Genomic DNA, 72,089 nt, shown 5'->3' with positions numbered 1-72,089 from the left:
AGGCATTCAGCTCACTTGATCTCACTGAATTATTAACTTGTTAATTAATACTGAACCGCATTTATTAGACTTAACATTAAATGCATAATTGGACCAAGGGCATTATTTCCTTCACCTTTCTCATGCGCAAAACCATGTATGCTATTATTTCATATCAAGTATATGAGTAGTTAAGGAACTTTCCTGAATTTTAATGTAATTTTTGCGAGTCTTTCCTTTTCGCGGAGTTTTCCATTTGCTGAATTTCTTTATCATCCACTTGGATAACTGCCCACTCTCGTTTTGAGCATCGACTGATATTTGAACAACATGAAGGTGAGCATTAGCTGCCGCTGCAATAACTACTTTTCCCATTTTGTCCATGCAACTATTGGCCTACAATCACAAAAGCACATAGTACAAGCATTATTAATTAATGATTAACAATTAATAATTAACAATTAATAATTAATAATTAATGATTAACAATTAACAATTAATAATTAACAATTAACAATTAACAATTAACAATTAACAATTAACAATTAACAATTAACAATTAACAATTAACAATTAACAATTAACAATTAACAATTAACAATTAACAATTAACAATTAACAATAATCAATAATCAATAATCAATAATCAATAATCAATAATCAATAATCAATAATCAATAATCAATAATCAATAATTAATAACTAATAACTAACAACTAATAACTAATAACTAATAACTAAAAGTTAATAATTACAGAGTACTCCGTATTAATTAATGACTAATAACTAAAAGTGAATAATTAATAAATAATTAGTTATTAATTAATAATAATTAATCATTAATTATTAATGATTAATTAATAATTAATAATTATTATTAATTATTAATTATTAATCATTGATTATTAATTATTAATTATTAATTATTACTCCATAATTATTAATTAAAATAATAATTTATTAATACTATTGCATAAAGTAATTTATTTTTAAATTTATATTTTATTTATTTGTAATTACGTTTTACTCCGTACATAATACAAAGTATGTATTGAAAAATGAATAAAATACATTAAATGTCCTTAAATGTCATTTTACATAGCTACAGCCAACAGCCAACAACTGATTTTACCAAACATATTTGTAACCAATCCATAGTCAAACAGCCAACAAAAGCAGCCAAATTGAACAGCCAGTCAAACCAGCCAAGTAAAACAGCCGACAGCCAACAGCCAACAGCCAATTGCCAAACAGGGCCATTACCTAGTAACTGGGGCTGCGTAAAATGCCGTCTAGCAAATAAAGTGGTATAAATAACATTTAACTTCCAAAACGTTTGCTCAAAACAATCTCCCATACTGGGTACCTAGAAATTTTCTGGTAAAAAGTAAAAGATTAAACTTGTACGGGTAGCCCTACCGGTATGCCGGTAGGACAACCCATAACAGCTGTAACATAGACATATACTCACAAGAAGCACCAAAGGTGCAGTCGGCATCCAGGGTTTACAAACCCAGTCGGCAGTTCTCTGACATCATCTGCCTATCAGAGCCGAAAGGGAGGATCCGGAACCAACGGGTAATAACCCGGGTCCTCCGTACAAATAACCCGTCTATATATACGGACCCCCATCAATGCCAAAGGTACGCAATTCCAATCCAATCATTCTTATGAGCATTTATTACAGAGCTACCAGCATAATCTGACTTAAGCATCGGAGGGGTAATTCTCGGATCACCCCCGAGGCTAGTTAACGGCTTCACTGTGCAGGATCCAGTCAGCAACCTCAGTCGGGAGTCAGTCATCCTTTTCCTGTTCCGAGTCCGCCGCCGGAACAATTGGCGCTAGAAGGAGGGGACCCCCACTTGTAAGCAGAACCCACAGCCAGGCAAAACCAAAAAAAAAAAAAAAAAAATAAAAAAAATCAATCATAATCATCACCCTTGAAAATGGAGAGTACGCAGTCAGATTCGTATAAGAGAAGCAAAAAGCAGGCCTCGAAAGCAACCCCACAGAGTACGCAGACGACAAAAACAACAACCCCATTGAAACCCACGCTATTCTCGGCAGAACCAATAATAACACCCGTCAATGACCAACCCACCCCCCAGCTAGGGAGCCAGTCGGTCGTCAGCAAAACTACGACTGCAGCAACACCCTTGCACGTTCTGGGATACTCAGTCGAGGACGACGACTCAGAAGAAGAGCCCAAAAGCCCAGCCCAGGACGATACGCAAATGCCGTCTGAACTCGCCGGTCAGTTCTCGGAGGAACAGTTGGCTACAGCAAGAGCGGTGATGGCCGCGTTGTCGGCCTTGAAGCCAGCAAGAAAGGCAAACACAGAACCTGTACCCAGGACAGTCATACACCAGACTGCTTAAACACCAGTCGGCGAAAAACGGAAGAGATTGCCGATAAGAAACCTATTCGGAGAACAGATCCTGGTGCAACAAGAACAACACCCAAATACAAACCAGGCGATTGCTCTGCGCAGTCGGCCGGAACCCATGGTCATCGAAGAGACAAGAGAAGCACCCCAGAGATACGCGTCGCGCCGTTACACCATCCAACCTGCAAACTCCCCCCTGTGCGCGGACATTCTGGAGGAACCAATGGAGAAATTGAAGTTCCCACTCTGCAAGTACGACGGATCCACAGATCCGGAGGTCCACTGCAACACATTTGAGCAACATATGATGTTGTATACAGATTCCGACGCCATGTGGTGCAAGATATTTCCCTCAACACTGCTGGGAGTGGCATCCGGCTGGTATAAGGGACTACCAAAGGGGTCGGTATATAATTACCGACAGTTAGAAACAGAGTTCATGCTACGGTTCATCAGCCGGCAGCAGAGAAAGAAAACGTCGGGAGAGCTGATGGCAGTCACCCAGAGAAGCGGAGAATCCTTAAGAGATTACCTCACCAGATTCAACAACGAGTCCACCAGCATACCAAACTTGCAGCAAGAGATAGCTGTGGTGGCCCTGATGAGAGGAATGAACCACTGCGAGTTCAAAAAATACTTGGGAAGAAAATCCTTCACCGATTTGGGAAGCGCACTGATAAAGGCCCACGAATACATCAAAAGCGACGAGCTGATGACAATCCCAAATCACTATCAGTCGGCACAGACCAGAAATGCCGCACCAAGGCCGGTTCAGCCGGCGCAGCAGAATCAGAACAGGGGGTTCAGAAAGGACGAACAGAGGAAAGACCCAAGAGGGAGGGATTACCAGAAACAATCAACCAGCATATACCCCACATTCCACGAATACACTCCATTGAACGCCCCAAGAGCCGCGATTTACAATGTCAACAAGAACGAAAACTGGAAGAGGCCTCCACCAATGAGCGACAAACCCCGACCACAGTCGAAGTACTGCGCATTCCATGATGACTGTGGACACTATACGGAAAACTGCAGAGATTTGAAGGATAACATCGAGGATATGATCAGGAGAGGCTATCTGACACAATATAAAGCCCGACAGAACAACAACAACCCACAAAATAGCAATTGGCAAAGCAATAACACAAACAACAGATTACCATCCACCCAAACACCGCTCCGAATAGAGCAGAAAGCACCAGAAACCAGTCGGAATGGGGAGGCTAGAAACAGTGGCCAGAAGGGGCCGACAGTATGGGTCATATCTGGAGGACCGTGCCATGGAGGAACAATCAGTGGAGCCGGCAGAAGTCTGGGCGAACACCGCCACCTGGTAAACTACCACAGCACCATAAAATGGCCGGCAACCCAAGTCATGCCAAATATTTCATTCACCCCAGACGACTGTCGCGGAATTATATACCCTCACGACGATCCACTGGTTTTGGGCCTCGAAATAGCAAACTTCCCAGTGAAACGAATACTGGTGGATGGAGGGAGTTCAGCGAACATTATCTTTTGGGAAGCCTTCGTTCAGCTGAAAATAGACGAGACAGAACTCACACGAGTCAACTATCCTGTGATAGGATTCTCCGGAGCCACAGTCTTCCCGGAAGGTAGCATCAGGCTACCAGTGCAGATTTGAGAAGGTAGAGCCGCAAGGGACCTAATGGTAGACTTCTTAGTAATCAAAGTGCCTGCTGCATACAACGTAATAGTGGGCCGGCCATTCATCCACGATGCACAAGCAGTGGTATCAACATACCATCTAACTATGATATACATGTCTAACTTTGAGAAGGCTGAAAGAATCCGAGGCAGTCAAGATTCAGCAAGATCATGCTACTTGACGGCATTAAAAACACCAGGCCGACTGACCCCATCTAGGAATATAGCGAGAGAGGCAGCAATGAAAAGACCGGCAAAGGGTCAAGCCCCAAGATTGGGGGGCGAGTCATCTCTTTTGCCCAAGAAGGAGAAAAGGCAGAAAAGGGAGTCACCCACAATCGAAAGCATCGAAAAGGGGACTTCTCTACCTAGGGTAGAGGCCGGAGGAAGGTCAGAAGAAGTCGAGCTGGTAGAAGGAGAAACTGGCAGAACAGTAAAATTAGGAACCGACATTGACCCCCAGTTGCGGGTAAACATGATCGGTCTGTTGAGAGAACATGCGGATGTGTTCGCATTTTCCGCAGACGAAATGCCCGGTATAAGCTCGGAGGTAATCGAGCACCGACTGAATGTCGACAGAGCAGTCAGGCCGGTAAAGCAAAAGAAAAGAAACTTCTCAACAGAAAAAAATCAAGCAATACAGGAAGAGGTAGAAAAGTTGTTGGCAGCAGGATTTATTGAACCATGCGACTACCCAGAGTGGTTGGCCAACGTCGTAATGGTTAAGAAGTCAAACGGCTCGTGGAGAATGTGCGTAGATTTCACAAACCTTAATAGAGCATGCCCAAAAGACTGCTACCCACTGCCAAGAATCGACAGGCTAGTCGACTCCACATCTGGCCACGCGCTGCTCAGTTTCCTTGACGCATTCTCCGGGTACCACCAAGTCAGCCTCGCAAAGGCCGACAGGAAAAAAGCAGCATTCATCACTGAGGGGGGAGTATTCTGTTACAAGGCTATGCCGTTTGGGTTAAAGAACGCTGGGGCAACGTACCAAAAACTGGTCGACAGAGTGTTCGCAAACCAAAAAGGCCGCAACATTGAAGTATACGTCGACGACTCCATAGTGAAAAGCAAATTGGAGACCGATCATTTAGATGACCTCAGGGAAACGTTTGAAACTCTGCGCCGTTACCAAATGAAACTAAACCCCAAGAAATGTGTGTTCGGAGTGAAATTGGGGAAATTCTTGGGTTTCCTTGTCAGCGAGAGAGGCATAGACGCAAACCCAGATAAGGTAGAAGCGATACTCAGTCTGCCTCAACCAAAAAGCATCAAAGATGTACAAAGGCTGACAGGAAGAATGGCGGCTCTGACAAGATTTGTTAGCAAATCAGCCGACAGGTCGATTCCATTTTTTAACACTCTTAAGCAGAACGGAAAATTCCGGTGGGGGGAAACCGAGGAAAGGGCCTTCGAGAAGGTAAAAGAACATCTTCGTGCTTTACCGACGATAGCCAGGCCGGAAGAGGGCGACAAGCTACAATTATATGTGTCCGCTTCAGCCCAAACCGTTGCTGCCGTACTAATCAGTGAAAAAGACAAAATCCAGCAGCCGATATACTTTGTCAGCCACATTTTGAATCCGGCAGAAGCAAGATACTCGCTGATAGAGAAAGTGGCCTATGCAGTCCTGATAGCCGCCAGAAAGCTCAGACCATATTTTGACGCACATACCATACAAATTCTGACGAACTTTCCACTAGAGAAGGCTTTGCAAAAAATGGATACAGCCGGCAGACTGTTGCGATGGGCAATAGAGCTGTCGGAGTACGATCTTGAGTTTCACCCGCGCAATGCAATAAAAGCACAAGCTTTGGCTGACTTCGTAGTTGAAGCATCCTATCAAGAAGAGGAAACCAAAGCAGAATCCTGGAAAGTATCAGTAGACGGTTCAGCCGCTCAGTCGGGAGCGGGAGCCGGCGTTGTCATGATCTCTCCGACAGGAGATAAGTTCGAATACGCAATCAGATTCACTTTCGCAGCTTCGAACAACGAAGCAGAATATGAAGCAGCCATTGCAGGGGTACAGCTATGCTTGTTGGCAGATGCCAAGAGGATAGTAATGACAACGGATTCTCAGTTGGTGGCAAATCAGTTTTCGGGAGAGTATGAAACAAAAGAGCCGTCAATGCGGCGGTATCAAGAAAAACTGAAGACGCTGACAGCGAAGTTAGAAGCTTTTGACATCGAATTGGTCCCCAGAGCGTTGAACACTGCCGCAGACAGCCTAGCAAAACTGGCCAGTTCGAAAACAATCGAGCTCAGTCGATCAGTAATGATAGAAATCATGCACAGAAGGAGCACGGAGGAAAAAGGAAAGGAAATAATGGTCATCACGGCAAACAAAGAGTGGTACGATGATATCTGGGCGTACAAGACGACTGGAGTTCTCCCGGCCGATATCAGGGAGGCAAAGAAAATCAAAAAAGACATCTGCTGGTACGTCATATATCAGGGGCAAATCTATAAAAGAGCCTTCAGCCTCCCCCTGCTGCGGTGTTTGACGGCATACGAATCCGCAAGGTTAATCGAAGAAATGCATGAAGGAATATGCGGAAACCATGTAGGAGGAAAAACACTTGCTTTGATCTGCCAAAGACAAGGTTACTACTGGCCAACCATGCTGGAGGACGCACAGAGCTACGTCAAGAAATGCGAAAAATGCCAGCTATTTGCCCCAGTAATACGTATGCCAGCAAACGACTTGATGCCCATTTTGAATCCAATCCCATTCGCCCAGTGGGGAATGGATATCGTGGGACCCTTCACAACAGCCTCAGGAGGCAGGAAGTTCTTGATTGTTGCCGTCGATTACTTCACAAAATGGATTGAGGCCGAGCCGGTAGCAAAAATAACAGCCAACCAGGTACGGAAGTTCATCTGGAAAAACATCATAACAAGATTTGGAATACCGACAGCAATAGTATTCGACCACGGATGCCAGTTCGACTGCGAACCTATACGAGCATTCTTGGCAGACTACCGGATCAAATTCGCATATGCCTCAGTCTGCCACCCGCAGAGCAACGGGCAAGCCGAGGCTGCAAACAAACAAATACTCGTAGCCCTTAAGAAAAAGTTGGATGAGTTCAAGGGCAAGTGGGCAGACACAGTCCCAGAGGTTCTATGGGGTAACAGAACGACGGTTAAAGAAGCAACAGGAGAGAGTCCTTTCAAACTGTGTTTCGGATCAGAAGCAGTCATACCGGCTGAAGTAGCACTGCCCACCTTTCGCATCCAGCATTATGAAGAACAGGGAAACGACAGCTTACTCAGACACCAGCTTGATTTCCTACCAGAGGTCAGACTGCAGGCGGAAATTAGGTCGGCCGCATACAAAAACAGAATGAGCAGGGCCTACAACAAGCGAGTAAAACATAGGAAGCTGGAGGTAGGCGACCTTGTACTCCGCCGGACGGCAGCAACCGGCAAAGCTCAAAAACAAGGAAAACTGACTGCAAATTGGGAAGGGCCCTACCAGATATGGGAAGAAGTGGTAGCTGGATCATACAGACTAATGGAGATGAATGGAACACCGCTGAAGAACTCATGGAACGCAGATACTTTAAGAAAATTCCATGCGTGAAGTTGTATGAAAACATGATGTAGTAGGGCCGACAGTGCCATATTTTGAAATCTAATATATGAGCTACAACTATATTCCAGGGAAACTATACGGCATAAACAAAACGAAGTAAAAGGTTGAGCACATTGGCTCAGTCAGCAATGTTGCAAGATACGACAAAACGAAATAAAAGGTTGAGCACATTGGCTCAGTCAGCAATGTTGCAAGATACGACAAAACGAAATAAAAGGTTGAGCACATTGGCTCAGTCAGCAATGTTGCAAGATACGACAAAGCGAAATAAAAGGTTGAGCACATTGGCTCAGTCAGCAATGTTGCAAGATACGACAAAACGAAATAAAAGGTTGAGCACATTGGCTCAGTCAGCAATGTTGCAAGATACGACAAAACGAAATAAAAGGTTGAGCACATTGGCTCAGTCAGCAATGTTGCAAGATACGACAAAACGACATAAAAGGTTGAGCACATTGGCTCAGTCAGCAATGTTGCAAGATACGACAAAACGACATAAAAGGTTGAGCACATTGGCTCAGTCAGCAATGTTGCAAGATACAACAAAACGAAATCAAAGGTTGAGCACATTGGCTCAGTCAGCAAAGATTACCATACGGTAAAAGTTAAAATCTAAATTTGAGCACATTGGCTCAGTCAGCAATGATGCAAGATACGGTAAAAATTAAAATCTAAGGGTGAGCACATTGGCTCAGTCAGCAACGAGGCAAAATACGACATAAGCATATGCAAGGGTTGAACACATTGGCCCAGTCGACAAGAGGCAAGATGCAATATATAATAAAATCAAAGGCAAAACGACGCCATTACGTGACAAATTGAATAAAAACAAACGGATAATCCATCAAGTGCATCACATAGGTTTTAAACAAATACAGGGACGACAACCACCACCCAAAAATAACTAAATGCGGAGTGAGTAGCTGCTAAAAGGCACAAACATACGCCTCAGACGGCGCAGCCAAGACGACAATAACGTTCTTGAAACAGTTAACACACGGCAAAAGACAAAGTGCCACAAACAGCTAAAAAGGTACCAAAAAAGGAAATTGTTTATAAGTTACATCCGCTAAATGATATTCAAAAGCTACCAACAGACATTAACAAGTATGAGGCCGGAAAAAACTGTTGGAAGAACCACAGGAAGAGCCTGGTGATGACTGCCAAGACCGTCAAGCTGAGTAGTCTGCATCACTCCAGTAAGCAGACTCGGGAATCTCCCTGTCGGGCAGAAGGCGAGGGTCAGCATTCTGAATGACGATGTCTGGGAAGGTCTGGGTCTCCATGCCAGTCGGATCAATATGGCCACCCTCTTCATAGGATCCCTCCACCTTACCCCAGGCATCCTCAGTCAGCGTCAAGGCTTTGACGGCACAACGATGAGCTGCAGTCCACCCACCATTGTAGCGCCCCTTCATCTCCTCGCAGTAGAAGTCAGACTTCATAAATTTCTGCACAGCCTTCAGCGCCACAGCCTTGCGATCATCCTTAGCAGCTTTCTCAGCATCTTGGGCCGCCTGCAGCGCCGCATCCAGCTTGATCTGCAGCTCAGCCGTCTTCTGCTCTTCGGCCGTCAACTTGGCTGGAAGAAGCTCTAGTTCAGCCTTCCTATTGCCTGCGGCAATAACATCCAGCTCAAGTCTCGCAATCTCCTTCCGGCAGTCACCTTCAGTCCTGACCGATTCAGCAAGGTCCGTCTGAAGCTTCTCTTTCTCAGCTTGCGATCGTTTTAAACGACGCTGATAGCTCCGATAGCACTCCACAAGCTCGGTAGCAGATTGCGTCACCTGAGGAAAGTAAAATCGCTCAGAGCCGAAAATAAAAGCAAGTATAAAAAACAAGCAAGTCAAAGAGGGAAGTAAAATACCGAGTACAGGTCATGCATCAACTGTGCAGCCGGCGTCTCAATCTCCTGGGGCGTACCGTCGGCGGGTGTAACAACTTGGCGCAGAGACCGGTAGCCCAGTGTACCTCCGTCTTTAGGACGGTCAAAAAGGATAGACTCACCCCTCAGAACATCATTCTGCGGCTGCCAGTGCTCTTCAGCATGACCGGGAGCAGCGGCTAGACCGGCAAGAATATCCGGAGATAGCACAACAGTTTTGTCCTCGATGAACCCCCCAGAACGAACTATAACCCCATACTTAGAGGCCGAGCTGGCAGACCGGTTCATGGAAGGGATATGCCTCGACACAGGCGCAGGATGGATCGGGTCGCTAATCAAATCGCTCAACACCTGCTTCCGGTTCAATTTGGACAAAAGGTCAGCATCCAAAATCTCAACCGACTGAGCAGGCTGTTCAGCAATCTTCTTTCCAGCGCCAGATGTCTGCAAGGGCTTGTCGACGCTGGCGTAGACGTCTTTCACCTTCTCCTGCGCTGTCTTCGCAGCGTCATTTTTTGACCGTTTGGGAGAACTGGCCTTCGCCTGGCTGGAAGACCTCTTCCGAGTAGCATGTCCCCCCCGACCGGTAGGAAGAGAAGCAAACCTGCCAGTAGTCATTTCGTCTTGGGCTGAGGATGTAGCCTGGTCAGCTGCCGGAACCTTTGTTCGAACAACGCGAGGAACAACACCTCGGTCCACAACGGCAGAAGGAGTCACAAAGCTGGCTGACCGACCACGACAAGCTTTCGCGCAGAAAGTAGAAACAGTGTAATATTTCTCAGCAGGACCCGCCGGACACTGTTCAGCAACCCTCCAATTCTTGTCAAGGCCGAGTGAAGCCTTGTTTAAAAGATGGTGCCCTAAGAAAAATAATATAAATAAATAAATAAATGAACGAGGAAGTCAGAAATTTTTTTTAACAAACGCAACACGACACAACAGAGATCCAAGAAATATAAACAAATACAGCAGATAACGAGTGCAGGCAAACAACTGCATTTACCAAGGGGATGTGTAGGTGCAAGACCGACTGCGCCCAAAGCGGCAGGACTAAGAATATAACCGGCAGGAGGAAGCCAAAAAGCCGGCAAGGTTTTAGGCTTAGACAGCCCAACGTCAACATAGTCAACCAGCAGCATGTCGTACGCACGTTGCTCTCGGGGCCCAAGGTCGGCTTGGTCAAATTGTTCCATCCTAGGTTTAGGCTGGTAGAATGTACGCCGAAGGGGGTAATCTTCGGGAACAGCCATGAAATAGAAGTGGTCCTTCCAGTCCTTGCAGCTGGAGAGCCGGGGGCTCACAGTCTGACGCTGACTCTTGGTAAAGATCGTCCACCAGCCGGTATCTTTCCCATCACGCTTCAGCCAGTGCAGTTTTTTGAAAAGGTTGAGGGTCAAGGGCCACTGTTTGAATGAAAATAACCAAGTGTACGCAACCAGATTGCGAATAACTATGGGCGATAATTGAACGAGGCCGACATTCCAGGCCCGCAGAACCTTCTCAATGAACGGGTGCAAGGGAAAGCGCAACCCATAGTCGAACATCTTCGTGTATACAACAACATGACCTACGGGACAGTCGGCCACCGTTTGCTCTTCTTTCGGCACAGTCAACTTGTAGCCCTCAGGTAAACCCAAAAAGCGACCACCAACCTCAGAATGCCGGTTGGCAACGGCCTCTTTTACAAAGTCACTATCTATCTCAGTGGTGAGGGCAGCAGAATCATTAGGAGGAGGGGCCGGAACCAAGAACGCGGCAGCCTCACCTTCGAAATTCACATCGGCGTCCAAGGCCTCTTCTTCAAACACTTGCTGCAAAATCGCAGCATCCTCCTCATCTTCATCAGAGTCGGCAATGGGCGGCGCCCTTAGCCCGGGAGACCCAGACTCAGAAGACTCCAGTATGGAGTCGCCAGGGGTGGAAGGCACATCACCACTAACGGCGGCATCAACCTCACCCGCATCATGGACGGCAGGATCCTTCCCGGCCCGTCGATTACTTGTAGACGGTTCGGCGTCTGACGGCATGACCCTAGAAACATATATATTGCCGATGTTAGTACCGTACTCCCCAAGACCAGAGCCGCCAGGCTGAGTAAATTCCCGATAATCCCGCAAATGGTACCTAACCGAAATCGGATCTACGTCTAATATCGGCTCCCCAGCCGGCACGTTATGCTCATTCGGCCTAAGCTCTCTCTCCATTCGTGCCCGCAGGCCATGTAGCTGTTGTGAGCGAGTAAACTGAGCCGCAGTCATGGGTATAAAAGGGCCGGTAACAGGATTCCCACCCATAAACTCCGCAAAAGGAGGTGGCGTGTTCGATTTTACCCCCCACCCAGCATTCTTAGCATTACTACCGGCCGTATTCCCGTCCATATTTAGTTCTATACCAGAATCGCTACTTGTGTCTGACAGATCTATCACGTTACTAACCCCAACCCTACCAGTCATGTTTTGGCTACCCCCACTCAAAACGCATGCAAGCAAAGAACATAAACACCCGACAAAAAGAGAAAGTAAGACCAGAAACCGTACCTAATTCTGGAAATTCACTCTCAAACAGCTGCAAAGTCCCTCAAACAACCCAACTGAAACAGCAACACGAGAAAATCAGACAGCCAAACCTTAACAAAACAGCAGACAACCTAAAAAAAAAAAACCAGACTAAGTTCAAAACTTACCAAGAGAGACAACCAAACCCCAACGGAAAAGTACGGCAGGAAGAAACGGACAAAAATTAAGAGGAAAAACAAGAGAGAGAAAGAGAGCAAATTGGCAGCGCGAAAATTGGCAAAGGAAAATAAGAAAGAGCGGAAATGAAGAAAAAAAAAAAAAGAAGAAGAAACGGTTATTTAAAAGAACGAAAGGAAGTTGAAACGACAAGAAGCAGATCTGGGCGGTTGAAAATATCACAACTCCCCACACTTGCCGGATGGCCGACACGTGTCCAAAACACTTTTCAAAATCTCCCGCCACGCGCATAAAGAAAAATGAACCGTCACCACGTGTCATTCAAGGGGGCTAGTCAGCCTAATAAAGTCAAGGGGGCTAGTCAGCCTAATAAAGTCAAGGGGGCTAGTCAGCCTAATAAAGTCAAGGGGGCTAGTCAGCCTAAAAAGTCAAGGGGGCTAGTCAGCCTAAAAAGGCAAGGGGGCTAGTCAGCCTAATAAAGTCAAGGGGGCTAGTCAGCCTAAAAAGTCAAGGGGGCTAGTCAGCCTAGAAACTCAAGGGGACTAGTCATTCAAAGAAATCAAGGATAACAGTCAGCCAAGAGAATCAAACACAAACATGGGCAGCCGGCATACAAAAAACCTTCCACTTAAAGCAATCAATCCTTGTCCTAATGGGGGCTAGTCGTGACATCAGAACAAGTATTGAGCTAAAAACCGCACTGTAAAACAACCATCTACAGAACAATCACACCCGTGGGGTGTTGATCGTCCCCGAGGGGGCTAGTTGTATAGGGGGCTTACCCCAGCTTTCGCTTTTTCCTTTTTATCAGAGCAACTACAGACCGTAAAAACCAGCTGTAGTCACTCTGAGGGGGCTAGTTGTACGGGTAGCCCTACCGGTATGCCGGTAGGACAACCCATAACAGCTGTAACATAGACATATACTCACAAGAAGCACCAAAGGTGCAGTCGGCATCCAGGGTTTACAAACCCAGTCGGCAGTTCTCTGACATCATCTGCCTATCAGAGCCGAAAGGGAGGATCCGGAACCAACGGGTAATAACCCGGGTCCTCCGTACAAATAACCCGTCTATATATACGGACCCCCATCAATGCCAAAGGTACGCAATTCCAATCCAATCATTCTTATGAGCATTTATTACAGAGCTACCAGCATAATCTGACTTAAGCATCGGAGGGGTAATTCTCGGATCACCCCCGAGGCTAGTTAACGGCTTCACTGTGCAGGATCCAGTCAGCAACCTCAGTCGGGAGTCAGTCATCCTTTTCCTGTTCCGAGTCCGCCGCCGGAACAAAACTATATGACGCATGACTAGGGAGTATGACATTGGCATGAGTGTATGACATTGGCATGAGTGTATGACATTGTAGACCGGTAAAAAACTTAGACCGGCACGAGGTGTATACACTAATGTACTGCCGACTGCATGACTTATAGTCATTTGAGGACTGATAGAGAAATAGCTAACAGCAGCCTACAACATTTTCCAATGGCATGAAACTATCAGTGGTGTAGATTTTCACACCGCCTAGCCACCTTTCACTTTCTTTAAAAATAATGGAAGCTCATTACCATAAGAATTCGAAAAAACACATTTGTGTCAATTTATGGACCCACGCATCATCATAACAAATACTTTGCAGACAAGATCCGACAACTAATTAGAGGAATGGGAATGACTTTTCAAATCAGTCTGGTAGCAAGCAACAAAAATGACTTCATTTTATAGAGTAATAAACTTTTGCTGTGGAGAAATAAACTAGATTTTGATAGACAACCTGGTATGACATTATAAGCCGGTAGCCCAGTATTAAGCTTTTCCTAATAGAGAATGTGTTAAGCCCAATTGTAAATTAGCTTAATTAGCTTAATTGTGTATTTAGGCCCACATATACTAGGTTGTATATAAACCAGATTTTGATAAGAAATACACAAGGAAAAATCAATTCCTGACATGGTATCACAGCCTATCAAATTTAAACCCTAAAACCCCAATTTTTTTTCCTACGCTAGGTTCAGCCATGGCAGAGGAAGGGAAGGTCGATCCTTCTTCTCCGTTCTATCTTAGCGCAGGTGACCAGCCCGGGAATGTGATCACTCACGTGGTCCTTAAGGGCAAAGACAATTACTTGGCATGGTCTAGGGCAATTACGTTGGCCTTGAAATCGCGTCGAAAATTCGGTTTTGTTAATGGTACTATCACAAAACCTACGGAAAAGAAGAAATTGCTTGATTGGGAGACAAATAATTCGATGCTTGTCTCGTGGATTCTTAAAAAAATGGCTCCTAAAGTCGCATCGTCAATACCGTACATGGAGGAGGCTAAGCGACTGTGGGATTATGTGGAGAAGCGATTCTGCGTCGCTACGGGTCCTCGTCTGCAACAGTTGAGGGGGAAGATTACAGCTTGCCGGCAAACCAAAACTATGTTGATTGAGGATTACTATAATGCGTTGATGGGATTGTATGATGACCTTGATCAATTGAAACCACCTCATGGATGTGAGTGTGGTCTTTGCACCTGTAATGTTGCAGGAAAGTATGAAGCTGACAAGGCAGAGGAGAAGTTGCACCAATTTCTAATTGGTGTGGATGATGATTTGTATGCAGTAGTGAGGACAAACCTGTTGTCTCAACAACCACCTACTACCTTGGAGGCTGCGCTTGAGGCGTTAATTCAAGAAGAACACTCACGTGGCATAGCTACGGGGAAGGCCACTGAGAAGGAAGAAGCACATGTGTTTGCCTTGCCGACTGAGCGTTGGAAAACTAATGATCGATGGAAGGACAAATCAAAGCTGTCATGTTCTCACTGTCACAAGTCTGGACATGATAATACTTCATGTTTTAAGCTGCACGGGTACCCGGATTGGTGGCCCGACAAAACTCGTGGTGGCAGAGGGGGAGCTCCGACCACCCGCGGCACTGATCGCACTCAGCCAGCTGTGCGTGCCAATGCAGTGAGCAGCAACAGCATATCAGACAACTGCTGTGTCACTGCAGTGGGCAGTAGCAGCTCTGGTGGGGGTATTGACTCCCTTGCAGTAGGCAGCAGCTATGTCACCAGACCAGAAGCATCAGGCAGTGGGGGATGCTCCACGCTAGCCGACTTGAAACCCGAGCAAGTTCAGGTTTTGTTAAATATGATTAATCACAGACAACAAGATAGGATGATTGGTGAGTATTTTTCCTCATCTTGGATTATTGATACTGGTGCTTCTCGTCACGTTACTGGCGATGAATCTCGCTTAACTGATGTACAAGATATTGCGCCTTGCCTTGTGGGACTTCCTGATGGTGCACAAGTCCTTGCTTCAAAGGAGGGTCGTGTGGTTTTGGCCGATGGCCTGTCTCTTCACCATGTTTTATTTATCCCTAAATTACAATGCAATTTAATATCGGTGTCTCAAATGATAGATGAGTCAAATTGTCATGTACAATTCACTAATTCTTTGTGTGCTATACAGGACCAACGTTCGGGGAGCCTGATTGGAGGCGGTGAACGGCAAGATGGACTTTACTACTTCCGACGAATTCCTACAGTATGTGCAGTGACGGCTCCGGAGATCTCCGAATTTGAGTTGTGGCATAGAAGAATGGGGCATCCGTCGGACAGAGTGGTCAAGTTAGTTCCTGCTATTAGTTCTAGCTCTAGTAGAAAATCTTTGAATAAAGCATGTGATGTTTGTCCACGAGCAAAACAGTCTCGGGATAGTTTTCCCGTTAGTGATAGTAGAGCTAGTCACATTTTTGAATTGATACATTGTGATTTGTGGGGAGCATATAAAACTCCCTCTACTTGTGGTGCTCATTATTTTTTGACATTGGTTGATGATTTCTCAAGGGGTGTTTGGGTTTATTTATTGAATTCTAAAACTGAAGTTTATTCCGCATTCAGTTCATTTTTTACTATGATCGAACGTCAATTTGAGGTGTCTGTCAAGTTGGTTCGGAGTGATAATGGTACTGAATTTAAATGCATGTTACCCTATTTCAATGCACATGGTATTATTTTTCAAACATCTTGTGTTGGAACACCGCAACAAAATGGTCGAGTTGAGCGCAAGCATCAACATATATTAAATGTGGCTCGTGCATTGAGGTTTGAAGGAAATTTGCCTATTGATTTGTGGGGAGAATGTGTTCTGGGAGCGGTTTATTTGATTAACCGCACTCCGTCGCGTTTGTTGGATAACAAAACTCCTTATGAGATTCTTTTCGGTCAAGCTCCTAATTTTGATGAGTTGCGGGTGTTTGGATCACTTTGTTACGTTCACAATCAAAAGGCTAAAGGTGATAAATTTGCACCGCGTAGTCGGAAATGTGTGTTTGTTGGATATCCTCATGCGAAAAAGGGATGGAAAGTGTATGATCTCGAAACAGGTGACATCTTTGTGTCCCGTGATGTGGTATTTCATGAGCAAGAGTTTCCATTTGTGACAGAAAATGGGACATCCGAGGGAGCTACTGATGGTATAGGGGACAATGTGGCGCCACACATTCATATTGAGATTGATCGTCAATTTTCGGATGAGTTGGAAACTGCTTTGGAGGTGGGAGATGTCACCTCCCCTGCCTCTGATTTGTTGGTCGATGATGATGTTGTTGTCGCTTCGAGTGACGGGATCTGGGCAGGCGATACGAGTGACAGTGAGCCCGCATCACCCCCGCACCGACTACCAGCTACGCAACAGTTCAGCAGCTCTACTACTGCTGGCAGTGCGCAGCGTGCACATCAGGACGCACCTGTCACTGCTGCTGGCAGTGAGCATTCTGCCCAGCCAGTGCTGCCAGTCCCACATGAGGCACCACACCCCTCGTCTACCACAACAGCAACCGCAGCACAGCAACCAGCAAGTTCACATTCTGTTCCCCTTGGCTTGGGGCGTGGTTTGAGGGAACGACGCCCACCAGGTTGGCATCGAGACTTTGTTGCACATACTGTTCCGGAAACGAGTCCATCTCCGAGTTCACCGTCCACTCATAGCTCCTCAGGTACACTTTATCCCTTAGCACACTATGTGAATTGTGACAAATTTTCTATTCGACACCGTATATTTCTTGCAGCTGTTATTGCAGGATTGGAGCCTCGTACTTTCAACGAGGCAATGAAAGATGCCGGATGGCGAGAGGCGATGCAAAAAGAAATTGGTGCTTTGGAGGACAATGAAACATGGGTCATGGAAGAATTACCTCCAGGAAAGAAGGCATTAGGTTGCAAATGGGTATACAAAATAAAGTTTCATTCTACTGGTGAGGTAGAACGTCTTAAAGCCCGTCTGGTTATTTTCGGAAACCATCAGGTGGAGGGTATCGACTATAATGAGACTTTTGCTCCGGTCGCAAAAATGGTGACCGTTCGTGCTTTCTTGGCTATCGCTGCAGCAAAGAATTGGGAACTTCATCAGATGGACGTTCACAATGCGTTTCTTCATGGTGATCTGGATGAGGAGGTTTACATGAAACCCCCACCCGGATTCCATGGTGGCAAACCTGGTTTGGTTTGTAGGTTGAAGAAATCTCTTTATGGTCTCCGCCAGGCACCCCGTTGTTGGTTTGCTAAACTAGCGGCTTCTTTGAAGAGGTACGTTTTTTCTCAGTCCTATTCAGATTATTCGCTCTTTACGTTAACTCAAGGATGTATTCAGCTTAGCGTTCTGGTTTATGTGGATGATCTTATTATTTCGGGTAATGATTCGTCTGCAATTGCCGAGTTTAAGAAATATTTGGGGGAATGTTTTCATATGAAAGATCTTGGGGTTCTGAAATATTTTCTTGGCATTGAGGTAGCTCGGAGTCCCGAGGGTATTTTTTTGTGTCAGCGAAAATATACTCTAGACATTATCGCTGAGGCCGGGATGCTAGGGGCGCGCCCGGCTGATTTTCCGATCGAGCAAAACCATAACTTGGCCCTTGCTACTGGTGCGCCTATTGATGATCCAGAAATGTATCGGCGATTGGTTGGTCGTCTCATTTACTTGTCCTTTACTCGGCCCGACTTGGCCTATACAGTTCATATTCTGGCACAGTTTATGCAACACCCTCGACAGGAACATTGGGACGCGGCCATTCGCACTGTGCGCTATTTGAAGGGGTGTCCGGGCCAAGGGATTCTGCTTCGCGCTGACTGTGACTTGCAGTTGACTGGTTGGTGTGATTCTGACTGGGCGAGTTGCCCTTTGACGAGACGTTCCATTACTGGTTGGTTGGTATTTCTTGGTTGTTCCCCTATCTCTTGGAAAACTAAGAAGCAGCATACAGTGTCTCGATCTTCGGCAGAAGCCGAATACCGTTCTATGGCTGCCATTACAGCGGAGTTGAAGTGGCTTAAGGCACTTATGGGCAGTCTGGGTGTAGAACATCCACGGGCAATGAGCCTATTTTGCGATAGTCAGTCCGCGTTACACATTGCTCAAAATCCGGTTTTTCATGAGCGCACGAAGCATATTGAAGTGGATTGTCATTACGTTCGGGACGCGATTCAAGACGGTATTATTAATGCTAGTCATGTGCGAACGGATGAACAACTAGCTGACATCTTTACGAAAGCTTTGGGCAAACGTCAGTTTTTGTATTTACTTGACAAGTTGGGCATTTGTGATTTGCATGCTCCAACTTGAGGGGGAGTGTTAAGCCCAATTGTAATTTAGCTTAATTAGCTTAATTGTGTATTTAGGCCCACATATACTAGGTTGTATATAAACCAGATTTTGATAAGAAATACACAAGGAAAAATCAATTCCTGACAGAATGAGATAAATCGGTTCCATTTAAGGCTTTAACCCTTAACAAAGTAGCAATAACAGCCGGCAGGTAGAAGACCCACAATTGTAAGCGTATTCTCACATGACTATAGATTATACTCGTATTGTTACAGGTAATTTTTGACAGTAAGTAAAATATGGTCTCGGTTGGAACTGACTTTTGCCGGGAGGGTACATGCCGTCAGAACTGTCTCAGATAAACTTGGCCGGTAAGAGAATTATATAAGAACATTTATATTTCGAAATGCTATATGACGCCAGCAAAAGTGTATGCAGCCATTAATTTAACATAATTGACGAACAGGCAAGCTTAACATTTATGGCGGTACCAAAGATCCGTCAAATTAGGTCGACTAGTACAGGTATAACTTTTGAAATCAGGAAGGTAGCAAGAAATACTCATCAAATTAGGCCGACAACAATTTAGATGGTAGTAAGGAAGACTTATCAAATTAAGCCGGTACCAACTATTTAAACAGCTCACCATGTACTCATGTCATGGATGATGATTATGTAGGACTTTCAAACAGGTTTACTACTAATTTTACACATATAGGGAGGGAAAACTTAGCTTTGGTAATGGTGGTCGGTGTTGTTGCGAGCGGTACAAAATAGTACTACGCCGATAACGCCGGTAGGAGAAATACCGACAACATAGATTTACTCTGTTCTTTTTTAATCTAGACCCTTCATTGCTAGGTGTATGCCCCTATTACACACTTCCCTTTACCCTTACATTGATGCTTGCTTTTTCTTTTTCTTTTTCTTTTTTAAACCGAGTTTCTTAGATCTGAACATTCCCAATTATGATTTTGAGATTGAATTTGGTTTGGGCAGTAATTTGTTTTGGGTGATAGATCTGACATAGATTTACTCTGTTCTTTTTTAGTCGGCTTTTGGTTTTGGGTAATAGTGGCTTTTTTAGAGCAGTTTGCTATGCTCGAGGAGAGAGATACAGAGTGGTCTTTTTGTTATTTCATTTTATTTTTTCTTATTTTTTGATGGAAATGGGTGAGTATTTAGGTATGTTTCTTTGTAGATTTGAAGGAATGAAAATGGGTTTTTTGTTCGGAGATTCTGGGCACAATGGTATGTTGTTGTGCCCCTCCTTCTAGCGCCCATTGTTCCGGTATTGGAATCGGGTGGTGTTGTCGGATCTTCGTATCTTGAATGTGGAGGTGATTTCCTGCAAAGTGAACCCCGAACCCGGGGGAGGTTCCCCGGATCGGAGCCTCCAACGCCCAACATTAGTGAAATATTATAAAGTGATGGAGTACTGTAGACACCTACTTTTGTCCCCATTCCCGAAAGGGAAGGTTCAATGACGAAAGCATAAATCTCCACTTGACAACGCATCTCTTATAAAAATAACGAATCTCGATCACCCCTTTTCATTTCACCCGAAACCTGCTATTTATAGAAACCTGCTATTTATGGAAACCTGCTAAAAATAGTAACTGCCGTAATGGGTAGTTGTTAAAAGTGGCAAGTCATAAAAGATAGAAACCTGTCAGAATTAGGTGTTGCACTCCAACATAAATCCTAAATGAGATAGAGATTACGAGAGAATCCTATTCCTAATATGATTCAAAAATAAGAGTCACGTATTAATTAAAATCCTAATGAGCCTAGAGTTCGTAACGGGCCCAGACGCATTCCGTCACAAGGTTAATACGCACTAAAAGACTCGATTAAGTCTCAAACACTCCGGATTCTAGGAATCCGAATCTGACTAAGAAAACAGCCCAGATCCTATTTTCAACGCCTGGCTCTGGGCGCCGAAATCTTCGGCGCCCAGGCCTGGGCGCTGAAATTACCTGGGACGTATTCTTTCCTAATTCCTCGTGGATTAGAGCTCTACAATTCTATCTTTCCACGAACTCTTTTATATAAATATAGCCCAAGTTCGACGTGAAAAAAGAACAACACACAATTATTATTCTGAGTATTGACTCTAAACCCCTAAGCCTAAGCCTCACGCTGCAAAAACTGATCACGCGTTCTGTCGCAATCGATCCATAAATCGAACAGAACGTATCCTGTCCCATCACTTGAGATTCGTTAAATAAAAGGAGAAATAGCAAAGTCAAAGTGGTTAGTTTTCTGAGAACCGTGACGCACCTCTCAAGGGTGAGTCGTAATGTGTCCCTTTTCTATGATTTAATTGCTTTCCTCGCCCTTTTTATGAACTGTTAAACTAACTAAATCTGATTGTTCTATCACGCCTAATAAATATGATATTTTTGGGAAATTGGATTATCATGCTAGGTCTCTTAATACAATCTAGATCAGATAATCGCGCTCGATCTAGTACTATATGTTGCATATTGTTAAAATCAACTCAGATTAGTTTAAGAGTTAACGCATGTCCCTTCAATTATTTATGCTGAGCTAGTAAGGATATCCTGCCTCTGGAGTTATCGATGAGCGAGTACTCCTCTCGGTAGTTACAGTCCCCCGAACCCTCAATCTCTACCTTGCGGGTGTATGTTGAGAGATCCCCACACCAGGGATCACAAGGGAACCTACGGCCGTCATGGTCAAACATAATTGCACTCCCTTTATGTCACGATAACCGGGTTTTTTCAGTTTTTCTCATTGTCGTTAAAAACTGAATGGCGACTCCTATATTACTAGTCAATTGGGTGCAAACTCACAGGAAATCCAATTACACTTGATTTGACAAAAAGAAACGTCACACCCACGAGGGACAAGGTCACGCATTAGCCTCGTGCTTTTTCGACCCCCTCACAGTGGCGACTCCGCTGGGGATAGTGAAGGAAATACTCGTGCTCGTAGGTAATCAAAATAGCCGAAGGGTGAAACGATCCTACCCCGCGTTTATTTCCCCATCAAGTTGGGACGACCTGAAAATCAGCATATTAATGTGAACGGACAGAACCGCATAACGAATCTTGGCTCCCTTGGATGTTTCATCTCGGGAGTTGGGACTAAGGATACCCATCGCCAACCGGGGGGTGCATACGCTTCGAATGTTGTCCACTCGGCACTTTCGCTAGTAGTACACCCGTCCCAAACCCAATCGCTCGCCCATTAGGTCCCTCTCATTGGTGCATGCCCCCTTGGCTTACATCGTGATTGGCGTCTTGGGCGAAATTCGTCTGTTGAAGGCACTACCTCGACCAGGGCATGTGTTGGATCTGCGATAGAAGCGGTACCAAGCCAGGCGCAAATACTACCCATAGAAGCCTATCATAAACTACATGACATATTATTATCTTGCCTCATGACGTAATGTTAGTTATATGTAGCGAAATACGTGATTGTGTGTGACAAATAATTATAGAAAACCAACGACCTTAAAAATTGCCCAAACATTCATAAACCAATTGGCCAAAGAGTTAGACCAAAATACGTGTTCCGCAAACCCGAACGATCGCCACAAAAATAAGCGACGCTCGGGATGGCCTGTAACGGATCCCACAACGCTGATCAACGCGTAAAGGACGTTATTAGGCAAGCACGCAAAATCAAGTCAATAAACAAAAAATATACGCAAACAGAAAACGAGCACCAGTCAGGGACGCATTTTCAGCGCCCCTGGCTGGGCGCCAATATTTCTCACGCCCACTGCTGGGCGCCGATGTTGCTGCCTGGCCTTTTGGTCAGGCACAGCAGCCTCGGTGCCCGCGCATAAAGTATACGTAGCAGTAAAAGAAAATTCGTGAAGCGAGGGCGTATGAAAAAGCCTTCGATTCCAAAAGCTACTTATAAAAAAAATAACTCTTTGTGTCGTTGTTAGGCCTCCTACGACGACAATGTTCGGCGCCAAAACCGAGCATGCTAGTTTAAAAAACTTTGAATGTCACATGGGCAAGGTATTCCAAAAAAAATAATGTTCAAATGAAGTTTTCAAAGAAAAATAACGTTCGAATAAAAAAAAAACCGAGTCTAGACTAGGCTATGCCAAAGTACAATCTAAATCCTAAGTCTTAGTTGTCTTATCCATAGAATCGGTCCTAATGCTTGGTGTCGTTCTGCAAGTTAAAAGGTTAAACCATATTGAGTCTCCCTTCCTAACATTTAAATCAATTAGCACCCATATGTAATTGTCATCCCTTGCTAAGAATCCACGGCCCCAATACTCTCTCTCACCAATAAAAAGAATATATTATTCAAGTATTTGCAAAATGGAAACAGTCACATTCTGAAAATCATTCCTCCATAGTCGCACAACCCCCAAAGTGAACCTAAGGTGTCAATACCATTAGCAAAAATTAAATGCCTCAAGGCTTATGATCACATTGGGTCACGACTATCATAGTCCTCTCGAGTCACTCGCTCCTTGAAATACTACTAAGTACGGACTATAAGATTTTCCATGAATGCAACATGACCAACCATGAAAATACCCAAATCGGCATACCATAAGGCTACCATTGGGGTAAAGCAATACACACTAAGAGGGAAGCCGCACTAATGATTCTAGTTTTGCAAGAATAAAAATTCGATCTCCCCAACTAACTACCTTGCCAACATTAAGCAAAATGGCGCATGACAAATGAACACCCAAGGGTTAAAATCTAAAGTGTCAACCAACGAAAGTTATGGTCCAATTAGCCTAAGTCTGAGAGTCGCTTGGTCAAGTGTTATAGGCTTACGCCACGTCATTATTTTGAGTCTAGGCCACCTCATTGTATTCATACACGGGTTATAATCAGAAAGATTAATGAAAGTTCGAGTCTAAATCGCAACTTCCAATTAAATCCCAGAAACTGGAGTCTGAAAAGAAACAAAAAACTATTTTCGATGTAATTCTTTCGTTAAATTTCAATAAAGTAAAAAAAACAACACTCTGAATCTACGCTATTTGCACATTTTAAGAAACGACTAAAAACGCTTGCAAAGTAAGACAATTTAAAGGTCCACCCTAGGCCTACTAAAATTAAAGGTCCACCCTAGGCCCACTAAAGTTAAAAGTCCACTATAGGCCTACCAAACGAGGCTCACTAAGTCTCGCCTCGTGACTCAAAGACCACAACCATCTACCTTTTAGCCCAGATAAAAAAAATTGAAGGATTTATGTTGGGGAGAAATCCCAAGCAAAAAGAAAAAATAGAAAGAGAAAAGAGAGCGAAAAGAGCGAGCCATGAAATACTTAAAAAGAAAGAGAAAAAGGGAGAGCGAAAAGAGCGAGCCATGAAATACTTAGCCCGTACCTCCCAAAGTGCGAAATTTACCCAAGTAAACGAAGGAAAAGAATTGAGTCAACCAATCAAATCACGCAACAAAAAATACATAAAATTCTACGATGTCTACCCTTTCCAATCCTTATGTTCTTAGACGCCTTCGTTTTGGGGCCCTTGTTCAGCTCATTTAACCCATCCATGTTCTCATCGCCATAACCCAAGAAACCATTAACTCGACTCTTGTTCTTGAACTTGTTATCAACTGAAAACCACGTACGGCCACTGACACATGCGTCATACCCATTATTTCCAAAGCCCAAACCTGCTCTTACACCACCATTAGCATAATGACCATATAACTTGTGTGGATACATCCTGTTGATATACCCTTGAGCCGTCCCCATGCTGCTCATTGGCCTTGGTTGATATAAACTCATGACACTAGCTTGAGGCCGCAAATTGTGAGTCCTAGCAGATATAATCCTCATGCTTGACCAATACCTATACAAATTATCCTATCTCATTCAACCCATCTTTCAAACCGTCTTGAGTCACGAGTAAAAAAAAGAAGATAAATGAAAAGTACAAAACAATAATGAATAATAAAAAAGCAAACTTTGCAAAGCGCCTTTAAAAGATCGTCTAAAAAGAAAAAGAAGCATTTAGCGCACCAAAAAAGATCCGCCCAGAAATCATTTTCAGCGCCCAGAGCTGGGCGCCGAAATCTCTCTACTTGCTAAAATTTGTCCAGAAGTGCTCGTCATTTTATCCGCACATACACGGAACAATAACGAACACTTGGGGGGGTACAGCACGTATTCAGATATACGTACCACCAAAGAAATACATGTACTCAATCAAAAAAAATACATAAAACAAATTTTGGCTTACGGCAAGGCAGCAGATTGAAATAATAATAAACTTCACTTATTCTACCGTTTCAAATAATATGTTTCCACCTCAGAACGTACTTGTTTAAAATCGGCATTCTAAGAAACCATTTTCCAGGCTAAGAACTACGCAAGACCTGATTCCAAATTAAATCTATTTAAGGCGGATACGTAGGCAATCCATGATTCGGTCCAACCAATTTGCAAAAATGTTAGAGCCTATAGAATAACAAGAATAAGAAATAGAGTCCCTTATTGAAATTTAATTACTTGCAACCCAAGTCGAAAGAAAAATTTAAGTCAAAGGAAGAATCCAAGTCATCAAGATGCCAAAATTAATGAGCACACATCGAAAAATAATAAGGGCACGTACCCTTGCCAGAGGGAGCACTCACACTCCTAGGCACTTAGCCAAGACTCAAAAGATCGCTTTGCCTCAATTGAATGGGGGCTAGCGCGAGCGTCCATAACCTCTAAAGTACTCGACTTGACCCTCCCTAAAGCGAACTAACTCACTTAAAGACCTTCTTTCACCACTAGAAATAGTCGTTCGCTTAAAGACCTTCTTTCACCACTAGACATAGTCGTTCGCTTAAAGACCTTCTTTCACCACTAGACACAGTCATAATCGCCAACAAGTAGTAAAGGCAGTAAGCTTGCAATAAAGAGGATTGTTCTACGGCGTCGCCCCACCGTTCCTTCGAACTCAGGGCACCCGTTCATGGTAATTCAAATGCTTGCGAATCCCCTTTGAAAAAAAAAAATCAGACATTGTCAATAGAACTTGGCATTTAACCAAGGCTCACCCTACTCAGACATATGACACGGGCATCTAAAATCGAAATCTGAAAGCATCATGGGAAGACATAACAGCAATTGGGGGCTAAAAATTGAAATGAAAGAGCTAGGGAAAGAACTAAATATACCTTGACCTTTTGTACGGACATACACCAAGTAAATCTAAGTCAATTTGAAAACGGTTTATATTCCCGCCATTCTGGAAAGATAGCCCTAAAAGCCCAACGCATGTGCCACACGGGCACAAGTAATATCTTGACGCCTGCATCTTGGCTTCCAGCAAATCCTTAGACAACATTCCAAAAATCGTAACAGTATTTTGATTCACTCATGTAATCCTGTACGAACCCTTCTATAAGTCAACCTACTTAGGACACCTCGGATTGTACACAGTAGGACTCGGATTTTAAATAAATTTCAAATAATTTTCAAAGACTTCTTCGAACATAATAAAGTGTCATTGGTTTAATCTAAGTATGCGTTTATCCCGATGTTGCAAGTGGGTCAAAGAGATTTCTAAATATTATTATGGGTAAAGAAAGGCACCTAGCTTTTAGTCAAGGCACATTTCAACATGTGACTACCTTGACCATGGCAATGTCGCACAATACGACATTTACAGGAAAAGTTGCAAACCACTACTCGAACGTAACTTTCACTAAACGAGTCTGGTTCAAACTATTCATGATCCATGTCACCATGAATGCATAAAAACGTATGCCAAGCATTATAGCACCAAGCCAATCCCGTAGCTACAGTTGGGGTCTTGAGGAAAACACTCTAAAAACACTCGAAATGACGATTTTATCGCAAATTCTCGACGCTAATGCTATACACACGTCATAGGGGCACAATCTTAAGCTTTAATCGTATAAAACGAACCTTAGAATGGCTACAACCCCTCCCAAATTCTAAGCGCTACTTAGAATATATAAAGTCACCCCACTAACAAGGGTAACTTAAAATCGCGAGTCACCAAAACTCCGATCAAACTACTGCACATAACGTTCGCCCTACAAGCGCCCGTTACACAGCCTACCTCGTTCCAAAGCAAAAGCGAAAAAAAAATCAAGGATAAGAACTGTCAAAATATACCCAGAAATCATTTTCAACGCCCAGAACTGGGCGCCGATATCTTTAACGCCCCAGCCTGGGCGCTGAATCTTTCTGCTAGCCCAGTTTTGCCCATATATAAAAATAAGAAAGAAACACCTATGAATCCTCGCATCGAACGAAGTAATAAGCCGCGCAAACCCACACAGAAGGTGCTACACTTGTTCGAGCACCTGAACGAGGCGTGTGAAGGAAATAATGCCCTTGGTCCAAGTATGCATTCAATGTTAAGTCTAATAAATGCGGTTCAGTATTAATTAACAAGTTAATAATTCAGTGAGATCAAGTGAGCTGAATGCCTAGCTAGAGGCCGCTTCAGTTCAAGTGGAATTAATGATATTAATCCACAGCTTACTCTTGACTGAACCCGTAGGGTCACACAAATAGTACGTAAACGGATCAAGTATTTAATGGCATTAAATACTCCATCTATGGATATTCGGAATCGACGGATCTTGGTTTCAGTGGGAGCTGAGATCGTCACAGGCAAGAAATGAATACTCCGGAAACGATGATATTGCCGGAAACGGAAATATGGATCGTATCGGAAATATAAATATTATCCAAGTCGTAGATGTTGCCGGAAACGGAAACATGGTACGTATCGGAAAATATTATCGGAAATGGAAATATTGCCGGAATCGGAAATATTGTCAGAATCGGAAATATTATAGGAATCGGAAAATAGTTCCGGAAACGGAAATATTAAATATTTGTTCGAAACGGAAATTAATTCCGGAATCGGAAATGTTAAATATTGTTCGTATCGGAAATGAATTCCGAAACCGGGAATTTAATCGGAAGCGTATCGCACGAATAAGCATCGGACGAGGCTTGCCGGACGAAGGCCCAGCACGAAGCCAGGCCATCGCTCAGCAAGCCAGCGCGCCACAAACGCACCAGCCAAGGCTACGCCAGGCCCACCGCAAGGCAGGCCCAGCGCGCGCCAAGGCTACGGCAGCGTGTGGGCTTGCGGCAGTGGGCTGCGAGCTCGCGGGCTGCGCGCGCGCGCATGGCGCCCCTCGTGGGCTGCTGTGCGTGCGTGTGTGTTTGTGTGCTACTCGAATCCTAAAGCTACCGGGATTTGTCATATGATTAAATCTAATCCTAAAAGATTTAGTTTATTTAATTAGAGTCCTAGTAGGATTATAATTAAATAAATTAGTATCCTAATAGGATTCCAAATCCTTTTCCATAACTCTATAAATAGGTGCCTAGGGTCACATATTTACATCGAGCATTCAAGTATTCAAAGTGAGTTTTTGAGAGCAAAATTCAGTCATACAATTGCCTATAAAGTGCCGAAAATTCAGAGTACCTTAAAGGCGATTCTAGTTGGTCAATCTTAAGGCGGATCCGGACGTGCTGTGGACTATCTACGGAGGGACGACACTTGGAGTCCTAAAGACTTGTTCTTGTTCGGTTCGGGCGCAGCTAGGGAAGGCACGCAACAAAGAGTATGCATCTAAACTATGCTAAATGATTATGTGTAAATAATATGTATTCCTGGCTTAATGGTTTTTTCCGCATGATTTATGAATTGTCATATGTATCATAACCTAACAGTGGTATCAAGAGCCTCTTATTATTTTCATAATCTAAATTGCATGAACATGGTTAAATATTACAAATTTGCAAGAATTAAAAGGGGTGATTAATTTTCGTAATTGTTAATTAATTGCAAATTGCGTTTATTTAATTATACGTACGCAGTTTTTCGGCAGTTTCTTCGTTACTCATCCAAATCGAGTGATTTTTGTGTCAATTCCGCATGTAAAAGGCATTCTAAAATTTTGACAAAAGTAGTATTTTTCTGCCGAACCCAGAATTCTCAAATTCGAAGCCTAACTATGACTTTTCGAAGGTTTTAGTTTTTCGAATGCAAAATTTCGTAAATTTAAGATGTTAAATTAAATATTTGCGATTCTTGTTGATAAATCTTGAATTTTTTATTGACCTACTGTATATGTTTAACAAGTTTGAATGCCTAGCCTTGTTAATTATACAATCTAATTTGTAATTATGACTAATTTGTTGAAAATTAGAATAATTTAGAATTAATTTGATTTTCATAATTAATTATAATTTAACTAGATACCTATTATTAAAAACCACCATAAAAATTGTAAATTTATGATAAATTTTAAATTTTTAAGACCTAGACTTGAATCCATGATTAATCGGAAATCAATTGAATAATAAATTTTCAATTTTTCGCCCTAAAATTATGAAATTAATATTATTTATTAATTTGTCATTAATTTTAAATATAAATTTTTAAATTTTATGCGATTTGCTCATATAACTTGCACGGACAAAGCAATGGACGCTACGTGTTACCCTTAAGGGGTGTTGTATAGTGCGGGCATGTGACGACGAGCAAGGGAGCTCGTCGCCCATGCGGCACGAATGCAATGAGCAAGGCCATGGTGCACGAGCACAAGGCAGCAGCCCTGCCTTGTGTCATGGGCTGTGTGCAATGAACGAATGGGCGAGGGCGAAAGCAAGGCACAGCAGTCGCATGTGGGCAGCAAGCGAGCTGCGCCACAGCGCGCACTGCCTCGCGCAAGCGTGCGGAGCCTCGCGCGCAGCGAGCGCAAGCTCGCGTGCCACGAGTGCTACGCCCAGCGTCGATGCCTCGCGCAGCGAGCGATGGCTCGCAGGATCGTGCGCTGGCAAGCGCGCGCAGCGAGCGCTGGCGAGCGCTCGCAGCGAGCAATGGCCCGCATAAAGCGAGCGCTGGCTCGCGTGAAGCGAGCGATGGCTCGCGTGCATCGAATGCTGGCGCGCGCAGCGAGCACCAGCTCGCGTGATGCCTTGCAAAGGAAAGCAGCAGCAGCGATGCGACGCAGCGCATGGGCTGCGCGCACATGGCCAGCGATGGCTGTGTGCGTGTGGCCCATGGGCGTACGTTGCGTGGGGTTGTTGCGTTGCGATTAGATCGTTTTGAAATTTTAATTTGAAATTTTCAGTTTACGTAATTTTAATTAATTTTAAAATTAATAATTTAAATTATTTTCTTGGATTTTAATTTTGAATATTGTAATTATAATAAATTTTATTTATTCTAATTATTTTACTAAAATTAAAATCATGAATTAATTTAAATACGACTGAAATTAAATTAAACTTTTTGGATTCAATTATAAATTTATATGAGCTTTAAATTTTAATTAAATTTGTATGTTTCCGGTTAGACTAGAAATACATTTTTATGTTTAAAATTAGTAAAGCATATGAATTTATTGGTTTAAGTGGGAGCCCTTTTAGTCATAAACTCTTGATTAGGTCTACAAATCCTTAAGGTTAAAACAACTTGATTAGAATTAATAAGGACTGAATAATTGGTAGATTATTGGTGCCCTTGATTAATTGCTGCAAATGTTTACGTGATGCATAATGTGTTTGACTAACCAGCTATGTGGGCCATTCATGATAATGAATGGGTGAATGGTATATATTGTATATGTACCGTTTTGCAGGTTATGAAGTGACTAGTATGGCCCAAATAGGATAGAAAATATGGTCTGCGTACCATTAATTTGAATGTAATTGGTCTAAAGTACCAAAGTTGTTTTTCAATTCAAATATGGTCTGCGTACCATCAAATAGTTGTAATTAGTTTTAATTATAGCTTATCCTATTTGAAGAAAATGGTGCCTCCCACGGAGATTTTCAAGACGGACTTTGAAGTTAAAGCTTCAAGATGAAGTCGGGACATACTAGATCACATTTATCTTATGCATGTTTTAAGTTATTTATTGCTTTTAAATATGTCTTAAAATGCATGAGATCAAAAGCTTGATTATGTTGCATGATTAAGGATTTTAGTTCACTTAAAATCTAACCAACATAGTAAGAGCCTTAAGTTCCAAACTTAAAAATTGAGTTAAAAGGTGCCATGCCAAAATATACACTTGCTTGGATATCCTTTACATCAATCTAGTAATAGTTTTCGCTCAGCGAGGTGTTACTTATTGGTCCTAAAGGGGCAAGGTACACAAATAATTGTGAGTACATGTTAGTTTTGGTGAAACTCAACGATATAAGTAAGGAGTCCTTTTATGTCGTGGCAAAATCGATAGGTTTACCTAATAAGTTCTTAGACGTACCTATCAACCAAGAATAGTTTCTAGACTATTAGCAAAAGGCTTTTGCTTACCTAAGATGTTTTAGGATTAAGTCGACAAACTGTGCTTAGTTCTTCAATGATTTTAGGATCTTGGAATCATTTTATTCACACCTGCCGGAACACATAACTTGAATAAAATGCTTAATAAACATTGAATTATGCATGTATGCTAGAATTTAAGTTTATTAAGAGAAACTGTGAATGGTTATTTATTTGTTTATTCTTTTCAATTGTAGTTTTTAAATATGGCAAACAACAATCAAAGCATCATCATAGGTTCTGAGCTTATGGTCAAGCTGAACCTGGCAAATTTTCTTGAAGGGGAAGCTAAGCTAGTTGAAATAGTCAAACTCAATGGACTTGAGTATGTACTGTCACATCCCATGCCAAGCTACTATGCCAGAGACATGACCCCTGAGAGATTTTACGCCTGGGATGCGGATCTCAAAAAGGTTATGAGTCTCATGCTGAACAATATCCCTGATGATTGGGCTAGAAGGTTTGTAGCCTATGAACCTTTTACGCTCATCAAGAATCTGAGGGATATCTGTCGTGGAAGCACGGAGGACAGGGACCTGAACGTCCATGAGTTGATTGAATCAATGTCTGGTCTAAAGGTTAGTTCTCCCAACAGGTGTTATAGGATGGAGGTCCAAGAAACACATGTTCAGCTCCTTCGCACTAAACAGAGGGTAGGCGTCCCACTGAGGTTTCATGTGGATCTTATGCGTTCATACTTTGATCGCCTAAGTCTACTAGGAACACCAATAAGCGAAAGGATGGCAGTCTCTATCTTGCTCAATTCACTACACAGTGGGTTTGGTCGCTTCAAGCAACTATACCTAAGTGAACCAAGAGAAGAAACAGTTGCAGAATTTGTTCACCTTGTCAGAAAGGCTGAAATAATACTGGACTGTGAAGCCAAAGATTTACTCAAGGCTAGAAGGAGACCGTTCAAGAAAGGTGGAAAGTCCAAGGGCAATGCTAAATCAAAGTAGGACAAGTCCACATCAAGCTGTCCTTATTGTGATGGAATAGGCCATTACAAAAGAGAATGTCCGAAGCTAAAGGAAGATCAAAAGAACGGAACAGTCGTTCCATCTTCAGGTATTTTCGTTATAGACTGTATACTTGCTAATCCAACTTCTTGGGTATTAGATACAGGTTGTGGCTCACACTTATGTTCCAATCCACAGGGACTAAGAAGAAGTAGAAAGTTAAGCAAGGGTGAAGTCGACCTACGAGTGGGAAATGGAGCACGGATTGCTGCATTAGCTGTAGGAACTTATTATTTGTCGTTGCCCTCCGGGCTAGTTTTGGAACTGGAAGAATGTTTCCATGTTCCAAGTCTTACTAAAAACATCATTTCAGTTTCTTGCTTAGATGCTAAGGGATTTTCCTTTTTAATAAAAGACAATAGTTGTTCGTTTTATTTTAAAGAGATGTTTTATGGATCTGCTAGATTAGTCAATGGACTTTATTTATTAGATCACGACAAACAAGTATATAACATAAATACCAAAAGGGCCAAAAAGGATGATTCAGATCTCACCTATCTGTGGCATTGTCGATTAGGCCATATAAACTTGAAACGCTTAGAAAGACTTCAAAAGGAAAGAATTCTAGAACCATTTGACTTAGAGGATTATGGTAAATGCGAATCATGTTTACTTGGCAAAATGACAAAGCAACCTTTCTCTAAAGTTGGAGAAAGAGCAAATGAACTATTGGGTTTAATCCATACAGATGTATGTGGACCAATGAGTACAAATGCTAGAGGTGGTTTCAGCTACTTTATCACTTTCACTGATGACTTCAGTAGGTATGGTTATGTCTACCTAATGAATCATAAGTCTGAATCCTTTGACAAATTCAAGGAATTTCAGAGTGAAGTAGAGAATCAATTAGGCAAGAAGATTAAGGGTCAATGATGGGTCAGGCCAAACTTCCATTAGAATTTTGGGGACATGCACTAAATACAGCTGCACTCACTATAAATAGAGCTCCGTCTAAAGCTGTCGAAAAGACTCCATATGAATTATGGTTTGGAAAGCCTCCAAATGTGTCTTTTCTGAAGATTTGGGGATGTGAAGTATACGTCAAACGATTAATTTCAGACAAACTTCATCCAAAATTTGACAAATGTATCCTTGTGGGCTATCCAAAGGAAACAAAGGGGTATTACTTCTACAATACATCTGAGAACAAGATGTTTGTTGCTCGAGATGGTGTCTTTTTGGAGAAAGATCACATTTCCAAAATGACAAGTGGGAGAAAAGTAGACCTCGAAGAAATTCGAGTCGAACAACAAACTCTAGAGAATGCTCAAGATGACATTCAGGATGAAACTCAGAGATCTTTAGAAGAATCTGGTGAGAATCATGGTCAAACTAGAAATGTTACCCCGCGTAGATCGCAAAGATATAGATCTCAACCGGAAAGGTACTTAGGTATTTTGACGAACGAGAGCTATGACGTTTTATTACTTGAAAGTGATGAACCTGCGACTTACAAACAAGCTATGACGAGCCCTAGCTCCAAGCAATGGCAAGAAGCCATGCAATCTGAATTAGACTCCATGTCTGAAAACCAAGTATGGGATTTGGTCGATTTGCCAGATGGCTACCAAGCCATTGGAAGCAAATGGGTTTTCAAACTGAAAAAAGACAAGGATGGGAAACTTGAAGTTTTCAAAGCTAGATTGGTTGCAAAAGGTTACAGGCAAGTCCACGGTGTGGATTACGATGAAACCTTTTCACCAGTTACAATGCTAAAATCTATTCGGATAACGTTAGCAATCGCTGCATATTACGATTACGAAATATGGCAGATGGATGTCAAAACTGCTTTCTTAAACGGCGTTTTAACAGAAACTGTGTTTATGACACAGCCTGAAGGTTTTGAGGATCCAAAGAATGCTAAAAAGGTATGCAAGCTAAAGAAGTCAATCTACGGATTGAAGCAGGCATCCAGGAGCTGGAATATACGTTTTGATGAAGCAGTCAGTGACTTTGGTTTCATCAAGAACGCAGACGAATCTTGTGTATACAAGAAGGTCAGTGGGAGCAAAATTGCTTTCCTAGTATTATATGTCGATGACATATTACTTATCGGAAATGACATTCCTATGTTGAACTCTGTCAAGATTTGGCTTGGGAAATGTTTTTCGATGAAAGATCTAGGAGAAGCAAAGTACATATTGGGCATCAAGATTTACAGAGATAGATCTAAAAGGATGATTGGACTTAGTCAAAGCACTTATATCAATAAGGTGCTTGATAGGTTCAAGATGGCGGACTCCAAGCGAGGCTACCTACCCATGTCTCATGGAATGACTCTAAGCAAGAATCAGTGCCCAAAAACACTTGATGAGCGTAGACGAATGAATGGGATTCCATATGCATCATTGATTGGTTCAATAATGTATGCTATGATATGTACACGCCCGGATGTTGCGTACGCACTCAGTGCTACGAGCAGATACCAGTCAGACCCAGGAGAGGCGCATTGGACTGCTGCCAAGAATATTCTGAAGTACCTGAAAAGGCACAAAGATGACTCCCTGGTCTATGGTGGAGATGATGAATTAATTGTTAAAGGATATACGGACGCAAGTTTCCAAACCGACAAAGATGATTTCAGATCACAGTCTGGGTTTGTCTTCTGCCTCAACGGAGGAGCAGTAAGCTGGAAAAGTGCTAAGCAAAGCACCATTGCGGATTCTACAACTAAAGCGGAGTACATTGCTGCACATGAAGCAGCAAAGGAAGCTATATGGCTAAGGAAGTTCATAGGTGAACTTGGTGTAGTCCCCTCCATTAAAGGACCAATAGCCCTGTATTGTGATAATAACGGAGCTATTGCACAGGCAAAGGAGCCTAGACACCACCAGAGAGTCAAGCATGTACTTCGTAGATTTCACCTTCTACGAGAGTTCGTTGAAAGAAAAGAAGTCGAGATAAACAAGATTGGAACTGATGACAACATAATCATTTGCATAGATACTTACTTTGGGAAGACTAGTATCGGACAAGACCTATGAAACTTTACTGTAAGAGATGAAAATCTGTCATAAGTAAATTTCATTAAAATTATTAGACACTAAATCCTCAATACCTGAGTGATTTGAGATTACTTGTTTGAGAACTGGTTGCTTTGACGTTGACCAACCGTCGCACCGTAAAAGGAGGCTATAAAGGCAACGCTCAGGTAATCACCTATCAAACGAAGTCTAATCTCAAGATCGCAAGATTGGGATTGTCCTCCCATAAATCGGGATGAGATGCTTAAAAGTTGTACAAGGCCACTCGGAGAGCTAGAAACTGTGAAATGCATGGCCGTGCTCGGATGAATCATAGGCTATGATTATCTGTTTATTTGATCAGTTGAACTCTGAAACCGAGGAACACCTCTGGACATAATAAGGATGACAACTCTTACCTTATGTTCAAGAGCAAGCATCGAGCGACAAAGGAATTAGGAAATGCACACTTGTCCCTAAGGACAAGTGGGAGACTGAAGGAAATAATGCCCTTGGTCCAAGTATGCATTCAATGTTAAGTCTAATAAATGCGGTTCAGTATTAATTAACAAGTTAATAATTCAGTGAGATCAAGTGAGCTGAATGCCTAGCTAGAGGCCGCTTCAGTTCAAGTGGAATTAATGATATTAATCCACAGCTTACTCTTGACTGAACCCGTAGGGTCACACAAATAGTACGTACACGGATCAAGTATTTAATAGCATTAAATACTCCATCTATGGATATTCGGAATCGACGGATCTTGGTTTCAGTGGGAGCTGAGATCGTCACAGGCAAGAAATAAATACTCCGGAAACGATGATATTGCCGGAAACGGAAATATGGATCGTATCGGAAATATAAATATTATCCAAGTCGTAGATGTTGCCGGAAACGGAAACATGGTACGTATCGGAAAATATTATCGGAAATGGAAATATTGCCGGAATCGGAAATATTGCCGGAAACGGAAATATTGTCAGAATCGGAAATATTATCGGAATCGGAAAATAGTTCCGGAAACGGAAATATTAAATATTTGTTCGAAACGGAAATTAATTCCGGAATCGGAAATGTTAAATATTGTTCGTATCGGAAATGAATTCCGAAACCGGGAATTTAATCGGAAGCGTATCGTACGAATAAGCATCGGACGAGGCGTGCCGGACGAAGGCCCAGCACGAAGCCAGGCCATCGCCCAGCAAGCCAGCGCGCCACAAACGCACCAGCCAAGGCTGCGCCAGGCCCACCGCAAGGCAGGCCCAGCGCGCGCCAAGGCTACGGCAGCGTGTGGGCTTGCGGCAGTGGGCTGCGAGCTCGCGGGCTGCGCGCGCGCATGGCGCCCCTCGTGGGCTGCTGTGCGTGCGTGTGTGTTTGTGTGCTACTCGAATCCTAAAGCTACCGGGATTTGTCATATGATTAAATCTAATCCTAAAAGATTTAGTTTATTTAATTAGAGTCCTAGTAGGATTATAATTAAATAAATTAGTATCCTAATAGGATTCCAAATCCTTTTCCATAACTCTATAAATAGGTGCCTAGGGTCACATATTTACATCGAGCATTCAAGTATTCAAAGTGAGTTTTTGAGAGCAAAATTCAGTCATACAATTTCCTATAAAGTGCCGAAAATTCAGAGTACCTTAAGGGCGATTCTAGTTGGTCAATCTTAAGGCGGATCCGGACGTGCTGTGGACTATCTACGGAGGGACGACACTTGGAGTCCTAAAGACTTGTTCTTGTTCGGTTCGGGCGCAGCTAGGGAAGGCACGCAACAAAGAGTATGCATCTAAACTATGCTAAATGATTATGTGTAAATAATATGTATTCCTGGCTTAATGGTTTTTTCCGCATGATTTATGAATTGTCATATGTATCATAACCTAACAGCGTGATGAAGTACTCCAATGCAAAAAATAATAATAGTATCCCAACACCTGGAGGAATGTTCTAAGACACGTCGTTAGGCCACACAAGCCTACGTCGCACCATAGGTTCAACCATCCCACAGTACAAGTCCAAAAAAGAGTAAGGCATATTGCACTAATGTAGGCACGACCAAGAGCACGTGTAAAAGAGGCAAAGACTACTCATCGCCCAAATTCAAAATGCAAGCCACACGACTTCTACATTAAGGATTAAAGGTAGCAAAATATTACCTACCACGAAAGGGATAGTTCGCACCTACACGAGCGGAACCCCAAGGCATATTTCTCGAAAGAACCTACAAAAATCGTACGCCAAAAAGGAAGCATCCCAACATGCATACTTGGGGGCTCCAAGCTACGAAACAACCATAAAAAAAATAAAAAATCTCGAAGAAAATGTTTGAACAATCGAAAGGGCACGATGTTTGAGCCCACTTCATGAATGGGCCTGAACCCTAGCAAGCTTCTAAGCAAACTATTCAAAATCAGTCATTGCTCAAAAAAAAATGATTCAAGCAAACTGATTTACGGACCGCACGCAACGGCCATTCTATGAACGCTCGTTCACACATACATATCATCATTCTAAGTATCGAACATTCACGAACGCGTTCAAAAGGAAAAATATACAACAACAAGAGCGATCAAGGTCCTACGCCTCAAGGTATGTTCCTTAGGCCATATAGACTCGCCCAACTATTGCAATAACTGTACACCTTAAAGAGCGACAATTCCTTTAAATAATCGCCCCAAAGCGACAAACACCGTAGTCCACCAATCGGCTACGGCTTTTCGAGAAATCATCACGATCACTCAACTCATTATAATCTCTAATAAAATTCTACGTTCCAAAAAATAAAGAAAAAACAAAAAAGAAGAGAATACGTAGAATTTTCAAGTGAAGTAGACGAACGAACGAACAAGAGGCCAACTGTGTCATCAAGAAACCTCGCCAGGAATCATTTTCAGCGCCCAGAGCTGGGCGCCGAAATCATTAACGCCCAGGCATGGGCGCCGTAAATGATCCCAGACCCAAAAAAAAGGTCCCTGACTTCTATAGGGCCCTGCCGTATCCGTTCGACTCGAGAATTGCTGATTTCTGAAAGTCGCACCTCACGGCTTTGTTAAGAGTAGCACACCACTACAAGGGTCGCTCGCACTTATGAGCACAATCCCAAACACGATCAAGGACATTACAGAATGCGTATCCCCAAGGAACCTCTTTGACAAGAAATGACCGTCAAGCACGAGTGCTTGGGGGCTCGAAAGAAAATATATATTATGCAAAGGTAAAACAATATTGTCAGACTACGCTGTACGAAGTCCCGTGCCTGGATGTCTCAAAAGATAAAACCGGTTTACGACCTCAAGACAAAGGTCGTCGTTGATACTAATACATGGTCCCCTAATCAAGGAACTAGGTAGTGGCAAAATTGAGTCGTAAAGACTAGCTCAAAACTATAAAAAGATGATGGCCACAAGACAATGGTCCGTCTAAGCACGTTGTCAACCCACATTCAAGTGACAACTAAATCCGAGCATCCCTCGTAAGAATTCGCTCTTACAAGAATGAATAAAAGAAATTCTCAAAAGAAATCACGATAGGGACTTGTCCACCTCAATCAGGCAAGACCGCGGCACGCGAATCCCAAATCAAAAAGACGAATTCAGGTTCGCTCACCTCCAGCGAGCGGGGCGTCCACCCTTAGCGGACAGGGCTCGCCCACCTTCAGCGGGCGGGGTCTGCGTCACTAGCCGCGCAGGTCCTCGGTTTTCGAAAAATAAAGTCTTCAAATTCAAAATAGGCTCGCCATCTTCAGCCGGCGGGGTCTACGTCACAAACCACGTAGGTCCTTATTTTCAAAAAATCACAAACAAATTTCAAAATAGATTCGTCCACTTCTATCGGACGGGGTGTCCACCCTTAGCGGACAGGTTCGCCATCTTTAGCCGGCGGGGTCTACGTCACAAGCCGCGTAGGTCCTTATTTTCAAATTTCAAAATAGATTCGTCCACTTCTATCGGACGGGGTGTCCACCCTTAGCGGACATGCTCGCCATCTTTAGCCGGCGGGGTCTGCGCCACTAACCGCACAGGTCCTTAGTCGCTGCAGCGATAACTTTTTTTGGTTTTCCGTTTTTCCAAAAAAGAACGATGTGAGTAGCTTTTGGTTTTCCGTTTTACCAAAAAAGAACGATGTGAGTAGTTTTTCGTTTTTCGTTTTTTCCAAAAAAGCGATGTGAGTAGTTTCCCTTTTTTCCAAAATTTAAAAGATTGGTTTTCCGTTTTTCCAAAAAAAAAAAAAAAAAGAACGATGTGCTGGATTTTCCTTCGTTTTACGTCCCATAAAAACAAGGGGGTTTTCTCGTTTAGCTAACCCTGAAAATGAGAATCTTTAAAAACATTTTTTACCTCGTGATTGGGCTTGGCCAGGCCCAATTACACTTTATAGCTTTGATTTCAAAAACATCTGTAGCTACTCCCAATGACAAAGTGAGGGAGTTTCTACGCACCTTTAGATCCTTCCAATGACAAAGTGAGGAAGTTTCTATACTATCCGTTGACAAATCCCAATGACACGTTAGGGATATGTCGACACTTCAAGTGATGACCCTTAAGTCAAATGTTATCACTCGGGGGCTCGTGAGACCCTCGCGAAAACAGGTCATCATGGCTTGTGCGACGCACTCCGTCTAATACTTTGACCATCGTCTTACTCCAAGGCTCAGTCAAAGTGGGGGCTAACTGTAGACACCTACTTTTGTCCCCATTCCCGAAAGGGAAGGTTCAATGATGAAAGCATAAATCTCCACTTGACAACGCATCTCCTATAAAAATAACGAATCTCGATCACCCCTTTTCATTTCACCCGAAACCTGCTATTTATAGAAACCTGCTATTTATGGAAACCTGCTAAAAATAGTAACTGTCGTAATGGGTAGTTGTTAAAAGTGGCAAGTCATAAAAGATAGAAACCTGTCAGAATTAAGTGTTGCACTCCAACATAAATCCTAAATGAGATAGAGATTACGAGAGAATCCTATTCCTAATATGATTCAAAAATAAGAGTCACGTATTAATTAAAATCCTAACGAGCCTAGAGTTCGTAACGGGCCCAGACGCATTCCGTCACAAGGTTAATACACACTAAAAGACTCGATTAAGTCTCAAACACTCCGGATTCTAGGAATCCGAATCTGACTAAGAAAACAACCCAGATCCTATTTTCAACGCCTGGCTCTAGGCGCCGAAATCTTCGGCGCCCAGGCCTGGGCGCTGAAATTACCTGGGACGTATTCTTTCCTAATTCCTCGTGGATTAGAGCTCTACAATTCTATCTTTCCACGGACTCTTTTCTATAAATATAGCCCAAGTTCGACGTGAAAAAAGAACAACACACAATTATTATTCTGAGTATTGACTCTAAACCCCTAAGCCTAAGCCTCACGCTGCAAAAACTGATCACGCGTTCTGTCGCAATCGATCCATAAATCGAACAGAACGTATCCTGTCCCATAACTTGAGATTCGTTAAATAAAAGGAGAAATAGCAAAGTCAAAGTGGTTAGTTTTCTGAGAACCGTGACGCACCTCTCAAGGGTGCGTCGTAATGTGTCCCTTTTCTATGATTTAATTGCTTTCCTCGCCCTTTTTATGAACTGTTAAACTAACTAAATCTGATTGTTCTATCACGCCTAATAAATATGATATTTTTGGGAAATTGGATTATCATGCTAGGTCCCTTAATACAATCTAGATCAGATAATCGCGCTCGATCTAGTACTATATGTTGCATATTGTTAAAATCAACTCAGATTAGTTTAATAGTTAACGCATGTCCCTTCAATTATTTATGCTGAGCTAGTAAGGATATCCTGCCTCTGGAGTTATCGATGAGCGAGTACTCTTCTCGGTAGTTACAGTCCCCCGAACCCTCAATCTCTACCTTGCGGGTGTATGTTGAGAGATCCCCACACCAGGGATCACAAGGGAACCTACGGCCATCGTGGTCAAACATAATTGCACTCCCTTTATGTCACGATAACCGGGTTTTTTCAGTTTTTCTCATTGTCGTTAAAAATTGAATGGTGACTCCTATATTACTAGTCAATTGGGTGTAAACTCACAGGAAATCCAATTACACTTGATTTGACAAAAAGAAACGTCACACCCACGAGGGACAAGGTCACGCATTAGCCTCGTGCTTTTTCGACCCCCTCACAAGTACAGAGAAGAGGGAGTAGAGAGTTTAGAGAAGTCACTTTTACCTTCACCCATAAATGAGTATTTATAGGGGTTTGATAGATTATTAGGTCATAGATTGGGCCTTGGCCTTTATTACTCTTTGGGCCCATAATACTAGAATATGATAGTCTGGTATAGAATTGGGCCTACGGGACATCTCGTACACTTATTATATCTATTTTTATTTTAAAAATCTGAAATATATTATTATAGATCATTATTAAATTTTAATCTGAAATTAAATATTAAAATGTTGATCAATCCTCTTCCCCCGTTTATAATTTCTACTGTCATTATTCCCACTCAAAATAAAAACGTATTTCTAGGCTTAATTAATTAAGAACTTGTGTTTAATATTTTATAACACTGCATTTGAGCGTTATTTAGATCTTAGTGGAATGCTTATGCCAACTCCTTTTTGCTTTCATTAGTTGAGTATGACCACTCGGATTGAAACGATATTTTGACCCTATTTTTGTATGGTATAACATGTTCACCAATAACGGCACGTAGTCGTGTTTTATACATTATTATGTTTCCAGCCCACAACTGCATGCATTAATGGAAATGGGTCTCCTTAACTAAACTTTTTAAGTCTATGTTTTTTCTTCGTCAAAATAAAAAAGCAAATCGTTATTAAACTAATTTCTTTACTCGACAAATCCAATAGCAAATACTATTATTTTTTAATAACTCGTTCTTCTTAAAAATCTAATGAAACTCAATGAAGAAAACAACTCAAAAGTCTCAAATTAACACAAATCAAATTTTAATCCTATAATTAAATATACATTCAAATTTCCTATAATTATATTTTCTCTCTTTATTTCAAATAATAGTTGTGTTCAAAATATTCAAGTCTTTTTCTCGTTCAGCAAACTTTTCAACTAATTATTTCATTTTAAAAGATCTTTTTACTTCTTTTTTAACCAATTAATGATTTCCCTGTAATTTGCGTTTTAGATTTAAATATAATGACCGGTGTCAAGTCTTTGAATTAGCGCTAGCTATGCTTGCTCTGATTTGTCTTTGAAAGATGTAAACACTCGAAATTGAAATACATCAATACCCAAACTCCTGATGATTCACTAATACAATAGCTTTTATAGCTAATGGCACAATTCACATGGATTATTCCATCAATGTTTCTTGACAAATGACAACATAGACTTTTCACTTAAAACATTAAAATTTCTCCTTCATAAGGGCAACACTTAATATAAAAATAACCATAGCATATCATTCCCTTTACTTAGGCATCGATTCTAAAACCTTAACATCTCGACAAAGAGGATAAAGTTATGTGCCTAGAATTAACCCCATAGCTATATGTTACGCTTTCTTTATGCAATTAACCCCATGCTTCGTATTATTGCATGATTATTTCTTGCTCGATGCCTCTATATTCAATTCCTTTTTCGACTCTAGCCATCGCCCATTCGGTATCTGCGTCAACACAATGAGACGCAAATCATGTTAGTGTGACTTTTTTTTTTGAGGGAATGTTAGTGTGACTTATAGGAAACACAAAACTATCAAAAATATACTGAGTGCTTCGTAGTACATAACTATGAACATAACAACAACAACAACAACAATTCGTACACGTCCATCTTCCAATGTGTTATCTTTGAAAATTTTGCACTCTTTCTGGAAAACCTAAAGCTTAATTTGTAGCCGATTGTTTCTCCTTTCAAATCTTGCACCGAACTCTTAGATATTGATACCACGATATATGTTTGTCATATTGATATTGATATTGTTTGTGTATGCTTCATTCTTTGTCATATCAACCCAATTATGTTTATGTTCAATTGTTCATCAACTGATGACTCACTGTCATTATCTAAATAACTTTGCATCATCACTTCATTTGGCTCTACAAAATTCACAAGGTTTACATGCCGCGATATCTTCTCAGCTACCAAATTAAATAAAAAATCGAATTAGTAACAATATAATATAATATAAACAATATAATAAGTTAAATTAGTTGACATACATACACACATACATACCGACTTTAGTTACGGTAAGACATCTGCAACAGCTCTGACAATCGTATTATGAAAAAATTGTATCATTATCTTGTTGTCATGGACAACACAATATAAATCCTTATTAGGAATGACAGAAAAATATCCACAATTACATAGAAAGATCAATTACATACCTCTTCGTCAATTAAGACCATGTCCAGACTAATCACACTATTTTGTTTACGGAAGTTTAGCACATCAAAAAGCCTTGAAACACGTACTTTTATTTTCCAATCGTTTCTACTTAAATTAATTGCTCGAATCAATGAAATATTTCTGAAAAATAAACATAAGGAGTATTTAAATCATAATAACTACAGGGTAAAAAGAAAATTAAATATAATAAAAGAGGAGTATAGTTTTATAAATTTACGCAACCATGACCACAAAAAGTTGAGATTTTATGTTGAGATTTTATGTTGACAGTTAGATATGGATTGAACTTAGAAAGTAATATATTTATAACCGAAAAAAACATAGTTTAATGTAAGTAAAATTCTAATGTAAATGTCGTTGGATAAAATTTGCACACGTAGAATTAGAGTTCAATGTCTAATGTAAACGTACTAAGATAAAATTTCCGAAGTTATACTTGGCTCACGTTGTCATTATCTTAATTGTTTGCTCCTAAGATAAGAGTGTTTGTCTCCTACGTTTCAAACTTTTAATAATTGCGAAGATTAGAAGCACCATTGTTTATGTCTATCTTTTAAAAGGGGTTTTTCATATACGGAGTAATCTATTTTTATTTTATAATATTATTTATTTAATTAATTAATAATTTAATTATACTCGATGACGTGGACATCCTACGTGGCGCTCCAAAAACTCTTGAAAAAACTCCCCTTTATATATATAAACTAGTGTGTGGCTCGGGCGATGCCCCGATTGCTACATTGAATAGTTAAAATTTTAGATTTTTTTTTAGCAAAATATTTGATAAGATACATGTATAACATTAAGTTAAAGCATTCATCAAGTTCGTCAACTACACAAACACACTAAGTCATTTATCATGAGAAATAATTTTTCAATTGCATCATCTTACAATTTGTATAATTTGTTTTCTACTAGAAATAAGTGATTCAAAATTAACAAACACCAAATTAGACATATGCTGTCATGCAAGGCATTTTTGTAGTTGATGCTTATGAGACTTATGACATCATGTTTATTCATGGTTGTCCTAATTCTTTAATATTTTTTTTTTCCAAAATAGTCAATAGAAAATAAAAAGTCACATAAAAGTTTAGTTGTTGTAAACTTCATGTTAACATTCATTTATAAATTAATGTGAAGAGATAAATCACAAATGGTTGTTGGTTAAGATGGTAATGAGATTTATCCTCCACACTTGAGGTCTAGAGTTCGAATCTCATTGTACGTATTGATTTGTGGTTGTCCATGATATGACATATCATTTGGTGAGTGGATGATGTGGCACAAAAGGAAGAGTACTACGTGCCACATAGACATTTTTCTCAACGCCTTTTAATATATTAGTATAGATTAGATTTAGAATTTGGGGACCCACCTCCAAAACCCCTATGGTACATGGTATCGAGTTCTCGTACTCAAAGGGGGTGGGTATATGGAATTATATTAACTGAAAATAAAATCGACAGTGCAAACTCGATCAAACAAACACCATGACAGCCTAACTAATGTTACTCCACCACCGTCGCCGCCCAAGATACCCAGAAAATCAATATCATTAAAATTATACTACAAAGTTACTAGCCTTGTCGATTCGCCATCAAATCGCCAATGCTACCTAACGCCACCATCAACACCCCGTAAGAACCCAAAATGACGAAAGTAGAATACTGAAAAATAATTTAACTAAACATATCTTTGAATAAAATACCTAGATACTAGTATATTTTTAATCGTCGAAATTTTGGACATTGAAGTCTAGATTTGTAGCTTCAATTGTAAAAAAACAACCACCAAAAATTAAATTTCGTCTAGTGACAGAAGAATGTGATGGTTAGAGTTGAAGCAAAGGGAGCGATTGTAGTGGTGTAGATGGTGCCATATATCAAAATATGATGTCTGCCTTTTATATTTGATTGAATTTTAGTTTTTTTCCTTACATCTTTAAGTAGAAGGAGGAAGGGAAGGTGTAAAAAAAATGAGAATAAGGAGTAGGAGAATATATTATCGGTAGGATTAAATTCTAAATTTATTTTACCAAACAGGTTGAATAAATTATGATTTTCTATGTATCCATGAGTTTAATACTCAAACGTATACCTTATACCTGTGGTCGAACCAAACGGGGTCTAACTGAATAGTCAACCAAATATGGATATGACTGTATGCATTAAAAATATCATAAATGCCACTAATTAGAACATTGTACACAAAACTTTGATTTAAATTTGTGTTTACAATGACAATGAATTTTTATTTATTTTATCTCTTCTCCTTACTTTACCTCGTAATAACATTTTGAAAATTGTATTTTAAATTTTGAAAATTATTCATTAATAATTAATCATATGTTAATCAACAATTTTTTTATTATCTAATTAAATAGGATTTTTTGTCATTTAACACCTTAAAAAAATTAGTTTTTGTAATTAAACACCTTACTTATTTTTTATTATATTTAAACACCTTAAAAATCTAAAAATTTATAAATCAACACCGCTTAATGATTTCCATAAGAAAAAAACATTGATTTTTAATCATGCTATAACTTCCAAAGCACAATTTAATGGTAGAAGGAGTTGTTTACCACCATATCATGCCCTGAGAACTTTAGCATAGTTAAAAACTAATGTTTTTTCTAACAAAAATTGTCAAGTGGTGTTGATTTCTAAATTTTTTTGTTTTTTAAGGTGTTTAAAAACAATAAAAAATAATTATGGTGTTAAATTACAAAAACCAGTTTTTTTTTAAGGTGTTAAATGACAAAAAATCCAATTAAATATATATTTTTTAATCAATCAATAACTTCAATAACTATATACTAAAATACATATCATGATTGACACGTGTCATCTCTCGATGTGTCTTTGACTTTTCTTAAATTTAATTTAATTTAATTTTATAATGTCTACTCCATTAAAGAAACTTTTAAAAACTATAAATTTTCTAATTTGTTTACTTCCATATCATAGAATAATATACGGAGTATATTACAAGTAATATTACGAGTTTATTTATTATGGCAAGAATCGAAAATAATACACTGCACTATTACTATTGATTTTCTAATATTAATATGAAAAATATCAATCACGTAACATGGAAAAAATTACAAATTATACACTGCACTATTTCTATTGATTTTCTAATATTGGTTTATATGTTACTAATTACTATCATAAAAATATATGATTTTACAATCTTAACAAATGAATTTCAACTGCAATATAAAAATTTAGAGAAATCATTTAACTCTTATGTTTCTTAAACTTAACTTATTATGAAACATAATTTCTATTCAATTTTCCCGAAAAATGTGAAAATAAATTAAAAATACCAAGGTTCAATTTGTAGTTTACGTACGTAGTATAATTCATGTTTAATTGACCACTTTGAACTAATTGTGTCTTATACAAATTCAAAATTTTACTACGTCGTAACAAAATATTAGTTCATTAAAAATATTTCCTATTTTTAATATTATTTACGAGTAATTATAATACTCCGTAAACAAATTTTAATTTCATATGTGCGTTACACGAGTCCTAAGCTAGCTATTTATATATATCTAAGCCGTTTCCCCGTATTTTACAATTTTGAAATTTGAAGCTTCCCCATATCTCCGTTTTCCGTTTCCATGCAACCTAGGTTTAGGGTTTGATGTTAATGGAAGATTTGGTGTATGGTGCAGAGGTTTAGGGTTTAAGGATGAAGAAGACAAATAGACAAAGTTTTGTGGTTTTAATTACGCTTGCGGCTTGGGCCAGTCCCATTTCTATTTGGGCATGGTCTTTTTTAAACTCCTGCTGCTCGTGTAATCGCGCTTTCAACTCCATTTCGAAGGCCGTCCGGTCAATCTTTTTATCGACAGATCTTGTCAATCAATGCGGAATAACACCAATTCTAAAATGGACATGGTCCACACTAAATTTATTGTGGACCATGTTTTGAAAAAGATCAACAATTTGTTCCTAATTTATTTTGACATGTTTTTTAGGATTATTATGAAAAAATATCAAATTAGTGTTGTTTGTTTGGTTACATGTTTGTGAATGAATAATGTGAATTAAGTCATAATTCACTTTCAAAAACATACGGTTACTATGATTCAAAATATGGTTACTATATCTAAGAATTTTGGTGTTTAATTTATTATGGTAACTATATGAACAATAGAGGACTATGTAAATAAAAAAGGTGATAGAGAAAATGATTGGTTTTGAGTCCACACTAATTGTGGATCAGGCCCATGATATATGCGTTTTATATAGAGTTTTCACCCTCGTCCTTTAGTAGTTTTCTGTGTTAAATGAGCTCTTATAAGCCATTTTAAGTACTAACTAGTATTAGTCCCGGGCGATGCCCCGGATTACAACGTTGAATACTATATGAAGTACTTTTCCGCACTATTTACACGTGTTGGTATGCGAGTTTGACCTTTTTTTAATAACTATCCGGAAATCATTTATTTTATTTGGATGTGGTGTGTTGTACGTAGTCTGTGGCTGATGTTCTACATGGCTCGGGTGGGCCCACGCGCGAAATATTTTCTAGTGTGTTTTTATTTACGGCTCTCTCTATAATTGTATATATTTTGCATATTATATTGCTTAATTCTTCTATTGGCCCCCCTCATAATAGTATCCGAGATTTGTCATTGTACGTAGTACTACGTATCTTTTTTAGTAATATTGTTCTGAATCCTTTTTGGGTTGTTAGTATTTGTATATATGTTATGATCCATGGAGTATATGCTAACACATTTGTCGACTAACGAATGAAACAACATGCTCTATTATATGTGAAAATGGAAAAATTAAAGATGTAGGAATTATTCAAAATCTTTTTCAATAATGGTAACAAAATTACATTTTCTTACAATCACTATGTTGTGAAAATTATCAAATAACATTACACGTGTGAAAAATTATTATTAATACACACTAATCATATCCAACTTAAATATATTTAAGTAGAGTTAAAAGGCATAACTACTTAGCTAAGATGGTAAGCTTTCTACTATACTTCTTGATGGTCCTGTGTTCGAACCCTCAGAAAAACATTTTGTTTCTCAATGTTAAAAACACACCCTACATGTCATTGTTGATGTGGCACCTTGTCATATTTAGAGAAGGTGACACATGGCGATTCAACATGCTTTGTTTTGGAGATTTAATAATAGTATAGATATGTGTTATTGAGTGTGCCTTGAGATTTTAGGTCGTTTGATGGAAAATTGGCTTTTTAGGCCCGTTTCAAGAAATTTTGGGCCACTACGCGATCCCGAGTAGGTTCAGGATGATCATGGTCGACCCTTGGGAGCCTAGGATGTCTATGATTGAGCCCCAAGAGTTAGACTTGATGCTATAAGTGAAGAACAGTGCGTTCAGTTGATCGCCCTACGACGGGTGGGCGAAGGGAGACCAACCAGGCAAGCAAAAGGAGAAAAAGCTGCCTTCTGCACGCGCCCGGTGCCCATCGGGCGCCCAAAGCACACAAAACACTGAAGGCTAAAAATCCGCCCGACGGGCGGATGGATGCCCGTCGGGCGGCCCAGCGCCCGATTGGGCGACGACTGGTCCCAACGCGTTTTGTCTTTAGTTTATTTCCGTTTCTTTCTTCTTTTTTTTTTGGGCAAGACTATAAATATAAGCCCTTATCTTTTATTTGGGGCATCTTATTCTCTAGTATTGAATACTTAGTTTATTTTTGCATCTAGTTTTATTCTCTCGAATTATCAAACACTTAGTTTTTATTTTAATTTAAAGTTCCAACTTTTGAGTTCTTCCCTTGTTCTTCAATTAGGTATTGTTTCATTTCTCAACTTTATTAATTAATTTTAATTGCTTTAATTGTTTTATTAATTTCTTAGAATTATGTTTTCATTATTATTGATTGTTTGGTTTATGTTTAGCATGCGTGAGTAATCTTTTTTCTAGGGTTTAGGGGATCAATGAATGTATGATTGGTGTTGGATTGAGTTTAGTTATTAATTGTTGATTGTAATTTCTATAGCTTGTTTTAATTGTTCGTCAATTCTATTCGGCTGGACTATTTTGATTGAGTTTGATGAATCTTAGATTATGCGCCGAGAGGTATAATCTGATGTTCATGATTTGTGGCTATTAGATAGGAATTGTTTCTAGTACATAGCGAGAGCCTGTTAGTTATAATTTCTTAGGGAATTCATAAGATTCGAGAGATGCATGTTTCCCAAATTATGGTTATTGATTAATCTTGTTGTCCGTTGTCCAATCTTGGTCTGCATTTGTGGTGAACCGTTGCCCTAGATTCTTCTAATATTGATATATTCCGATTTAATTATTATTGTAGTTTTAGTTATAAAAACCAACACTTTCATCAGTTTCCCAATAGTCTAGACATTTAATTTGGTAGTAGAAAGAACGATGTTTCCCTGTGGATTCGGTCCTGACTTCCCTTGTTATTTAGCTAGTGAATTTAAGTTTATCTTTGATTAGGTGATACGACTTTAGCCTATCAAATTTTGACGTCATTGCCGGGGAAACTGTTTTATTTTCTGTTATTTGTTTGTTCTAGATTATTGTTTGTTACTTCTCAAGGAACTTGTTTTGGACAAATTCTACTTGGAGTCGAACTTGTCTTTAGGAAGGTGCTAACAATCGATCGAGCAAAATAAAACGAGATAATGAGAGCAATTCGTAAAAGCATGGAGAGTGTATATTATTAGCAAGTGAACTTATGTTTACAATGGAGTCACTTAGGCCCTTTTATTGGCCTTACATGGAGGTGTAACGTAAGTATTCAACGTACATAATTCATCACAATTACGCCGATTAATGCTGCGCTCCTAAACTCAAGCTTACACATTTAATCATTCGTTTGTAACTGCTGCCGTCATACTCAACCGTTAAGGACAAGTTGTCCAGTCATTTATTCATGCCTTGCTGGCTGCCATGTACACCTCATGGTGGCATACTTGAGACACGTCAGTAAGAGGGTATTTTCCCCCCTAACAATTTTTCCCAAACCCATTTTGAATTTCTTCCGGGAAGTTCAAAGGAGAAATGGGTTTTCATTTTCGGAAAAAATGGAGGAAATAACCTCCTGCTCTCCTAATGACTGATGCTCTTGTAATGATGATTTCTCGAGAAGCAAACCGCCATCTACTTCAACAAATATGTCACTTCTACTCCCACTTCTTCACGCTTCCTCTTTATCTCTCTTCTCTCAACTGCAAAAATCTCGAAGTCTCCCTCTTTCCAGAATTCAGGTAACTGTCCTTTCCCCTTCTTCCTTTCTGGTTTTCCATCCCCCATGTCGCAGAGAATGGGAACCAAATCAGCCCGTGTGAAGAACAAGAAAGTCGTAATTGAGTGCGATCTGGATGAAGGGCCTTTGTTCAGTCCGAGCAACATCTTGGACAAAAAGAATGCTTGAGCGACCACCTGGGGGAGCCAGGACGCGGCGGCGCTCAAGGCTGACTGCGGCTTTCCACCGTCGGTGGTAATTCGCCTATCGTTGCCCGATGAGCGGGCCGATTGGACATCGGACGACTGGGTCTGTTTTTATGAGTACCCCTTCAAAATTGGGTACACCTACCCATTTACGCCGCTGGTGAGGGGTGTTCTGAAAACCCTAGGAGTGTCGCCGGCGCAGTTGATGCCGCATGTTTGGCGAGTCATGCACCTTACCACCTGGCAGATAAATTAGGGATGGAGTTCCGAGTGGAGGACCTGGTGTACACCTACAAGGTCGGAAACTACGGCGCCGGTAGGTACTTGTTGCATGTGAAGGATGATAGGGAGGCTTTGCTGGGTTCGGATCAGTCAAACAACAGAGGGTGGATGGGCCGATTTTTCTTTGTCGAGTTGCTAGTTTGGGGCCCGACTCTAACTTCCTAACTGGGGAATGGATAGCCAGAGGTATTTTTGTTTATTTTGTGTTTTGGGATGCTTGCTTATTCACTCTTTCTCACTTTTTTGGTTTTGTAGGGGCGTCCTTCGACACGGTTGGGGTTGGTGCCCAAGCTGTTGAGAAGACCGCCATCATTCTCTGGGTACCTCTCAAGGATAGATCTTTCTGCGGGACGATGTTTGAACGCGAAGAATTGTCGCAAGAAGAAGAACATTCTGAACCTGCAAACATGTCGACTTCAACATGTAAACGGGTTAATATTAGTTACAAGTTGGGTTCATATCCCGTAAGAAATGATTACATATTGTTATGACGAGACTAAGTCGTCTGTGCTACATCATCTTGCAGGGACTGGTCCGTCGACATGATCTGGTAAGGCCCCATCCGCGGAGGCCCTGCTGAAAAGGAGGTTGAAGGCCTTGGGGAGTGTTTCCCAGCCCAAGCCATAACGGCGGTGTCTCCTCGAAAGTAGTCGCAAACAAATTAGTTACCGACCACTATAGAAGTAGTGGCAAACAAATTATTTACAGACCGTTTTAAATGTAGTCGGTAATTACCGATCGTTTTTAGAATAGTAGGCAAATTATCGACCGTTTTATGGTTAGTCGGTAAATTACCGACTGTATTTCTATGTTTACTAACCGCTTGGGTATTTTTTATTTTTGAAACTAAGATTTACCAACCACTTTGGGCTTTCTCCCAATTAAACCTAGCCCATATATAAACAGGGAAACCTTAACCTCCCCCCCCCCTTTCTCCTCCCAGCCGTTCCTCTTTCTTCTCTCTCCTCCCTCTTCCTTCTCTCTCCTCCCTCTTCTTTAAAAAACGAAGGAAGTATGTATATTTAAGTGAGAAAAAACACTCAACAAAAGTAATTGTATTTTTCTTATAACTTAAAATTTAATCATCACAACTAATATTTGTTTTAGGAAAACACAATTAATTAGCTTCTTAATAATCTTCAATAAATATTGTAACATTATCCGGTAGATATCAAATTAGGTTGATTAAAAAAAAATGATACCGGACCACACTAGTGAAAAAGTGATTGGAGAATTTTTGAAAAAGCCACCAATATTGGGTGTCTTTTTGAAAGTATATTGTAGAGAGATAGTGATAGAGAGAGAATGAAGAGATAGTCGGAGAACTCAAAATCAAAGTACATGCTCTAATGGGTATACTCCCTCCTTATTTAAATAGGAAATACACTTACCATTTCGGCCGTATTTAAATAGGAAATACACTTACAATTTTTAGTAACTTTTCAACCCCACCATCTCATTAAATAATATTCCAACCCCACTACCACGTTAAACAATTACTTTCCTATTAACCCACCCCACACCTCTCCAAAATTTAATGGTACTCACTATTTTACTTGATTAAAATATTTACCCCCAAACCCATTTGCTTTATTATTTTATTTCATTAAACTATTCTTCCTTAATACCCGTGTCCGGCCAAGTGTATCTCCAATTTAAATACGGAGCGAGTAATACTTTATACGAAGTACTCCCTCCGCCGGAATACTCGACCCGGTTTGACCGACACAGAGTTTAAGGGACTTGAATTGACTTATTTAATTTAATAGGTAGTAGTTGATAGTGGGGTATTATTTAAATGTAGTTAGTGGGAGGTGGGTTAAGAGGTGGGGTTGGGGGAGAGTAGGGGTTGAATTTTTAGTTATTTTTTGTATGGATTAGGGGGTAGGTGGGTTAATAGGGGTGGAGTGAGAAATAATATAATATTGTTATAATATTTCCGTTTTTAGAAACAGGTCAAGTATTAAGGGACGGCCCGATAAGGAAAACAGGTCAAGTATTCCGGGACGGAGGGAGTAGTTGTTAAAGTAAAAGAGAAATGATTGTAATGTGTAATGATGGCGGGGAAAGGGGATAAGATGGTAAAATATATTCCGTTCGTTCCATAATTATGTTCCAATTTAGAAATTTAACACTATTCACAATTGTATACATCAAAATGCTATTATGCAAGATCTTGTTAGATTGGTCTCGTTATGTATTTTCAAAATATCAAATTTTTATATTTTTTTTCACATACGGAAATGGATATATAAGTCGTTGAATATTGCATTGGAGTCCGTACAAATAGTAAGCGTAAAGAATATTAAGGAACGGAGGTAGTACTTCATTTGTCCTTAAATATTGCCGGATCAACACCTTTGTTAATAACTTAATATAGTCTCCATTATACCTTTCTACTTTACTCTGTATTTACCACCTCACACACTAAAAAAATACAAGCTCGCTTACCCTCTCAGTACAATTTCTATTAAGTGAAAAAAGTGTGATGAAACAATCGCTTATAAGGGAAAAAGGAAGTAACAATAAACCTGTTACAAACTCAGCAAACCTAGGGAGTAGGGATACATAAGCTCTTGTAACTCTTATTTTTTTCAAAGAACAATCAATTTACATTATCTTTACACATTATTTTTTACACAAGTATTTAACTCATCGAGGGTTTAATATGTGAACAATTATGTTTTTATAGGGAGAAATAGAGGACATTTCACTAATGTTTGAGATAATAAGACATAATATGATTTTTGGGAATTTGAATTCATTATTGTATATAGTTACATGAGAGAAATTTCAAAACAATCCCTTTGATTGACATATCAAGTGGCATTTTCGTAATTACAAATTTACAATAAGCAAATATACAATCTAGAAATTGCAATGTACAACATATTTGATATTTAAAAAAATTAAAAATAAAAGAAAATAATTTTAATATAAAAAGATATTGTACACTTAAATATGTAAATTGTATATTTTGATAATTTATTTACGAAAATACCCCTTGATATGTTTACTTGCCAATCAAGGAGATTGACTGGTTGGAGCTCAGTTACATGATACTTTTTATAATAACCAAAATTAACCTTTATTTGATATTTTAGGAAATGGTCTGTTCACTTCATTTTCACTTATTATAGAAAATAAGTTTAGTTTAATCAAGTATATGAAAATTAATGTCTTTCAAATTATACCCTCAAAAAAAAGCCTTACAAACTCAAATGTACAATAATAAGTTTAGATAAGCGAAAATTCCATGAATATAGCACAACTTCGATAGTTGGAAAATTAGAAAAAAAAAAGAAAAAAAAAAGTACCTAAATGCCTGATTAGACTTTACATGAGATTGATATCCCTTGATGTTTTAAGGTATGATTAACATATATTAATGAAAAGGATGGTAATTACTTTTTGGGTGGGGAGTTGAGGAGGTAGTGGTACACTGCCACTGGTACTAGAGAGACAAAAGTGTAGGTAATGAGTCAACGCTTTTGTATTAGAGAAAGCCCCTAATAACATTCACATATAAATAAATTGGCAAAGAGAAGAAAGTATATTGAGTCATAATTCAATTGAATTTTGAAGATTTTCTCAAAAATACTACACTGACCAAGTAACTATGTATACTCAAAATAACAACTCTTATTATGAAGATTCCACTGATTTTATCAACCCAAATTATCCTTCCAGTTTATCACCTCTATTAGTCCAGTCTCTTGCAGGCGATTTCAACTCAATTAACGAAGCGTTCATCCTAGCAAATGCCAATGGGAATACAAGTACCGGGAGTGCGTGCACTAGTAGTAGCTACATAGCCTCACCAAGTTCACCTCTAAGCTGTACTAGTAGTCACCCACCAAATACTACTACTTCCACTAATTTTATGCAGCGCAGCCTCAGTAGCCACTCCCTTCATAGAAACGGGTTTCATCTGCCCATTTCACCCCCCACTGGACTTCATGACCTGGATATCGGCCCAGTGAGACGGGTCTTTAGTACAGGTGATTTGGATCAGGTATTTCTTCAAAGCATTCACACTGTAAATAAAAAGATGAAAGATAAAAACATACACAAAATTAATTCCTTCCAGCTTACATGGCTGATCAATCTCGTGACAGGGAATCAGAACATTACGCCACCACCATCAGCATCCGGTAGGAAGTCCATTGGCAAATGAAAGTACGAGCATTATTATTGAAGGTATGGCAAAGGCAGTTCGCTACAGTCCTGAAGAGAAAAAAGAGAGAATTGAGAGATATCGTAGCAAGAGAAACCAGAGGAACTTCAACAAAAAAATTCAGGCAAGACTTTTAACTGTAATATCCTTCAATATGCCATGCCAAACTTTTAGCTCATCTTACCCCTCCCTCAGCTGTAGGAGCATAACCACTAAATACTACAGTATGATAAAATTGATGATAGGTCCTACACCTAGTGAAATTAAACATGTCATATTCACAACAAATCATAGCTTGCATTAGTGAAATATGTTTTTTCACGATATGATATGATACATAAGTAGGCCCTTGATATTTTGAGAAATATGGCTTTGCTGACATACAAAAGCTAAATCACAGTCCCTCGGACTGACTGATATAAACAAAATCATCATGTTTATAGTGTTAAACAGTCACAGTAGTCGTCTTTTTATCACAGCTATTTCCAATGTTCTGAAGAATGAACAAAGTAATACCCATGCCCCACTTCTTCCAATTCAAGCACTGAATTTCAATTTTTATTAGGAAAATTCTACCTTTCCTATTCTAGATTATCGATTGTAATATGATAACAACATGTCCTTTATCTTTTTCCTAACTTTTTCATGGTTGCACTGCTTGCCATCAGTACGCATGCAGGAAGACATTAGCTGACAGCAGGCCAAGAATCAGGGGTCGATTTGCAAGGAATGATGAAATCGAACACCCGACTAACTTCCCAGACTTACAATGGAATCAAATGACAGGTGAAGAAGACGATGAGGATGAAGGGCAGTGGATTCATCTCCTGAACTCCATTTCATCCAATTTGGTTCCTTAAAGAACATCCACGAGCAGTTACAATGCCATAAAGGAAAAAGATTAAAAAAAAAGGCTTATTAATTCACCTTATGCTTTGTATGGAGTAGTAGTTAAGTGTCAAACATTGTTTTTAAATTTGCAGCAATCCTAGGAGTTCATCATATCATGTATATAATTTCATTAGGTGAAACCGTGAAAGTGTCCTATGTAAACTGATCATAGAATTAGAATTATTAAGCATTCAAAATAGTTTGCATAGTAATTTGCATGAGATGGTCATGCATGTAAAGATGCCAGTGTACACTATCTTGAATGCCCAAATCAATTCAAAAATTGTTCGTGGATTCAGGATTCCTATCACTATTTCCATGCCATTTTCTTGACCCCTACAAAGAAAACATAAAATAACAGCTAAACAGACTTTTTGCAAAAGAGCTGTAGCTGCTCCAACATATTTTAACCTTGTGAGGCAGTGCCGCAGTGACACTAATCATTTGATTACTTAACTATGTCTACTCAACATATTATATTGATGAAACTCATAATGACAATTAGCAGCAACTATGACCAAAATCTTAATTTTGACGGCCAACTCTTCTTTTGTCGGCCGCTCGTAGGACTAAAATATTACATTATACCTGCTTATCTTAGACAGAATTGCTAGCTAGTAGTTCAAGATGATTAAATTAATCAATAAACCAAACTCAACGTAAGCTTAATGCAATTATTATTTCATCAAATGGTTACCAATCAGTGGTGTATCTGAAGAAAAGGTTCACAACTCCCATACACTTTTAGAGGCGTCCACTTCTGAAATTTTCAGGTCATTAATTTACCTTTAGTACGTGTACTACAGACACCAAAAGATCTACTTAGTAACTTTTAGTACTCGTTATAAGCTTTTACATCCTTTTACTTTATTTTAGCCATGCCTTTGTATTTATTTCAAGTATTTACATTCTTTAATATTTTTAGTATCTTAGGATTCTGGTTAGTATACACATTCACCCATGTCACCAGCCATACGAACTGTCCAACAGACGATATATTCAGAAGAGGTTAGCTTATCTTAGATAGCAAAAAGTCGGAGTTCATAGAAAACTTGGGTTGAAACAAGAATTTCTAAACCTATAAACATATGACAAACGGTACACAATAATAACAATGATAATAATAATAATAATACACAAATTTTCATTGCTACTTCTGTTTAGCTTAATGCTTAACAATGTCGTAACAGTTACCTTCCTCAATATCAACTCACACATCATTTTGTACTTTTGCATAATTAAATCGCAAAACAAATTGATAGAGGGGATAACACATGGAGAATTGAACTTAGACAGTTCTCTTTTCCTTTATGACAAGGAAAATTGAACCCAGAGTAACTAAAATTTTTACAGAATATCCTACACTGAAATTTTGACTATTTTCAATACCTTTTTCACATTCAAATGATGTTCCTAAAAATGCCTTAAGAGGAAAATTTGCTATGAAGAAAATCACTCTTATGTTTACAACAGGTTTTCCTAGAAGAACATATCACTATTAAGATCTGAAGTTTAAACTCCACACTGAAGAATGGTGAAAATCTAAACAAAAGTGAGAAAATATAACAGTTCAAGCTTAAATAGAACATAACAGGAGAAAATAACAAAAAGAACGAATATATATGTAAAAAGAATGGAACATATCTTTAGTCTGGCAGTTAAAAATCCCTTAAAAGATTGTGGGACTGGAAGCGCGGACATCACCATTCTTTATTATAATTTAAACTATCACATAGAACAGAATATGGCTACGCACATGGCAGAATAATAAAAGAGAATGAAGGAGGAAAGAAGAAGTAACTGACCGACATAGTGCTTACTTCCTAGATAGACATGGAGCTGCAACCTACATAACCCCTATAAAATGGGAAAAGGCATTAGTTGTTAAAATCTCATTCATCATATACTAAGATTAAAATATACTCAAATAATAAAGGATAAAATCAGCAGCCGCCAGCTATTATATTAATATTGTTTTCCGTTATAGTATTATACTTCCAGGTGACTTTATGGCTATGTCCCTCTAGAAAGATAAACAAGGAATGTAGTTAGCACATGAGTGGCACTAATCCTAGTTAGCAAAAGAGTTGGAGAACTTGCAGTAGGAGTACAAGTAGGTATTTAATGGAATCACATTTAATCATGAAAGTAAACTAAAACCTTACAAAGGGCAACCTAGGGATTTACATGCACACCTTTTGACAAAGATTTACCCACTAGCAGCTTCCTTTCAGCTTGTTTAACTATCAGCTGTTGCGCGGAAGTAACATTGTGAGGTTTCTCTATTCCGGTAGCCAGAATTGGATGTGGAATCCCTGTTTTTATTCCCTGCAAAGAAACCCACTTCTGGCTATAAAGAACAGTAAAATAATGGCAAGTTTATTGTCAGCTTCTCATCTCCAAAACCAAACAGTGAAAATTAAGCAGCAGTATTCTTCTGGTATGCTTGGGATGACAGTAATTCTATCAGTTAAACTATTAACCCTATACAGCTATGTATCATATTAGTCCACCTTCACACTCAAATCCAGCAGCAACACATACAATCCGACTCTGAAGGGGACAGTCAGTCACAGTCACAGCAACATAAGCAAGGAAGTAGCTGGTTAAAATGGAAAGTTACTCTAGTATATGATAGAAAATTCTTAATCTAAAGAAATCCGTCAGACTAAAGGCATAAAGTAGGCAAGGTATCTTTCTGTATGCAACTGGACCAGAAAGGGGAAAGAAGGCTATAAACCTTAGATAACCAGGTTTCTAGGTCTGTTTCTGAAAGACTAGTCTCCATTATGTGATGCCTTCCATGAAAAATGCAAGTACAACACAAGAGTCCCCACGTACTTGGCCGTGAAGAATTTGAAGTCTTAGACAACTGAAACATCATATTCAACAATTATTTCATTGGATAGACCAGTGTGATCTGGAACACAGTATGTTCTAAGACATGGAAGGAGTACAAGAACATAAAACGCTACCTAATTTTGTAAAATGTTGACAAGGATACCAGTATATCATGCATAACCGTTCCTTAAGGGCTTTCTTCTTTTATTGGAAGGGGAGATGAGCAAATTACTATAAAAAAAAAACAAAAAAAAAAAACAGGATGGAGTGATGGACCCACTGGTGTCAGATAGGAGAATAACATACACATTACGATGGACCTTCAACTTTAAATAATGTCAACTTAAACTATAATCGGCAGAAACAAACAGCTCATCCCATATTCAAGTTAATTTTCATCATACACCATGACCTACAGAATGAAATAATCCAGGCTGTTTCATTATGCAAAGGCCTTGTGTAGCAGATGTTAACTGACCATTCAGCAAATCGTCATACTATGATTGGTGTTCTGAAACTACTGGGAAATCTGTTACATAACACTATTTTCTGCATGAAAGAGTTATTAAAGCCATTAATATAGAATAAAATCAAAATTACAAGTATGAAGAGTTTACGCTTAAATTTTAGCGACTCTAATTACTTATAACCACCTTTTTCTAAACTAATTACCAAGTCTTAAAAACAATAGTTACACGCTGAAACAAAAATAATCTATATATATTTTATACTAAAGCACAATTTTTCCCCCGTCAAATCACACTTGTTATTTTAATTAAATGTTTTTTAGAAGTTAAATACAAGCCCTAGTTAATTCGTCTTAGAATATTTAACATGGAATTTACGAAGTGACTCCCTTTTATTATTGCATCTAAATCTAAATACGTACAACTCCCTTTTTTTTAGTTGTTGACATTGGAAATCAAAATTATTAACTAATGCCCAGTTTCCCACTTTGAAATTACCTTTACCACCCATAATAACGTGGCATTTGAATAAACTAAATGTTAAATTTTTTTTAATAAAACTGTGCATTGCACGGGTGCTAACTAGTTCTTTCAAAAAAACTGTAATAAATCACGAGTAATAGATTTGAGTTTTTCCCAATTTTCAATGCACAATGCGAAGTGACTCCTGTGAGATGCCTTAAGACGCCACGATCACTACTGCCATCACGACAGCAATCACGACTACTTTCTAGGACCTAGAGGAATCCAATTATACACTATCAATTCAACAGAAGTATGTAAGCATCAGAGGTCTTGAACAAACGATAGCTAGCAAAATACCCCCTTCGTTTTTTTTGTTTCCAGTCTACACATCTTGCCTTTACTCAGTATTCACATACTCTACTTTGATCAAGGTTAGTGATTTATACATAAGTAAAAATATAGTCGTGTGAGATATTGTTAGTGGGGTCACAATATATAATTTGCAAATATAAACTTTTTTAACCTTTAACTTATTGACAACTAAACATATTGTTCATCAAAGTTTCGGTTGGAAAACGTGCTAAAACAAGTATGAAATGGTGTCAAAGCACATGGCTCAAGCATTGCCATCTCATGTACTTGTTACATCTCCAAGGAAATATACATCTCTCCGTCTCTTTCCATAAGTGAATTCCAAACCACGATTCTTAATAGTTCGATCAATTTCTAAATTACAAACCATGATTGAGGTATTTAGATTATTAGATTCAGTCAAACCCAGATTATTTAATAGTTCTCTCAATTAAAGCTTTGACTCACAAATACCTTTGTTTATCCACTCTTTGCCTACAATCACTTGTATTGAAAATGAGTAAGTGAATCATCCACCTTATTCAGAAGTCGTGTCCAGACTCGTAATTGGAGATCATTGTTGCAGTGTATGGAAACCAGTGGCATTTCATTACCCTAACCTACCTAGGAGGCACAAGAGGGAACCAGCAGAGACAGCACCTAAGGCGTAGCCATAACAACAAAAGCAAGCAAGGGTTCTGTTGCTGCAGCTAGCAGACAAAAGAAGTCATTAATGAAGTGTACTTGGCAATAGGCTCTATTGCATAAATGGATGAAAGAAAGAGAGAGAAGGCGGCGAGTATTTTGTATTGAGCATTTGAGATTGGTAACCTAAAGTTACTTACTTGGAGAGTTGCTTTGTAATCCTTAAAGCTTTTGCTTGCATTATCGGAAATCAAAGACTTCTCTTTTCTTATTGTTGTCAGCATATTATTGTGTGACTGTGAACATGGATTGTGAGTTCCTTGCAATTTTCCAATATATGGGTAATGAAACACCTAGGAGTCTGGGAGACGCCTATCAATGTACAAGGAATCAACCCAGACCACCACCTTACAAACACGTCAGAAGGAATAAGGGGGTATTAATGTCATTCCCTGAGGAAGGTTGTTACAACTAGTGTCAGGGGTATTTCAGAGAAAAGACAAATAGTTTGTTACAATGAGGCTGCATGAGTAGTTAAAAAGAGGGAAAGAGGAACGCAGCAAACATGCGAGTGAGAGAAAGTTACTTGGGAGACCTCTAGACAGTGGAATATCATTTACTTGCCGTTGTATTTTTCCCTTTTTTCAGTAATATAATAAAATCCATGTTCTTTCTCTAATTTCTGCAATTTATTACTTCAATATTTCCAGATTAAACCTGAAATTACTTGAGTTCATAGTACAATGCTTACGCACATTAGTAAAATGTTCTTTAGCAAAGATAGTTAGAGAGTAAGTTTTTTGACATTTGGAGTAAAATGTCCCTACTGAAGACCCTAAAACTGAAGATCAAAGTAATTTATTTGAAGGAAGAAAAAACTGAAGGTTTCGCCTAACCAAGGGATTTCCCCCAAGTAGGTGCTTCTTCCACAGATTCTTGGTATTTTAATTATTAAGAGCTCAATTTGTGATTCATGATTCGTCTGGTGGACATTTTAAAATCCCAGGGATCTTTCAAATGAAAACTTAAATAGCCTTATTTTCAAAGACCATACATTTACTTCACGGTCTTGACAATAATTTCAAGAATATTAAGCAAACAACATTGAAGTGAGAGATGTTCGAAAAGACAATTATTTAGGTGGGTGTGCATAATATCTTTTAATAGAATTACACTGGTCCCAAAATGCCTACCCTAATAGCCTTATGATGCATGTCAAGGAGTGTAATTATTGAGCAGCAGCCAACCAATGGTGTTCTAGCACAATCAGCACAATCAGAATACACAAAATAATTGCGCAAGTGCATTAATTTTCAATATAAGACAGTCAGAAGAGACTTACCAGCTAGACAGCAAGACAATCATTTTGACTGTTCGAACTTCAAAGTGCTCACCCGGCTTACTAAAGTAGTTGGGAAGGCCTTCAAAGTCTGAATTTAAGTGAAATAACTTCCCTATCCAACAGTGTTAACAAGAAGTTGTCCCACATTGAGATGATTTCTTGCTCTTTAGTCACATTCAGTTTCTTTTCAAACTTATACCGGGTGTTGAACAGACCATTATTCTCGTGTAAATGTCAATTTGAATGAGAAGTGATTGAGAGTGATGCACCGGTTAGGAGGCTTGAATAGTGGCAAAGTGATGGGATTGTGAGGGGTAGGGGAAGACCTCCGAAAACCTGGATTAGGGATGATTTGAGAGTGATTTGGGTCTATTGCGAATTGAAGAAAATATGGCGTTGGATAGGGAGGAGTGGAGGGAGAGAAATCTATGGATGATGTGACATAACTTCATATATTTTTTCCTTTTGACTTCATTTTCTTTCATTCAGTTTTGCAAACTTTTCTCACTGAAGCATATTTTATTTATTCTCTTTCTTAAGATTTTCTCAAACCTTTTCGTTTGTTTTTCCTCCACCCCTTTAGCCCGCTTTTATAAGATTGATATAGGTGTACATGCATGAAGGCGCTATTACTATTGCATGGCTCATGGCTTTATGCCTATATGGACCTCTGAATGACCGGGAAGGATTTCTGAAGTCTTGCTTGGCGGAAGAGGTGAAAATTTTACTTATGCAACCATGAAGTCATAAATTTATCTGCTAGGCCAGAGAAAAAGAAGAAACGCAGTTTTAAGACTTGGAAATGTGAGCTCAGTATTATAAATTAAATTTTGACAAAATGTAAGTTGCAACTTGCAAGCGTCCATGATATAAACGATAACTGGTAATTACGAATCTCATAAATTTGTATGCACTGCTATACGTTACATCAACTACAACACCGCTTAAGAATTTTAGAACATCTCCTACACTAACCTCTTTTGGATCTTGTACATGGAAGTTTTCCTTTTCTTCTTAAATTGAACTTGTAACAATCGTTTAAAAGGAAACCTAAGAACTTGGCCTGTACCCCATCGCTTCACCTTATGATTGCCTGCATTTTATAGCATGAAAACAGTCAACACAGACATATTACAGAAAGATATCAAAGTGTCTTTAGCTGATGAGAAACATAAAACAACATAAGAGTCTCTAATTCCAACTTGAAAATGCTGCTTTTTCATAATCTGTATTGACTATTGATGCATCTTTCTAATCTTCGTTAACAAATTAACAGCTGAGTAAAAACTTATTAGGGCGGATTACATGAAAAATATAATGCATGCTGATAGGTGTCATGGATGAAGTTCAGTTAAGCTATTTACAAAGAAATACACAATACAAAAGAAAACCAAACGAAACAATAAACTAATTACACATCACAAGATAACATCAATACATCACCTGATTTATTTTCACCAAGTGGTTGATGCTCAGCTTCACTAAGCTCTTTTACTTGTTTTCTACATTCCATCATTTCATCTGATAGCGTACTTTTTGCAACTAAATGATCATTGCCTTTTTTTCCCTGCTGGAGTGAATCCAATAACATCATGGTATCCTCAACTATAAAATTATCGGAGCCAGTGTTGACTTCAATGCGATTTCCCTTCTGCTCTATAATTTCTTCCACCTCTTCCAGCAATTGCCGGTCACGAAGTATTGGTAAACCATCACTACTACTCCCCTCGGAAAAGGAGTCCAAAACCATCACATTTCTAGCATTTTTTTCGGCTACTGTATCCTCTTTTAGCTCCAGCAGATTTCCACCCAGGGATGAATCTGACTGATCACATAATTGCATCTCAGTTGGGATCCCAGCGTCTATCCTGTTCACAAGAACAGAAGCTAGCTTCAATTTATCAGTTTGCTGACCGTTACAATTAAGACCCTCAGATTCCATTAAGACTTCCTTTCTTGAAATAGCAATACAGCCTACATCCAAGCCATAATCTTTAGAGATTATTTCCTTCATACTATCACTTAACTGCACAATATCAGCATTATTAACATGATCTGGCGGCTCTAATACATGCGATGCTATAGAGGTTGTGGTCTCCAGTACATAGGAGTTCTTAGCCTCCAGCAGAGGTTTTGTAGAATAATTTCGGAAATCCTCAACATTAGAGCAAGCAACAGAAGAATCGGGAAGGACTGCCTGCAGAGAATCTTCGAAATTATTCCCCTGTTGATCCAATAGACTGCTCCACAAAGAAGTAGGCTCATTCTCCGGCTTATCTGTCTTTTTTGACACCTCGAGATCCTTGGGAGTTGTATAGCCTATGTTATTTACATGTAAACCATGTGATTGCATATGATTAACTATAGGAGAAGAAACAACGCCTTTCATGGTTTGAGAGACTTTTGCAGACTCGGCAAATGCTTTTGCCATATCATCTAAAAGCAAATCACCTTCACCACTAGATAATGGATCCCAGTCAATATGATCAACTATCCAAGGTTCTCCGGGATCAGTTTCCACTCCAAGTGGCATCACTTCAACTCTGATTGCCTCCTTGTAAAACTGTTTTTTCCTTAGTGTGTTGGCAATTAGCAATCTGAATCAGAAAGAAGAAAATGATACCAGAAAAAACATAAGTATGAACTTATTCGAGTACTAATCATGCCCCAAGCTCACCCGAGAGAAGAAGAAGAAAAGAAGCAGGAGTTAAGTTTTCCAAAGGAAAGCAAACCTGCAATTCTTAGATATAGTCGCTTTTGCACGCTCATTTGAAAGCCCAAGCAACAATAATAGATTAGCTACATCATTTAGACCTCTAAGCTCGAGAACAGAAGGTGCAGCACTGGATACAATCAGGTTCTTCCCTTGAGTCCACTCCACCAATAACTGATGGCAAGACATTGAACAAGTCAGGTGAGATGAAATCATCAGTGCCTAGGTATGACAACAGCTCAATGGATATTCCGCTAGACCTTCTAAGTCCCCCACCCCACTCGAGGCCCCGCTCTCTCTATTTTATTCTTTTGCTACTTTTCAATGCTAACATTGCTAAACAATGAACCCATCATACAATCCAACCACAAATTTTTGTCCAATAATAGTATAATTTTCCTATATATTACAATCATGAATTAATTAGTTAAAAGCGATAATCAACACACCTTGGCATTGGAAATCATTTGTCTCCTCACGTGAACATCTTGCATAAGACTCGAGTACATAATCTCAAAGTACACCCCTCGCTGCACATTCAATTTCATTTTCCATTTCAATCAAATAGAACATCGAAATACATATACAAACATACAAAGAGACAGAATCAAACCGCAATGGCAGCTTTAACCATTGGAAGCTTCAGTCGAAATGGCAACTTGTCAGCAAAGTCAATTGAAATCAAATCAACCTACCCAGAAAATTCAACAAAAATATTCAATCTCATAAAGTTCTCCAAATCATCAAGACGATAAAATTCAGGAATAAGAGAGAATTATATTATAAAAAAAAACCTGAGACGATTGACAAGCAAGATCAAAAGAATTCTGATTCAAAGGTCTAACAGCGATCAAATCATAAGTCTTAAGAATCGGATTACCCGAATTCAACGCCGAAGCTTGAGCGGATGTTTCAACCAACATAGTCAAACGAGTGTACTGCCGAAACGCAGAGTTTTCAGGAACTCCGAGGAGGCGACGATGGAAGCAAACAGTTGAGGAGAGAGAAGGAGATAGTTTGAGGAGAGAAGAGAGGGAAAATGGAGAAATGGTGCAACGATCAGATTCAGACATTACCCCTTTGATAGTACGATTGTAAGCGATTCCAGTGTAACCAAACTCAATTGCTTTAACAATTAGCTTCAACCGAGTCTGTTTTTTTGACGATTTGTCTGAGACTGATTTATCGGATTCACAATATGGAATATTTAGGTCAAAGAGCAGCATTTTGCAGAGGTTTAGGGTTTGATGTTAATGGCAGATTTGGAAAATGTTGCAGAGGTTTAGGGTTTAAGGATGAAGAAGACGAATAGACGAGGTTTTGGGTTTTAATTACGATGGCCGCTTAGGCCAGTCCCATTTCTATTTGGGCATGGTCTATTCTAAACCCCTGCTGCTCGTGTAATCGCGCTTTCAACTCCATTTCGAAGTCCGGTCAATTTAATCGACAGATCTTGTCAATCAATGCGGAATAACACCAATTTTTAAATGGACATAGTTCACACTAAATTTATTGTGGATCATGTTTTAAAAAAAAACTAATAACTTGTTCCTAATTTATTTTGGCATGCTTTTTAGGATTATTATGAAAAAATTATCAAATTAGTGTTGTTGATACATCATACATGTTTGTGAATGAATAATGTGATTTAAGTCATAATTCACTTTTAAAAACATACGGTTACTATGATTCAAAATATGGGTACTATATCTAAGAATTTTGGTGTTTGATTTATTATGGTAACTATATGAACAATAGAGGATTAAGTAAATAAAAAAGGTGATAGAGAAAATGATTGGTTTTGAGTCCACACTAATATTATTGTGGATCAGGTCCATGATATATGCGTTTTATATAGAGTTTCCACCCTTGTCCCTTAGTACTTTTCTGTGTTAAATGAGCTCTTAGGAGCCATTTTAAGTACTAATATGTGTTATTGAGTGTGCCTTGAGATTTCAGGTCGTTTGATGGAAAATTGGCCTTTTTAGGCCCGTTTCGAGACATTTTGGGCCACTACGCGATCCCGAGTAGGTTCGGGATGATCATGGTCGACCATTGGGAGCCTAGGATGTCTATGATTGAGCCCCAAGAGTTAGACTTGATGCCATAAGTGAAGAACGATGTGTTTAGTTGATCGCCTTACGACGGGTAGGCGAAGGGAGACCAACCGGGCGAGCAAAAGGAGAAAAAGATGTCTTCTGCAGGCGCCCGATCGGGCGCCCAAAGCGCACAAAACACTGAAGGCTTAAAATCTGCCCGACGGGCGGATGGATGCCCGTTGGGCGGGTTACGAGCTGCAGGCCCGTCGAGCGGCCCAGCGCCCGATCGGGCGACGACTGGCCCCAACGCGTTTTTTCTTTAGTTTATTTCCGTTTTCTTCTTCTTTGTGTTGGGCAAGACTATAAATATAAGCCCTTGGCTTTTATTTGGGGCATCTTATTCTCTAGTATTGAATACTTAGTTTATTTTTGTATCTAGTTTTATTCTCTCAAATTATCAAACACTTAGTTTTTATTTCAATTTAAAGTTCCAACTTTTGAGTTCTTCCCTTATTCTTCAATTAGGAATTGTTTGATTTCTCAACTTTATTAATTAACTTCAATTGCTTTAATTGTTTTATTGCTTAGAATTATGTTTTCATTAATATTGATTGTTTGGTTTATGTATAGCATGTGTGAGTAATCTATTTTCAAGGATTTAGGGGATCCATGAATGTATGATTGAGGTTGGATTGGGTTTAATTATTAATTGTTGATTGTAATTTCTATAGCTTGATTTAATTGTTCGTCAATTTTATTCGGCCGGATTATTTTGATTGAGTTTGATGAATCTTAGATTATGCGCCGAGAGGTATAAATCTGATGTTCTAGGTTTGTGGCTATTAGATAGGAATTGTTTCTAGTACATAGCGAGAGCCTGCTAGTTATAATTTCCTAAGGAATTCATAAGATTCGAGAGATGCATGTTTTCCTAATTATGGTTATTGATTAATCGTTGTTGTCCGTTGTCCAATCCTGGTCTGCACTTGTGGTGAACCGTTGCCCTAGATTCTTCTAATATTAATATATTCCGATTTAACTATTATTGTAGTTTTAGTTATAAAAACCAACACTTTCATCAGTTTTCCAATAGTCTAGACCTTATATTTAGCAGTAGAAAGAACGTTGTTTCCCTGTGGATTCGATCCTAAATTCACTTTCATCAGTTTTCCAATAGTCTAGACCTTATATTTAGTAGTAGAAAGAACGTTGTTTCCCTGTGGATTCGATCCTGACTTCCCTTGTTATTTAGCTAGTGAATTTAGGTTTATCTTTGATTAGGTGATGCAACTTTAGCCTATCAAATTTTATCGCCGTTGCCGAGGAAACGATTTTATTTTCTTTTATTAATTATTTGTTCTGGATTATTGTTTGTTACTTCTCAAGGAACTCCCGTTCCTTGAGATTGGATCTCACACCTGCTTGTAGTTTCTTTGTCTATGCCCAGGACCGTAGGTACTAGTAATCTTACTCCGTTCGATCCTGAACCTGAAAGGACCTTTCGTAGACGAAGAAACTTCATCACACAGTGTGGGAATTACTCTCACTCTGATTCTGATCATATTATTGGCGATCTTTTTACTTCAGACACATATATAGTTTCAGAGATAGTGATGGGTGAAGAACTAGTTGAGCCGAGGCTTACGGACTACTCTAAGCCAAGTCTGTTCGTGCTACCCAAGGCAATCATGCCTAGTATTGTTGTTGAAAGCTTTAAAATCGAGCCTGCTTTGATAAACATGATCGAAAGACATCAGTTTGGTGGGGAGAAGGGTGAAGACCCTAATCTTCATATTCAGTCCTTTGTTCAGTATTGTTCTACCATTAAGCAGAAGAATGTATCCCCATAGCAGACTATAGAGATGCTTTTCCCGTTTTCTCTGAGCGGAAAAGAAAAGCTATGGATTAATGGGTTGAATCGAGCAGCAATGAAAATCATAGACTGGGAATCTTTGGCTCTTGCTTTCTATGTGAATTACTTCCCACCTGAGAAGACAACCCGTCTGAGGAGCCAAATTATTTCTATCACATAGTTGGCAGATGAGAGTTTATTTAAGGTCTGGGAAAGGTTTAAGGATCTGCAGAGAGAGTGTCCGCACCATGGTCTACAACTGTGGTTCTTGGTTCAACAGTTTTACAATGGTCTGGGTAATGATTATAGGCTCATTTTGGATTCTGCTGCAAGTGGAAGGTTTATGCAACTTCCTGTATCTAGAGCTATGGAAGTGATCGAGGAGATGTCTATTCACAATGCCCAGCATGGGAATCCCAGAGGCCTTTCTAACAAGGGTGGTAAGCATGAGCTAAATTCCATAGAAAAACTAACTGCCCTAATGACTGCTTTACATTACAAGTTTGATAATATGCAAGCAACAACTTCTCAATCCGCCCAACTTGATAGTGTAGCTGCAATGAGTGCCCAATCTGTAGTTGTGGGGTGCATGGTCATTATGCACAAGAGTGTAGAAGCTCCATCGAGCAACGTAACGCATTTCAGGCCTACAAACAGAATAATCCATACTCCAATTCCTACAATGAGGGGTACAAAAATAACCCCCTAATATCCTATAGGAGTATGAATATTCAGAATCCACACCAAGTTTAACACCTACCACCACACCAACCATCCCAACAACCATACCAACCACGACCCAACTACAATCAACAGTCTGGTGGACCACCTGGATTCTCTAGACAACAGACGCAACCTCCACAAACACAGCCTCAGGCCACTCAGTCTGATCCTATGCTAGTAGAGATGAGTAACATGATGCTCCAGATGCAGAAGTCTCTAAATGAAAATGATGCTAAAGTTGATGCTCTTGCCGCTCATAAGAAGATCATTGATACTCAGTTGGAACATATGGCTACTAGTCTTGCAGGGAGACCCCAAGGGCAACTTCCTTCACAACCTGAGAATAGAGAGACTGCAAATGCTATCACCTTGCGGAGTGGGCATGGGTATGTAGGCCCTTCTATGCCCGTAGATGTTGATTCTGGGGTGTTTGACAGTGGTCCGATGGAGAAAGCAACTGAGAAGGTAGTCATGGAAGAGATCCAAGCTGAAAAGGTAGTCTGTGAAAAAGAGGCTACAATTAAGGTCAAGAAGGGGACATATATTCAAGTACCACCTATTATACTCCCCTTCCCAAACCGTCAGCTCAAGAGTAAGCTAGACAAACAGTTTGACAAATTCTTGGATGTGGTAAAAAACTTGCAGGTAGCGGTTCCTTTTACTGAGTTGATCTTACAGGTTCCTGTATATGCTAAGTTTATGAAGGATATTTTGACCAGGAAACGTGCTTTTTGTGAGGTAGATACTATAGCTTTTGCTGACAAATGTAGTGCTTTATTGCAAAATAAGTCTCCACCTAAACTAAAAGACCCGGCGGTTTTTCCATCCCATGTAACATTGGAACCGTTTTTATTGATAAATATATATGTGATCTAGGTGCTAGTGTGTCTGTCATGCCTTTGTTTGTCTGCACTAAATTAAGCATGGGTGAGCTAAAGGTTACTAATATTACACTACAAATGGCCGACCGTTATGTGAAATACCCCCTAGGTGTTTTAGAGGATGTCCCTGTTAGAGTAGGTAAATTTTACATACTTGTGGACTTTGTTGTGTTAGACATACAAGAAGATTCTCAAATTTCCATCATTTTAGGTAGACCCTTCCTTCACACGGCAAGTGCGATTATTGATGTTAAAGGTGGGAAATTGACTTTGTCTGTGGGGGATGATAAGGTTACTTTTAATCTAACTAGTGCCTTAAAGTGTCTCATGCTAGATGAAGAACATTTTTATCATATTGATGTGGTTGATTTTATTATGCGAGATAACGTCTCCCAAGTTCTCGAAAGGGATCCCTTGGAGGTTGTGCTTTGTTATGAATCTTCTGCAGGTGATAACAGTTCTTGAAGCGCTGAAGTGGATGATCTAGAGTTGGCTCTTGAAGGAGGAGATCTTGAACCCTAGGGGAGCACCACGATGAGGAGGTGGGTTTGGTCTGTCTGTTCTGTAAAAGAGGTAAGGAAACCCGAACTTAAACCTCTTCCTGCTAATCGGAAATATGCATTTTTAGATGATGAGAAACTTTTCTCTGTGATAGTCAGTACTGCACTTGATGCAGACCAGTTATCCCAACTTCTTACTGTGTTGAAAAAGCACAAAAAGGCCATTGGGTACAGTATTGACGATCTAAAGGGTATAAGCCTGGATTTCTGCATGCATAGGGTACATCTAGATGAGAATCAAAAGCCATGCATTCAACCCCAACGTCATCTGAACCCCCATCATGCAAAATGTTGTGAAAGCTGAAGTTATGAAATTGCTTGATGCGGGAAAACTAGGGTAGTTACAGGATGGCGCATGTGTATTGACTAGCGTTTAAATGTTGCTACTAAAAAATACCACTTTTCCCTTCCCTTCATTGATCAAATGTTAGAAAGGCTAGCATGTCACAAGTTTTTCTGTTATTTGGATGGTTATTCTGGATTTTCCCAAATCCCCATACATCTAGATGATGAGGAAAATACCACCTTTACTTGTCCCGATGGTACTTTTGCATATCGTACGATACCCATTGGTCTGTGTAATGCACCTTCTATATTTTAACGTTGCATGATGAGCATTTTTTATGACTTTATAGAGTCTATCATGGAAGTGTTTATGGATGATTTTAGTGTCCATGATACTTCTTTTAATTCCTGCTTGGTTAATTTGACTAAAGTTTTAAAAAGATGTGAAGAGTGTAACCTGGTATTAAATTGGGAAAAGTGTCATTTCATGGTCACTGAAGGGGTGGTCTTGGGACATTTGATATCTGATAAGGGCATTCAGTTGGATCGAGCTAAGGTCCAAGTGATTGAACAATTGCCCCCTCCAGTTAATGTGAAGGGGGTTAGAAGTTAATTTTCTTGGTCATGCGGGGTTTTATCGCCGCTTTATCAAGGACTTTTCTAAAAAATTTAAACCACTGACC

General features: G+C 39.8%; 5 protein-coding genes across 15 annotated transcripts; 3 read left to right on the top strand and 2 right to left on the bottom strand.

Annotated features, from left to right (window-relative positions):
* Nucleotides 1-2,486: 2,486 nt before the first annotated feature.
* Nucleotides 2,487-4,016, top strand: LOC130463492 (uncharacterized). The gene has a single exon (XM_056832635.1). The coding sequence runs from the start codon at nucleotides 2,487-2,489 to the stop codon at nucleotides 4,014-4,016; it is 1,530 nt and encodes a 509-aa protein (XP_056688613.1).
* Nucleotides 4,017-4,040: 24 nt separating this feature from the next.
* Nucleotides 4,041-7,628, top strand: LOC110803452 (uncharacterized). The gene has a single exon (XM_056832634.1). It carries the CDS (start codon nucleotides 4,041-4,043, stop codon nucleotides 7,626-7,628), a length of 3,588 nt encoding a protein of 1,195 aa, XP_056688612.1.
* A 443-nt stretch (nucleotides 7,629-8,071) lies between these two features.
* Nucleotides 8,072-11,978, bottom strand: LOC130463491 (uncharacterized). Its single transcript, XM_056832633.1, has 3 exons — nucleotides 10,493-11,978; nucleotides 9,508-10,385; nucleotides 8,072-9,427 (listed from the first exon to the last, which is right to left on the bottom strand). Exons 1-3 carry the CDS (start codon nucleotides 11,976-11,978, stop codon nucleotides 8,813-8,815), a joined length of 2,979 nt encoding a protein of 992 aa, XP_056688611.1. The 3' UTR covers nucleotides 8,072-8,812.
* Nucleotides 11,979-54,719: 42,741 nt separating this feature from the next.
* LOC110795554 (protein GAMETOPHYTE DEFECTIVE 1) lies at nucleotides 54,720-66,426 on the bottom strand. 11 transcript variants are annotated; one of them, XR_008922747.1, is made up of 12 exons: nucleotides 65,861-66,426; nucleotides 65,680-65,757; nucleotides 65,516-65,596; nucleotides 65,086-65,240; nucleotides 63,797-64,950; nucleotides 63,329-63,446; nucleotides 62,354-63,109; nucleotides 59,562-59,632; nucleotides 58,438-58,570; nucleotides 58,048-58,099; nucleotides 55,245-55,401; nucleotides 54,720-55,138 (listed from the first exon to the last, which is right to left on the bottom strand). XR_008922747.1 is itself a non-coding variant. In XM_056830743.1 (7 exons), exons 1-7 carry the CDS (start codon nucleotides 66,290-66,292, stop codon nucleotides 59,626-59,628), a joined length of 2,025 nt encoding a protein of 674 aa, XP_056686721.1. In that variant the 5' UTR covers nucleotides 66,293-66,426; the 3' UTR covers nucleotides 59,560-59,625. The 11 variants fall into 11 exon arrangements, 2 of the variants coding, with proteins under 2 accessions (XP_056686721.1, XP_056686720.1); XR_008922746.1 differs by lacking the exon at nucleotides 59,562-59,632; XR_008922741.1 differs by lacking the exon at nucleotides 62,354-63,109.
* On the top strand, nucleotides 54,794-56,573 carry LOC130462477 (zinc finger protein CONSTANS-LIKE 2-like). The gene is made up of 3 exons (XM_056830744.1): nucleotides 54,794-55,189; nucleotides 55,293-55,475; nucleotides 56,020-56,573. Exons 1-3 carry the CDS (start codon nucleotides 54,794-54,796, stop codon nucleotides 56,209-56,211), a joined length of 771 nt encoding a protein of 256 aa, XP_056686722.1. The 3' UTR covers nucleotides 56,212-56,573.
* Nucleotides 66,427-72,089: the final 5,663 nt, after the last annotated feature.

Source organism: Spinacia oleracea, chromosome 6 (assembly GCF_020520425.1).
Source record: "Spinacia oleracea cultivar Varoflay chromosome 6, BTI_SOV_V1, whole genome shotgun sequence".
NCBI classification, from domain to species: Eukaryota; Viridiplantae; Streptophyta; class Magnoliopsida; order Caryophyllales; family Amaranthaceae; genus Spinacia; species Spinacia oleracea.
This window is presented reverse-complemented; position numbering and strand designations above follow the sequence as displayed.

What these genes read in the sequence shown, in the direction of transcription:
- LOC130463492 (XM_056832635.1), top strand. Translation starts at nt 2,487, where the DNA reads ATGGTCATCGAAGAGACAAGAGAAGCACCCCAGAGATACGCGTCGCGC.
- LOC110803452 (XM_056832634.1), top strand. Translation starts at nt 4,041, where the DNA reads ATGGTAGACTTCTTAGTAATCAAAGTGCCTGCTGCATACAACGTAATA.
- LOC130463491 (XM_056832633.1), bottom strand. Translation starts at nt 11,978, where the DNA reads ATGACTGGTAGGGTTGGGGTTAGTAACGTGATAGATCTGTCAGACACA. An exon ending in GCCTGCACTCGTTATCTGCT is followed by an intron (nt 10,386 to 10,492) that starts GTATTTGTTTAT and finishes TATTTTTCTTAG; the next exon opens with GGCACCATCTTTTAAACAAG. An exon ending in TGATGCATGACCTGTACTCG is followed by an intron (nt 9,428 to 9,507) that starts GTATTTTACTTC and finishes TACTTTCCTCAG; the next exon opens with GTGACGCAATCTGCTACCGA.
- LOC130462477 (XM_056830744.1), top strand. Translation starts at nt 54,794, where the DNA reads ATGTATACTCAAAATAACAACTCTTATTATGAAGATTCCACTGATTTT. An exon ending in GTACAGGTGATTTGGATCAG is followed by an intron (nt 55,190 to 55,292) that starts GTATTTCTTCAA and finishes ATCTCGTGACAG; the next exon opens with GGAATCAGAACATTACGCCA. An exon ending in ACTTCAACAAAAAAATTCAG is followed by an intron (nt 55,476 to 56,019) that starts GCAAGACTTTTA and finishes GCTTGCCATCAG; the next exon opens with TACGCATGCAGGAAGACATT.
- LOC110795554 (XM_056830742.1), bottom strand. Translation starts at nt 66,292, where the DNA reads ATGCTGCTCTTTGACCTAAATATTCCATATTGTGAATCCGATAAATCA. An exon ending in TGGTTAAAGCTGCCATTGCG is followed by an intron (nt 65,597 to 65,679) that starts GTTTGATTCTGT and finishes TTGAATGTGCAG; the next exon opens with CGAGGGGTGTACTTTGAGAT. An exon ending in ACTATATCTAAGAATTGCAG is followed by an intron (nt 64,951 to 65,085) that starts GTTTGCTTTCCT and finishes TTTCTGATTCAG; the next exon opens with ATTGCTAATTGCCAACACAC.